Here is a 72,089-nt window from a genome sequence, read left to right as displayed (position 1 = left end):
CATATCCAGGAACCTTGGGGAAAGTAGAGTCCTCAGGGGATTCTTGAAATTAAAAACTCACCTTAAAGCCAGTTCCCCCTGTTTTGTGGATCTTACTTTTAGCTGATTGCAATCCAGGGAGACAAATCATTATGAGAGTTTTAATTGTGTATACTGGGGTGATACTAATTTATTCCCATCTAGATAGGATTCTGGAGAATTTTCCTTAATGAGCTATGCACAAGCTTTTTAGCCAGACAAATGGGGGTTTGAATCCTGTCTAGGCAGTGTTATTATCAGAAAGTTGTCACATTTCTTGTTAAGGTTTGCTTCACTCTTCTCTAAAATGAAAATTATAGCTATTTCATAGAGATTGTATAACAATTAAATGAGACAATTATGTGAACAATTTATCATAGGTCGTGGCAGCGTAGACATTCAATATATTAGTTTTCTTTTCCTTTCATCCTCTTGTAGAATATAAAGTGGGTATTTACCACTCAGTAATCATACAGAATATACCATCCTATCACATCTTTCTATATACATTTTCTACATGGTGATTTTGTCAAAATATTTAATATGAGGCTTCAAGTACTTTATCGATCCTTTATGAACAAAGTAAAGAGGAAACTCCAGCAGTTTCTGTTTATAGCTGACAAAGATACTTTCCTTGACCAAACCCTTTTCAATTCCCCTGAACTCATTTTTTAAATTGGCTCCGTTCTAGGTTACATCATCAACAGCCCAATTTTAGCAAGAATCCCATGAAGTCAGTTTAGTCAAAATTCCTGCCCTTAAGATCTGATCACCCTCGTACTCACAGAAATTCTTCATCCCCATCCAACCCCCAGGTAATGTGTGAAAAACAATTGGCCTGCCTTCAGCCAAAATCCTGTTAGGTTGATTGAGCCAGTATCCCTTCCTACCTTGCTATTTCCTTAGTAATTTTCTGTGTACACACCCTCCCACTGTGCTCTGCTCCTTGGCTATTAATTCCCACTATCCCCTGATAGTATTTGGAGTTGAACCCAATTTCTCTCCCCTGCTGCAATACTCCATTGTAGTAGTCTCCATATGTGTTGTAGTTGTCTTGAATAAAGTCTGCCCTTAGTGTTTTAATGAATGTCATGAGCAATTTTTAAAAATTAACACATACCTAACTGATTCCATCTAGTCCCATATCTTTAAATACCATGTCTGTGTTGAGGGCTCCTATTTTTATTCCCAGGCCTGCTCTTACTCTTCAGCTCCAAACTTGGCTATTCATTTAACACCTAATTGAGATGTTGAACAGTATCTCAGATGAAACCTTGCCAAAAGAATGATTGATTGATCCCTACACCTGCCATTCTTCTACAAGTCTATCTGTCTCTGTAATTGATACAATTTCCACACAGGTGCTCAGCCTAAAATCTGAGGAGAATGCTTCAATGGCCTCCTTGGGTTCACTGCTTTCTGATGGTATCTTCAGTAATCTAACTAAAATGTTATATCGACAAGCAACCATTTCTTCCCATTTTATATGCTAAAATTCTAAACTCAGCTATAAGTCTTTCTTACCTACACTAGGATAATAGACTCCTAATAGGTTTCCCTTCCTTGGCTCTTTTGCACCCTTGGAATACATTCTCTACCCAGATAGAGAAGCAAAGATGCTTCTTCATCACCTTTGCAGAAGCTCCTCCTTTTTAATAGGTCTCATCGTTGGGCCCTGCTCTTGGCCTACTGAAGCTAGTTTTAGTAAAAAAAAAAGAAAAGAAAAGAAAAAAAACATCTCCAAGTCAGTTTAGCAAGAATCCCACCCATTCTTGATATCTGATCATCCTTGATCAAGTCTGTCATCTACCACCTTTGATGTCTGAGTTCTTGGCCTGCCTTTAGCAAGAGTCCTGCTGTACCAGTTTGGCAAGAATCTTCCTATCCTTCATGTCTCTTAGCAATTTTCCATACACTGATTCCCTCACTCAGCTTGTTACCTAGAAACCCTCATTTGTCTTTGCTGTATTGAAAATTGAGCTCGGTTCTGTACTGAAGTCTCTTTTTCCTACCACAATAGTCATCACATAAAATCTGCCTTTATCACCACTAACTGATATCCAGTTTTGTTTCTCTTTGAAAAGGTAACTTTTTCAAATATCACTCACCTCTTTGTTAAAGCTTTTTAACTGTTTCTCAAATGAAATAGAATTAAATAAAATAGAATGAAATCTCAAGACTCTTCACCACAGTCTTCAAGATGCTGCATTATACGAACCTCTCTGATCTTTCGCACATCATATTCCTTCTTCTCCTTCTAGATTTTCATATGGCTGCCCCTTTCTCATCAGTGAGAACTTTGTTAGATGTCCTTTTTCTCAGAAAACCCTTCAAGGTCTCAAAATAAAGAAGTACCCCTTCACTCCCATCACTACATTATTCTATTTATTTTCTTTGTTGCCTTTCTCAGTTTTTAAGGTATTCTTCTTATTAATTCCAGTGCTTATTGTCTGAGTCCTTCCAGTGAAACAGTGCCAGACTTAGTGGATGCTAAATACATGTTTTCCACTGTCTGCCTGCCTGCTTATTCTGTACAGCCAGGAGATGGGAATGATACAGGCAAAATAATAAAACGAAAAAGAAAACACACTTAAAACCTAGAAAAAAAACAACATGCTTTGCTTTTCAATAATGAAAACAATTTTTCAAAGGTTCCCATCAGGGTGTGTCCTTTTAGAAGTGTAAAAGAAATAATATATACAGTAGGATGTAAACATTTTTAATTCAAGGACAGATCTTGGTTCAAAAGGTTGACTAACCTCTTAAAATCCTTAATGTTCTAGATAAAAAGTCACTTTGGGGGGCAATTAGAAGATATACTCATTAAAGCAATTGTACAAAGGCCATACAGCATGGGTATAAGAGGTTAGGCCGTACCATTAAGAAGTAACCTGGAAAACCAGTCATTTGAACGACTTTGCCTTTGAGGTTACCTCACAGCAAGCAGACACCAGACAACTGCATTGGGTTTCAAGTCCAAAGTTAAAGAGCACGATGGAACCCTGTTCTCGCCTCTTATTTAACTATTTCAATCTACATTTCAAGAGAATAGTTGGGTGACATAGAGGTATATCTAAGAATGTTATAAAATGCTAAGGTTATTCAAGTTGTATATAGTATTTGAAACAGGTAAATAGCTTGATAAGAAGGGTAGGGTCTCCTCCTCCTCTCCCATCAATAATATCTAAATCTGGACAAAAACATTGATATTTAGGGTTAAAGCTGAGGGTTTCTATCATAAAATTGATGTCTCTTTTTATGTGATTGCCTATTGTATGTCTAGAGAACAAAATAAGGTTTAAGAAACTTTGAGGGACTTAGGTATGATAGAGATCTACAATGGAGACAGAAAATGATTTATCTTTTTATCTTGTGAGCAAAATCTATAGCAGAGTACAGATCCAAAACCTTATAGAAAGCAATCATGGAGATATATCAGACAAAGGCAGAAGAAAAACGTTCATTTCTCCATGTCTTTCTAACCTCTGCCACCAGTTTCAGAATTAAATTGCTTTTTTTTTTTTTAAGTTAGTAATTTGTCTCTTTGATTTCTCAGTTATTGAAAAAACAACAAAATATCATGTCTGCTGAAACTCAGACAAAACTTCTTCCTTTTCTGAAGGAAAGAGACACCTCCACGGGACAGGTCCTAGAGGCAGAGTTCAGAAATAACACATTTAATAATTCTCTGGGGCTAGATGACCCAATCAATAGCACTGATGGTTTTTCCACATATAAGCCTGATTTTTTTCACCCAACACCTAGAGGCTTAATAAAGCTATGGTGGAAAGTCTGTTTTGAACAAGGCTTCAGTTGACCAAGGTTAAAAGTAAAAGGAAGAAATCATGATTCTGCCCTTTTGAAGCTATTTTTTGTCACAACCAAGTATAAAGTTTAAATTGATATGGTCTCTTAACAATTATATGTAGTTAATATTTACAGCCTTTAAGAAGAAGACAATTTTGTTTTATAGAAGGAGATAGCAACATGAGTTATATCTGTGTATACACTCTTAAATCCTGAGAAAGGTATGAGTCTATGCATTCCTTGTGACCAATGAATAAGCTAATGCATTGAGTAGCTCTGAGGGACCAATTCATGTCAAAGTCAATGCAAATGGAAGTTCTGGGTGTTGTGCACTCTTCTTCTGCTTCACAGTGGTGGGTGGACCTGGCCATATGTCTTAATATCCCTGATAGTTACTAACGGAGCAAGGGTTTGGAACTCTGTAATGTTTAAGCTCCCACATGGTTCTAAAATCACGTGGTATTTTTGTGCTTCTTTGAAACTTTACAGTGTTATCAAGGAGTTGACCATTCCCAACAAAGGAGTTGACCGTTCCCAACAAGAGATTGCAGATTTTAAGGATTAATTCCTTTAATTTTGGAAAAGCCTCTGCCAATAATTTTTTGAATCTTGTCTCTATGTTGTCTATTTTCATTTTAAAATTCTGATTACTTTTAGGTTGAAACTTTTTAGCTATTCTCCATGTCTCTTCCTCTTTTCATTGTTCATGATTTCTCTACTATATAGTATACGCTTTTTCAGACTGAAAAACTGGTTTACCAATTTTCTTATAGTTGGGATTATCCTGTTAACCCTTCAGAAAAGTGATTCATTTAAAAAATTTTTTTCTTCTTTGCTAGAATTTGATTTTGTTTTTATTTTTGTTTTGTAATGCTGCCTGATTATTTTTCTGTTCTCCTGTTACTAGTACAATTTTCAGAGCCACTTTTCCTTTCTTTACACATAGACGTTGTTATACTATGTGTTTTTAAATCTAACATAAGAGATAAATTATAAGCTAAAAAATAATTTCAGTACATTTCACAGAAGATTAGAATTGGAGAATAACTCTAATAATCATATTTGATGACTGAATATATGAAAAAAGTTTCAACTTCTATATTAATCAGGGAAATAGAAATTAAAACTACAATAAGACACAATCTTAAACCTAACACATTGACAAAATCTTTGAACGTTTGATAACATCAGATGACAAAGATGTGATGCAATGAGAACTGTGATGTCAGTTCTGGTAAAAGTGAAATTATTAAAAACAATTTTTAAAATTATGCAGTATCTTCTGCAATGTTTCACATGCCAACTTATACAGTCCAGCAATTTTACTTTATAGAAGGTATGTACTTTACAGTGACTTTAGCTCAGGCCCACCAGAAGATAAACACAAGAGTGACTGAGGTAGCACATTTATAATAGCAAACAAACAAACAAACACCCAAATGCTCAAGAAGAGAATGGATACACTGTAATATATTCAAAAATTGAAAATTATTCACTATTTAGAATGAAAGAACTGTTGCTACACACATCAAGATATACCTCTATTACAAAAATAATTTAAAAAGCAAGTCACAGCAAAACAAGCAGAATAAAAATATATCATTTGGGGATACAACATACGTAGTAACGATACAAAGAACATTAAGAGACGGCCAGGCCTGGTGGCTCACATCTGCAATCCCAGCACTTTGGGAGGCCAAGGCAGCACAATCAATTGAGCCAAGGATTTCAAGACCAGCCTTGGAAACATGGCGAAAGTTCATCTCTACAAAAAGTACAAAAATGAGCCAGGCGTAGGGGTGAATGCCTGTAGTCCCAGCTACAGGCATTCCTGGGATCACTTGATCCCAGGAAGTTGAAACTGTGGTGAACTGTGATTGCACCACTGCTCCAGCCTGGGCAACAGAGCCAGAGCCTTTCTCAAAAACAAACAAAAAACAAACCAAAAAAATCAAGGGAATGTTTAAATAAATAAGCTTCAATTGCTGTCCACTTTTATCTTTGGACAACAGTTAAGGGACAGACAGAACTGCAAAAGTTCCTTTGATTGTGGATCTATAGACGTTCTTGCTAGGCTTCATATTTGTTACAGTTTTATATTTATTAACTCATTTAAAATTAAATTATATTTTTCATATATCATTTTAGAAGAGTAAACACGAAACTATTAACTCTGTTTAACTCTGGAGGAGGATTATTAGATTATAAAGGGCTTTCATTTTATATGCATTATAGATTATCTTAACCTTTGCTCGTTTAATACGTATTTATTTGAAATCTGACTAACTTTGCCAACAAAGTTCTTGCTCATCACACTATTATCCAATCATACTCTCATCTCCTCCTCTTACTGTGAACAGCTTCAGTGATATCTTTCTATTCCTGTAATTTTAGGTTAAGTGTAGTGTGCACTGCCTTTGGAAATGTATCTTTATAATTTTCTCTTTAGATGCATATTCACTGTCTGTTCCTTCCTTCCTCCTTATATTTCCATTATTTGTTAAAGAAATGTGTAATTTACCAATTTCCCTCTTTAAATTACCTGTTTCTTTTGTAGAAAACCTAAAATTTCTAATGATGTTCTTAATTATGAGGTACGTAAGGATGAAGGGAAGGATCCGTTGAAAATCAACTGACAAAAGGCTGACTTACTGAAGAAAAGGCAGGCAAATATATCATTGTTTTGGCTGGATGCAATGGCCAATATAAATTTGTAAGTATTTTTAAAATATTATGGTCTGACATTTTGGCCAGGTGCCATGGCTCATGCCTGTAATCCCAACACTTTGGGAGGCCGAGGCAGGTGGATCACTTGACATCAGTCATTCGAAACCAGCCATGGACAACATGGTGAAACCACGTCTCCACTGAAAATACAAAAATTAGCTGGGCATGGTGGCAAATGCCTTTAATCCCAGCTATTCAGGAAGCTAAAGCAAGAGAATTGCTTGAACCCAGAAGGTGGAGGTTGCAGTGAGTAGAGATCACGCCACTATACTCCAGTCTTGGTGACAAAGGGAGACTCCATCTAAAAAAGAAAAAAAATATATATATAATATATATTTTATATTTTATATATTATACATTTGTATATTATATATACAATATATATCTTATATCTTATATATTGTATATATACAATACAATAACCAAAAAATCAAGGGAATGCTTAAATAAATAAGCTTAAATTGGTGTGTGTCCACTTTTATCTTTGGATGACAGCTAAGGGACAGATGGAACTGCAAAAGTTTCTTTTCAGTTTCACCGCAGTTTCAACTTCTTGGGATCAAGTGATCCTCTCACTTCGGCCTCCCAAGTAGCTGGGACTACAGGCATGCACCACCACACCTGGCTAATTTTTGTATTTTTTGTAGAGATGAAGTTTTACCATGTTTCCCAGGTTGGTCTTGAAATATAAATATATATTTTTTATATATTTTGCATATATTATATATTGTATATATTTTATATGTAGTTGTTTTATATGACACAGGGGCCTTCAGAATGATGACCCAAGGATATAGGGAAAACTGTTTTTATGATTAGCTTAAATTAAGTATGGACAGCTGTGCAGAAATATGATTGGACAAAAAGGGTATCATCAAATACTAGCAGACTGAATGGGGAAAGGCAGCAAGGCCTGTGTGTTTGGATTCTTCTTGACCTTTCTCTGTTGCATTCCATTCTTCTGGGTATGGGCCAGCACCCTCTCTGGGATGGGGGTCTTATGACCTACAGTTAGCTGAATAATTTCTTTGTGGCCAATTTGTACACTGAAAGGTGAGGGTTGGGGCACAATTTAATATTTTTAGATTTTATTGCTGGCTTTGATAAAAAGGGGTTCTGGTTTCTCTGAACTGCCTCCGGGAAGAAGGATTCTAGTTTCTATGGCTCAGCTCTGAGGACAATCAGGGTCCAGAGACAGGAGGGAAGGAGGTTAGAGAGAGCTGCTTCTGAGGTTTTCATTTTGGGGTATTGTTTTCTCAGTCCCAACAGCAGCCTAAACTGGAAGATCCTTTTTTCACTGTAGGGGGGCATCCTGAAAGTGCTAGAAGTTCCACATATCGTAAGCTAATTTAAGAGTATTCCCAAGTACAACCATTTCTTGGAGCCAAAAAAAAAAAAAAAGAAAGAAAGAAAACAAAACCATCTATCTGTGCCCCTGTTACGTGTATTTAAATACAAAGGCCTGCAAATTTCCAGACTTTTCTTAAGTCAATTCCTCATCAATTTTTTTTTAAATGTTTTTCAACTTTATTGACTGAAAATTGATGAATAAAAACTGTATCTGTTCAAGGTGTACAACCTGATAACTCAGAATATGTTTACATTGTGGAATGGTTACCCCTATCTAATTAACACATAAATCACCACAAATAGTTTTCATTGTGCGTACGGGGTGATGAGGACATAAGAGATACTCTCTTAGCAAATTTCAGGTAAATACGATGGTATTATTAACTGTAGTCACCATGCTGTACATTAGATCCCCAGAACTTATTATTTTATAATTAAAAGTTTGCACTCTTTGACCAACATTCAAATCTCCCTCTCAGGATCTGTTATGAGATAATCTCAAGGTCTCAAGAGAAATATTAGACACATTATATTGCTTAAGGAGTGTTACAAAATGATGGTAAAAGATAATGTAAGTATTTATCAATGAAAAAGATGCTAATATTTTTCTGAAAATGTTACCAGAAAGCTGTCATTAAAATGGATGCTCCATAGCTCTCTAAAATTATTCAATTACAATGTGATTTCAGGTACCCAATCCATTTTTTTTTCCTTAAGCTATGAATATTTTTTCCTGAATTGCTTTTCCATGGCACCCAATACATAAGCCAAGTTCTCTTTAATTACCAAGTTCTAGTCTTCAAAGGAGAGTGATTAGAGGAAAACAGGTTGTAGTTGGCTCACACTATTATTTTATTATCTTTGTTTCCTGCTGTGATACAAATGATTTGCTTTTGCTTGCTGACAGTGGCATTTTGCTTTGTGCTAAAAAAGAAAAACTCAGAACACCAGCTGTAAAAGTGTTTGTTATTTCAACAAATTGTAACATCTCTGAAATTCAACATTTGTCATTGTTCCACAGTTCTATGTATGTTCTCTTTCTTTACTATGAAATATTCCTAATACTTAGTTCCTAAAATGAATTAAAAGATAAAATGTGTTATCAAGAATTCCATGGTTATGAAGTTTGAAATAAGTTAACTGAAGTAAGGCTTAAACACATGCTACAATAATAATCACTTCTCATGGTTGAAATCATTCCGCAATCTTTAGGTCATTGCTTCTTATTCCTTGAAAATTTATCTCTTGCTGTAATGTCACTATCCTCACTGCCTGTTATAATTCCAGCTTCTTTCAATATCTAGATTGCTGATCAAAAGCAAACACTCTTGCCTCTCAGGTTCTCTTATTATTCACTTTACCTCAGTTTAAGTAACTCTATGGTCATGATCCGAATCTTGTCATTATAAATAACTGTACCTTTCATAATTTCAATTTCAAATATATCATTTTTTTACCACTCTTCCTTCTCTCTCCAGTCTCTCTTTGAAACTTAGTTCTCACAATATTTTGACCTTATATAAATTGATTTTACCACCATTCCCTATACTTAACTGAGATCCTCACTTCCCTTTTTACACAGCTTAAAAGTCATGATTCACTATTATATCTTCTCATGCATCTACCCTGAGTTCTGTCACCACTCTTACTTTGTCCTAGTACTTTACCAAGACTCCAAACCCAACTAAAACGAAATTATTGTCTTAGCTCTCATTCTCACTTGACTGTCAGGGTAAATGATACACCGTTTTAACAAAGAGACATGACAAATGTAAAGAATTAAACAGGAGAAAGGTTTATTTTTTTTTCAACTAAAGATATCAAGATGAATGGTCCAGCTTAGCATCAATGTTTTCCTCTACTCCTTGCAGACATTCAGGGATCTAGGGTCTCTTTTTGTTCCCCCCACAGCTAGGGCCTTGTCCTCACCTTCCTGATTGGAGCTGGGTCATGTGCATGCTCATGGCTCAATTTATATAATCTAGAAAGAGAGAACATGTAGGTTAACAGTATTATTTTTAACAACTGAAGGAGGAGTTTCCCATATCCTTCTGTTCACATCCCTAGGTACAAATGTAGTCGCATTACTACAGCTAGGTAAAAATAAGCCTTGGAAATACAACTCCTAAATAGATAGACAGATGCACAGCTTAACTTGATTATGATGAAAAAAATTTTGACAGAAAGTAACAGATCTTATAACTGAACAGAGCTATAGAAAAACATAAAATCATGAGAATGTTAACAGATCTTATTTTAAATTTAAGGCTACTGATCGCAAATGGTCGAGTAATGCTGTCTGGCCTTTGTAATATTTTTTTCCTAGGCTTTCTTTTTCACTACTTATTTTACATTCGTCTATAACATTTTTCTTTTCTCTTATATGCTGAGGAAATATTAAATAGAAGCAATCAGAATATTGATTCCATACACCTGCACCACCCCATCTTCTCATCTCTCCGTATTAGCCAATATTGTACTATTTCTTCTTGTTTCTTCCTGTATATGAATTCCCTATGACTGTAAGCCAAACACATCCATGGGTACATTAAACCCCATCTGCTTTCAGCTGCACAAGGATATCTCCCTAGGTATTTTCTCTTTCCTTCTGCATCATCAATTTCTCCCTTTTATTGGATCATCTATATCACCATAAAAATAGATTTTTACCACCTTTAGAATAAAACAACGTGTCTTGATTTCATATATGACAAACAGGGAAACTAGATGCACTATTTCTGCTCCTCATTACGTAAATCTTCTTGAAATAGTGGTCTATTCAAATCATCTTTAGTTCCTTCTTTCTCTCTTTCTCACTCTCTCCTTGTCTCTCTTTTCTTGCCTCCAACATTCCACAAATATTGCTATCCTCAGAGTTATAAATGACTTCCATGTTGCCGATTCTAATGCCTAAATTTCAGTCCTCCTTTTACAGGACCTTTCAGCAACGTTCACCACTATTGCTCTTTCTTCCTAGGAACACTGCAGTAGGCATGCATGATATCAAAATCTTTGTGTTTCTCATGTACTTCACTAGCTAGCTTTTCTCATTCTCATTGCTATGTCTTTCTTACCTTCCTGCTGCTAAAGTCTAGAAGTGACCTTAGACCTTTCAGTTTTTTGATCCACACTCGCTCTTGTAGTAATCTCATCCAATTTCATGACTTTACATATTATTTATATGCTAAAGAATACAGACTTGAGTATCCAGCGAAGCAATCAATACTTCTACTTGGATGTCTAATAAGAATCTGAAATACAGCATGGCTGAAACTATCGTTTTCACCTTCACCCTGAGACCACGTCCTCCCATATGAATTAATGACAACTGCATCCTTCCAGTTGTTGAGGTTGACAACAGAGTTATCCTTGAATACACTACGTCATACCTCACAATCATTCTGCCAGCAAATACCATAGAGTTTAATGTCACACTGTATGCAGATTCTAACCATTTCTTAATATATTTCATCCACACCATCACTCTGGTCTAAGCTACCACCATTGCTCATTTTTATTATTACAAATGCTTCCTAACTGTTCTCCCTGCTTCTGCACTTGCCACTACAATCATTCTTAACCAGACAGGCAAAGAGCCACTGTTAAAACTAAAGGTAAATCATAATACTTCTTTACTCACAATGTTCAAGTGGTTTTTAATCCCAAAGAAAAGTCTCGTATGTTTGCAATGACCTCCCCCACCCTCATAACTCTGATTCCATTCCTATCGCACAGGGATTCAGAACATAGGCTCAGGAGTCTGACTTCTTAGTTTGTGTGGGCTCAGGAAATGATATCCCAAAATATGCTACTTTTGACTTCAAAAGAACCTGGGGAGCAGCAAATGCAGGGAGGAACTTTCTCTGAAGTTCTTTTACCTGACTAGGAAATGTTCCTCCAGAAGGAATGCAATTGTCTTGAGCCTCTTCCCTATAATCTCATCAAACTGGGAAGATGAACTCAGAAGAAAGAAGGTGAGAGTTGATACTCATCCAGAGCCCAGAAAAATGTTTTTCCAGGCTATGGTCTGGGTGATTTGGATGCACTGATCACCTCTAAAAATCATTTACCCTTTCTCTAAAATTGCTGACACTCTTCACTTCCCTCTCTCTTATGTAGAGGATATTTAAACTTCAACCATCTGGCTCTTTTTGAATCTTATATTTTGTAGGAGTATGATGTGCTTGCAAGTAATAAATCTGTATGCCTTTTCTCCTGTTAATCTATTTATTATCAGTTTATTTCAGCAGATTCAGTTATTATACTTTCAGAGGCAGAGGAGAAGTCATTTTCACCCCTACAAGTACAAATGACAGCTCCATCACTTACCAGGTGTTATTTAATCTCTCTGCTCCTCAACGGGGATAATAAAATGATCACTGAGATTTTTAAGAGTGAGTTAATAAATATGAAGGATCTAGAATATCTCTTGTATATTGGAAGTGTTCAATAAACATTAGTTACTACTGCTTATCTTCTCCTACTCAGGCTCCACCCACCATGGTCTCTTTACTGTCCCTTAAATATGTCAATTACCTTTTCCTGTAAAAGCCCTTAAAACTTTAAAGCTCTTAACAATTTAAAGCTTAACTTCCAACCTAACAGTAATATTCCTCATTCTTATCTCCTAGATAAGCTTGTGACTGTATGCATGTATTTACTATTTTATCCCTGGGAGGCACAGATAGTCAATAAATATTTGCTGAGTAAGTGAAAAAACAAGATATAATTTATCACATGTTCACACTATCTCAACCACTGTACTCAATTTAAATATGTTTATTATATATTTGTCCTTCTAATAATTCTATGAGGCTGGCATGTGTTTTACAAGTGCAAAACTAAAACTTCAAAGGAATTTTGTAACTTGTAACTTGCCAAGACCACAAAACCAGAAAGTGGTAGGAATTGGACTTAAACCATTGTCTCACTAATTGTAATATGCATTATATATATTTTTATATAACATTTTAACTTAATTTTTATTATTTTACATAACAAAAATTAAGATACTGTATACTTTATTCTGAGACATTAATATTTATCAAAGATGATATTTAAAAATGAAAACACATACTTCAATGTTGTGCCATCTTTAAAAATGTTTACAAACATTTTGCATATACCCCCAAATTGTTGAATCATATCCCTCAAAAATGGACTGGTTTTAATGATTTACTTTGATGAAAAGGTACACACCATCATTAGAAATATGTTGATATAGTATATGATAACTACATTTTGCGTGGTCAAAAACGATTTAAAAGCTTTTAAAATTCTGAGGGCACATAAAATTCTGTTGTATGTTCCTCACAATTTACCTGTTTGAAAAATAATTATGTCCTCAACTGCAAGTACAAGTAATGCAATTCAGGACACAATCATTTTAAATCTAATTTCTAACTTCAATGTATCAAATTACTAAATAGGAATGTAAATTTCAAGGTTAAAATAAAACCAAATTTTTTTAAAACCAGAACCAAAGGAAATAAGTTATCTGTTCAGTCAGTATTCAAAGAGTAATGATTCTCTAGAATTTGAAAATAAAGACAACAGGCATTTGATCAGAGATAGATTTGATTGTATGTAGTGTTCTTCGAAGGAAGAAATTAGTTATAATAAAAAATATAGCTGAATTACTGTGAGACTAATATAAGATTTAAGAAGGAAAGGTAAATATTTCTAGCAGTTGACCTTTAGTATGACTGAACTAAATAAATTGGTTCTCAGGAATATGGCAGAAATTGAGAAGAAATGCAATTTTCTCATTAAGGAGATAATTACCCAAATAGGAATGCAATTACCCAATGATGAACACTTGGAGAAGATAGATTCAATTTTACTAGTGAGAATTGAAAAACCATCAGACAAAGTTCCAGAGGGAGTAAAAGAAGCACTCACAGTGGTCACAGATCTGCACTATTGTTAATGACAACTAAGAACATTTTACCTTTAAAAAGATACCTGCTGAGCCACACAATGGAAAGAGATCTGGGAGGAATTGAAGCTTTCACATATTCAGGGCATTTCAGTACTAGCTGATTGGATAGTTAAAGTAAGAAGTAAGAAAAACTATTAGCTGCCTCCTCCTAAAATATTTCATATTACCATATTGCAAGGCATTTTTGCTCTTTATGAACTAATCTCCCCTTCCTTTTCTTCCTACAATCATTCTCAAAATTTCTAATATCTCAGCAATTATTTTAGATTTTTGTTTTCTTGACTGAGGTTCATTTTATATTTAATAAAGCTTAATAAAATAGGATTTGTAGGGATGGCTTATAATTTTGGATAGACTCCCTTTTTAAATTCATGAAGTTTGATCTATTCTCATGTTTGTTAGCATACTAACTGACTCAGCATACCGAATTCTCCAGGTAGAGTGTATTCTCCAAAATACAAACAAATCTTGAATGGGGAAAATGTAATACTATATTACAGTAAATATTCATTCACTGCTGCCTCATGAAAAATGGTCTTTTCTTGACCTAACTCTATTAAGACTCCTCTGGGTCCTCTAGTTTACTAAACCCTGAACTTGGGCTCTGTTTTGGCCCACTTATTCCAGTTTTATTAAGAATCATAAGAGTCTGTTTAGGGAAAATTCTGCAGCTTTGGTCTGACCACCTTCACCTGGCTCCAGTAAAAATCCTGTTAGATTGGTTTAGCAAAGAATTACCCTACTTACTAATTTTCCATCCACCGATCAATCCCCTTACTCTGTTCCTTGACCATAAGTCTCCACTTTTCCTCATTGGATTCAAAGTTGAGCCAAATCTCTCTTCCCTACTACCAGACACCATTGAAATAGCCCCTGCTGAATAAAGTCAGCCTTACAGCTTTAACAAATGTCATGGATAATTTTTTCTGTTCTTCTTCTTTTTTTTTTTTTTTTTTGGTTGAGACGGAGTTTTGCTCTTCTTGCCCAGGCTGGAGTACAAAGATGCAATCTCAGCTCACTGCAACCTCCACCTCCTGGGTTCAAGCGATTCTCCTGCCTCAGACTCCCAAGTAGCTGGGATTATAGGCATGCACCTCCACGCCAGGCTAATGTTTTTGTATTTAGTAGAAACACCGTTTCATCATGTTGGTTAGGCTGGTCTTGAACTCCTGACCTCAGGTGATCCACCCGCCTTGGCCTCCCAAACCCAAAGTGCCGGGATAACTGGCCTGAGCCACCACACCTGGCCAGAATATTTTTTTCATTAACAATCTCCGCTCACACCTCAGTTGTCCCCCTCTCACTTCATCAAGTCTAGGCACAAATGATACCACCTAAGACTTCTTTATAGCCCTCTCCAAATCTGTCACTCTCCATCTTATGCACTGATGTATTTTCCTCCATAACACTTACCAGTACGTATTTTTATATTACACTCTTACTTGCTTATGGTAGGTTTTTCCTTCTAGAATATAAGTTTCCTAAGTACAGGGTTTCATTCATTGATTAGTCCCAACTACTAGAACACTGCCTTGAATGTTTAGGTGATTAGTACATAACTGTTAGTGGATGAATGGACACCTCTCTCCCAATGAACCTCTCTCCCAATGAACTGTAATAAGCATTGCATTTTCCTACCAGTGAAAAAAGTATCTATACCATTCAGGTAAAAAACAAAAACAAAAACAAACAAACAAAAAAACTCCTGGATTTTACTGAAGGGGTGAGGGCAAGAAAAGATGAGGAACTTAAAGGTAAAGGTGTGAGTATTTTTAAGGGTAAGTGAGGTATATATACAACTCTATATATATACATAGAGTTATATATATACAGGTATATATACAACTCTACATGTTAATAACCCTGTTATAAGCTAGCACACTGTTTGTGTTTTAAGCATATTACACTTCTAATCTACAGATTCAACCACAAAAGCAATTTTCAAAATGGGAACTCTGAGGTTATCTTGTTCAACAATATATTTTAAAAAGTGATACAGACAGAACCAAAACTATATTCACCTTATTCAAAAGGCTGGATTATTTCCACTAACTGTAATGTTGTTTTACTCAAATTCTATCTGGATAATTCTTAAATAACATTCAGGCTATTTCATGGGGAGAGAATATAAAAAATTAAAATGTGAAATTAAAAATAATGTTATAACATGGAAATAATTGACTAAAAGGAAATAAATCTTTATATATATATTTTTTTATGGCAGAAGTAAGAAAGTGAGTCTTTCCATTTTTCTCTCTTCTTTATTTCTCTTTTCTCCTCTTTTTCCGGATTTGGGTTACCAAAACTGATCCTTAGAATTATAAAGTTAAGAAAGCTAGATAAGTGAAAACTTTTGACACACGTTTTTCAGATACTTATGGTGGTATTGTAAGAAACCCTGAAGAACTGAGAATTTTCTTCTGTGGCTTTCACATGACCTTTGACCTCCTAGCTATCTCTCTCCGTCCTTTTATGGAAGAGGGACCCGACTGTGCCACCTCAAAATATGCCCTTTTGGCATAAGAATTCTTGAGCCGAAGGCAATTAAGATGAAGCAAATGTTAGAAAGCTCTCTGCCCTTTGGCTTACAAACAGGACAGAAATTTACAAAGACAAAAAAAATCCCACCTCCCCTTTCTATCAAGAAGAACAAAGGTTAACCGCTGAAGACCACTTTAGACCCATCCAGGGATGGAGATGGCACCAGGGGAATCTACATTAACATGTTCTACTAACTAACCTTTATTATCTATTTGCATTTCCCCAAGTTGCTGCCCTTATAGACTCAAAAGTTCTTTTCCTTTTGTCCCGTGGCCACTCTAAAATTGTACTTTTCTTTGTTCAAGATATTATGTAAACCAGAACTCAAAGCCATATCATTAAGAACTACTGATTTACTGGTTATGAGTGATAACTACTCACTTATATATACTCTACTCACGTAGAGTATATATAAAACTCTACATGTTAATAAACTTTTGTTTTTCTCCTGATAATCTGTCTTTTGTTACAGGGATCCACTCCAACTAAGAACTTATGAGGGCTGAGGGAACACTTATTTTTCTTCCCTATCTTCTCACACAGCACTTCATCTCCTAAACCTTCTTTCTCACATCACTTGATAAAATGAAAATTACCAGGACTATGGTTGCTAATCTACAAAAATACTCATTTTTCCAGGAACTCTTTTTTGCATAAACAATTTCTAAAATCAACTGGAATTTGACTGATTGCTCCTGCATTCCCAGATCAGTTGTAAAATTTCCACCCAGTTTCTCCAATACAGAATGTTCTTTCAGAGATTTATTGTGCCTGGCATTTTAAAATAAAGGTGTATGCTAATCATGCTTTTGTATATTTTCTTCCAGAGTATATTTTGTTAGAAATATTTATTGATAAAATAGAGCCTCCTAGTCAGTAAAATATTACCCTCAAATTTGTCCTAAATAGTTTACAGGTGTAACCCCAGGTACTGATGTCCTTGGAGATGTCTCAGAGTGTAGCTCTAGCTGGGAAGGGTCTGAGGCAAGTGCCTGCCCTCCCAGCAGGAAGGAAGAATGATGAACAACATCAGTTCCACTGTTCTGGGATGAACACTCCCAAGCAGGGGCCCTATCTGCTTGAGCAGCTAGCCTCATCTTGCACCTCTGCCCAGCAGAAGACAAGGACCCTATGGAGCTGCTGGACATTTTTGTGGTTCAGGTGCTGGAGATGCATGCTCTGCCACATGAACAGCAACCTGTCCAGTAGCAGGCAGAAAGGCTATGTTGGCACTCTCGGCAGGCAGAGCTTTAATGAGATCACCAGAATGGCTAGATTCACATTTCTTAGAGGCTTCTGTCTGTCTTGAAGGCCCTTTAGTGGCATGCAAGCTAGATGCCCAGTGACTGCTATAACAATGCACGCTTGTCCTGGACTTAGAGCTTTGCCATTTTTTCTAGACATGGAATCTGTTTTTAATTTAAATCAACATTAACTTGAACATTACATTTCAACATTACATCTCTCCATAAAAGCAAACAAAATTAGAAAATTTAAACAAAAATGTAAATATATAAACTTTTACATAATAACAGCAAAAAAGTACCTTATTTAAATAAATATTTAAAAATATAAACTTTTAAATGATTTCAAAGATTTGTTTAAAAGTTATCATTGATTTTGTAACCCGGTTTTTGTTGTTAACAGTATCTTTGAAAAATTTGAACAGATCCTCATTAAAACTCTAATCAGGTCAGCCACAGTGGCTCAAGCTGGTAATCCCAGCATTTTGCGAGGCTGAGGCAGGCAGAGGTCAGGAGTTCGAGACTAGCCTAGCCAACATGGCAAAAATCTGTCTCTACTAGAAATACAGAAATTAGCCAGGCATAGTGGCAGTGCAGGTAATTCCAGCTACTCAGGAGGCTGAGACACAAGAATCACTTAAACCTGGGAGGCAGAGGTTGCAGTGAGCTGATACTGCACCAGCCTAGGTGACAAAGCAAGACTCTGTTTACGCCACACCCCCACCAAAAAAAAAAAAAAAAGTAGTTCTAATCAGATATTTTGAATAGCTACTTTGACTATAAAAACTACTTTGACTATTCACTGATGTAAGCACACTTTTTCTCATTTAAATTTAAACATGGTATTTTAAAATTTGTAATGAATTATTTAATATTTTCCTTAAAATTGGATTTGCTTTATTAAAAATAAAATGACTATTTTTTGCAAGTCCTTACAAATAAATATTTTCAAATCCAATTTAACCCATAGTTCCATGTACACTTTTTTATTTTCTATCTGTAGCACCAAGTGAAAACCTTTGAGAGGCTCTGACTGACAGAACTTATCGAGGCTCCTGGACTCTGGGCTTTGCATATATAATTACTAAATGTTGTGCATCTTCTGGCTGGAATGATCATGTGAAAAACATAGCCAACCAACACTGGGCTAACAGAGTAACACCATGCCTGCCACATTCCTGCAAAACATATCTAAACTCATTTTAGATAGACTGATATATAGGAAGATAGATAAAAATATAAATAGAGAAGGAGATATATTGGTATATTCTCAATAATCATTGATATGCAGCATTAATTGTTTCATTTCCTGGAATTCAAGTTTAATAACTGGAGGATATACAGCCCACTGTACCACCATCACCCCAAATTTATCAATCTGCTCATCTAGCACATGTCACCCTTTGTGATGGAGGCTACGGACCAGTCATTTCACCTCCCTTTATTCTATAATGCTACATATGTGTAACTAATTATATTGAGTCACACTCTGGGGCCACATGGACTCCATATGGCTTATGACCTAAATATTGACTGTATGGGTCCAGATTTAAGGGAGAAAAAGAGAGAAAAAGAAAAAGATCACAGAGAGCTCCTAGTGTCCTTCTTATATAACAGCCCTCTTCACCCTTTGCCAGTGGAGGAGAAAAGAGGTCTTTATGTCAGAAGTTCTATGTCTAAAAATATCTTATTACATTTCTGGGCATTTTTCCTGGTTTGTGTTTACAGTTATTGTGAAATGAAGTTTGTGTTATAGAGTGTAGGAGAATAGGAAATCCAACCATGTAAATAATGATTATCACACAAAGTTATTAAATACTGGTGCAAATCATCAAGTAAATTAATTGAAGCTGGCATGTTGATAGCTATAATCTTCCAGAAGCAATAAAGCATATGGTGGACGATGGATGGCATAGTGCTTTAAGTAAAAGAAATAACTTTATAGAAATATTTTAGGCATTTTGACTTGGTGGTAGCAGAGAGATTTTTAGTAAGTGAGCTTTTCCGCTATAACTTTCCAATCATGTAATGTAAAATTTGTCTTTTAAAACCTGTATTTCAATCTTGGCTCACTCACTTTCTGTGGTGGTGTGGGATTGCTTGGGTCCTGTATTGATGTGACTGTGTTGGCATCATATTAAATAATTTTTTTTTTAGTTTGTATTATTGTTGTTTTAGTATTTTTGCAATTTAACTTAAGTTTTGCTTTCCCAGAGAATTGGGTAAATACAAACAACTTGAATTTTTTTTCAGGCATGAGCCTATGGAGGCAAGATAAATATATAGCACATAGAGCATGCGGTCTAGTTTTATGTTATTTCAGAAAATGGAATCGGTTCTTAAGTTCATCTCTAATATAACTTCAGTTATTTCAAATCTTAAAATGCCTTATATATGATTAAATTTCCAATGTGATCAAGCATTTAAGCCTTTTATAGCTTCAAAAAAGATTGTAACAGAGGAATTAGCTGTCCCCACGAGCAAGTAACATCTTTGATAATATCATCACCCATTCTGCTTACAATTAATCTGAATGGCAGCCTACAGCTAGTGGAAGATGGAGGACTAAGGGGCTTCATTATTTCAAACGTTGTGAATGAATGCTCATATATTTATAGTAATTGATGAAATGTAGAAAAATCAGAAATTCATTCCTCAGCAAAATCAACATTATTTTTATAATATGCATCATTTTGGATCAATATCATCTTTGGTTTTCTTTGTTAGGCAGAGAAGTTGAAGTTGATAGTGGTTGACAGATTTGGCAAATTCAGAAGTCAGATTTTAAAATACTGAGAGAAAGTAGGCCTAGATGAGATTCACATGTAAGTTAATATTCATAAGTCAGATTTTAAAATGCTGAGAGAAAGTAGGCCTAGATGAGATTCACATGTAAGTTCATATCAAAATAAAATAAAATAAATCTTCCTTCTTTATTATGCTGCCAGTACTCACTGACATTGGGTGCATCATTAATATGGTTGTGAAAAACAAAAGAAAGTTTGTAAAGGGTCAGTTTTGTGAATCATTCTTTGCTAAAAGCATTTTGGACATCATCAAACAAAATACAAGACAGAATTGGGCCACTTGAAAAAGTACAGTTCAATAAATATTATTAATGTAAACTTTGGAGGGAATTAGAGTGTAATGAGTTTGTTCATGCTTGGGTAAAACCAAACCTAGAGAACTTAGTTCAATTTTCTTCTTTCTTCTATGATAAGAATTTTCCTTTTACTTGCTAAACCTTCCTGTAAATGTTCATTAGTATTGCTAGGATGTGATGAAGAACCTCAGTGAGAAATGAAAGAAATTGTGTAGACAGAGAGAAACAATATTTATTCAGTAATATTTCCTTGGCTTATTTTATTTCAGTATCACATTTAACTATTGTGGCATATCCGGCAAGGACAGGTCCCAGGAAATGGGTTGGCAGTGATGGATAGTTAGAGAATATGGAGTTAGGATAAATATATTTTATGCACAAATACAACTGGAATTTGTAGCAAACCACCTCTATTGCTGATAGCATTGCAGAATAGAGTATGAATTCAATGACTCAGACACAATGTACATTTAGGTAACCAATAATCTACTGGTATAGGAAATCTTACACAGAAAAGATTTTAAAGGAATGAAATAATTTATTATCACAGTGATTTAATATGTATTTTTGTACATCAAAGGCAAAATTAATCACAATTGATTTTATGTCTGTGAGATTTCTATTTCTGGTAGCGATTCTCCTTCACTTTCACATTTTCCTTATTCTTACCCTTTCTCTCCTCTTCCTTGTTATTTTGGTTTTTTGTCCTCCTCTTACTAATTTTTTTAAATGTTTAAAGTAAAAAAGTATGCAAGAACAATACTGAGTTTCTGAAAGCATATGGCTTCAAAGTTTTGACTATATTAAGTGCAATGTTGTTGAACAAATGTAGAACTAAATACTAAGAAATAATAAAAATAACTGGTTAACAATTAAAGATAGCCAGAGAAATCATTTAATATATCTCTCTTGACTGGGTGCGGTGGCCCAAGCCTGTCATCCCAGCACTTAGGGAGGCCGAGGTGGGCAGATCACGAGCTCAGGAGATCAAGACCATTTTGGCTAACATGGTGAAACCCTGTTTCTACTAAAAATACAAAAAAATAGCCAGGTGTGGTGTGGCGGGTGCCTGTAGTCCCAGCTACTTGGGAGGCTGAGGCAGGAGAATGGTGTGAACCCCCGGGGGCAGAGATTGCAGTGAGCCGAGATCTCACCACTGCACTCCAGCCTGGGCGACAGAGTGAGACTCTGTCTCAAAAAAAAAAAAAAAAAAATACACACACACACACACACACACACACACACACACACACACATCTCTTCTTTCTGCCATCCTTTTATCTATGTTTACTTGTATTTAATCTACTATTGACTATTAGCATTTCATAAAGTGTTAGTTAACAGCAACCTACTTCCAACTTTGAGGAGAATTATTTGTCATACTAAAAAAACAAACAAACAAACAACAACAACAACAAAAAAAACAAAAACAGAAAATAAAAAATAAAATGTCATTTCAATGCATTATAACCTGGTCTGTCCCCGCTAATTAACAGATGAGACATTGACATCCACAGGTTACATATCTTTTCCAAATGCAATGCTTCCTAGTGACATATTAAGAAGCAAAAACTAGGTTTCCCAACCTCACTTTCCTATATTTTCTAGCACACAAAACTACTTTAAGGGAAAGCATGCTTTAAAGTTATTTCTTACACATTAGTACATCATGTCAGCATTTTAACACTCATTTAAAATATTAAAACGTATTTTATTCTTAAATATTCCATGGTGACTTCAAAATCATATCCAGAATATGACTGTTGCCACCAAAAAATCTATTATCCTTTCCTTTTCTTTCTCCCATTTTGATTCATTGCAGCGTAATAATTCCATTTTCCTAAATAAGAAATCTGTAATCATTTGAGAACAGAGATTTTTTAGGTTGAGGTTGATAGCACGATGGTCTTTGACATGAAAATGTGGATAGATTAAAATCTCTAGCTATGCGATCAAACACTTATCCAATGTTGCTGTGAAGATATGTTGGAAATGTGAATAAAATCAACAATCTGTTTACTTCAAGTGAGAGAGAATAGTCTTGCTAATCTGAGAGAACATAATGCAGTCAATTGAAAGGCCTGAAGAGCAGCTGAGGACACCACCTCAAAGAAGACGCTCGCACCTGTGGACAGCAGCCTCGGTGCTGAGGGTCGATCTGTTCTTCCTGACTGCCTTACACATTTTAGATTTGCCTAGCCAGCTCAACAACTGGGTATGCCAAATCCTTGCTGTCTCTTTCTCTGTCTCTCTACCACCTATATCTATCTATCCTATCTATCTATCTATCTGTATCTATCTATCTATTCTATCTATCTATCTCTATCATCTATTCTATCGAGCATCTATTCTATCATCTATTCTCTTTCAATCTATCTATCTATCTATCTATCTATCTATCTATCTATCTATCTATCTATCCATCCCATCAATCTCCTATTGGTTCTGCTTCTCCGACTGAACTCTGAATTGAATTTCATTGAGTGTCAGATTATCTGAGAAAACTTCCAGAAATACTATGTAAAAATTGTATGTGTTTAAATATGTATGTTTAATAGGGACAGTGAACATTGTAGAATCACTCTTCTAGATTCTTCTTTTTCATTTAGCCCCACTTCTAATTTAACCAAAATGTACTTTCATACCCAACTTCTTAAGATCCCTTCAATCCATCCCTTCCCTTCTTCCCTACCTGCACTCCCTTATTTCATGTCTCTACACATTTTTTCCCGAACCATTGGAATACATTGGTTACTGGGTTCCCTGGCCCCACTTTCTTCTTCCTTGCACACCACACTCCATATTGATGCTCACGTGACCTTTTTAAAACCCAGACTCAATCAGCTAAGTGTTTCTTATTACTCAAACTCCTTAAATATGAGACCAAAGATCTTCAAGACATGACACTTCTGGTTTTCTAAATTTAATTAATATAAATTTTCCATATGACCCTGCAATCCTGATTATTTGAGCTCGTTTATAATCCCTAAACTTAATACACATTTTAAAATATGTGTTCCCTCTGCCAGAAAGTCTACCTTTCTTATATGACTTGGTGGAAAGGTTCCCTTCCTTGCTCTAAAAGCAACCATCTTGGAAAACTTTCCTGTCTTCACCAAGCACAGTTAAAGACATCTTTCTTTCTGAGTCCCTGTGGATTTAATTGTAGCATATTTCTCAGCCTCTATCTATTTATCTTCCTTCTATGTTATTTTCATGGTCTGACTGAATTATGAGCATGTGCAAGGCAGGAATTATCGTTTATTCATCGTTATACTGCTAGATCTCTAGTCATTTTCCAGAATATAGTAAGTCATCATTTTACTTGTGGAAAATTGTATAAGTAACTACATTCTATCAATATTTATTTCAAATTAGATATTTTCATGTTGTTGAGCCTAAAATAATTTTTGAAACTAAGCTGCCTAGATATTTGCTTAATTCACTGATATTTTCATGAACGGTGTAGTATTTTAAGCACTTTTGGTTATTGGTTTATTGACATTTAAAGTTTGTGTAAAAATACAATTTATGCATTAATCTCTTCTTTATCCTCAGATTTACTTCATATTTTTAAATGGGTCTGTATAACACTCAGGAAAACAGAGAAATATGCAAAGCAAATAAACAAAAAAAATTAAATTTCAAAATTTTGTGCCCTGCTATTAAACCTGTCTTACAGTTTATCATTATTTTTCTGTATTCTCTACTCTTTATCTTGAATTGTTGGAAAATTCCCCTAATATTGGTTTTATTAACTAGGTGAAGGAAGAAGTAATCAATTAAGTAATCAATTTGACCCTAGCACTCTGTCTGTTAGATAGTAGTTAATAAATATTTATTGAATATTAAATGAACATATTTTGTTCTCATCATTTTTCTTATACTTTTTCATAAATATCATGACTTTATAGAATCTTTGTGTTTATTTTTAATGTAATCACCTATTTGATTCCAAAAGTTTTAATCTTCTCTACTACAGAATTTCTAATGTTTCATTTTAAAATTAATGCTTCTTAAACTAAAGTTCCTCCTAATGGGGTTCAATGTAACACATTAGGGAGCAATTCAGTTATGCCAGCCTGTATGACTATGACTCTTTTTCATTCAGTTCCTAGTACTGAAGGTGCTTGTCTATTTTTTATCATTTTATGTTAGCTTCTTTTATGACATAAAGAGGAAATAATCTTCTGATAAACATACTATACATTTTGTTCTAGAATCTCTTATCTTTTACTTTGCTTTAAAATCTGATTCTCATAAAATCCAGAAGAATGTTTTATTTTTCCTTCCTGTCTTTGATAGATCAGCATCAATTATCTTTACATAGATGAGTATTATCTGATTTGTTTCCTCATCAAGCAAACAATAATTAATTCCTACTCTCTATTTGATGGCAGACTGTGTATTTTTTCCTTCTCAAAAGTCCTGACTGCCGGATAATTCTAACTTGGCCTTTTGATTGTTTGTCTGTTTTTTATTGTATGTTTTATGAGCTACATACCAACTTATTTCAAAATGGCCTTCAGCCAAGATGAAAATCAATGAAACTCACTTTCTTAAAATTTAAGGATTTGCTTGTTCCTGGGATAACATCTGAGTCCCTTTTGCTGTGTGTCGAGATATAACTGAGAATGCATTTCTGAAAATACTTTAAACTTTATACTTTGAAATAACAACTTCTAATTTCTAAATTCAATTCAATCATTAGATTTTTATGCCACAAAGATTTCTGTAGAAATCTGAAAAAAAGACTATTTCCTGTCAATAAGAGTAAAATCATATTTTGTCTATAATGTGACTTGGTCATAAATCCTAGCTTCAATATTTAGTGAATGACCTTGAGCACCTTATAATTCACCCTTTTGATTACAAGAGTCCTCATATTTAAAATGCAGGTGATAGTAATAATGCCAGTAAGAATCTAGTTAGACTCCTATTAAATGATACATTCAAGGATGGCATATAGTAATTGATTGATAAACAATTATGTTATTATTACTTCTAAATTTTTATTATATAATCAATAGCCCCCATGGTTTTAAAGTACTTTTTAAAAAATTGAATTTAGTTATTTATTTACTTTATTTAGCAAATATTTTTTTAACATGTAGGCTGTGTCAGGCACTTCTAAACACTTGATGATATAGAAGTACAGAAAAATATCTGACCTTTTAACACAGTTTACTTGGAAAAACAAACAAACACACATGTATTGATGAAGCTCATAAAGAGTGAATTTAAGTGGCAGGCCAAGGTGGGTGGATCACCTGAGGTCAGGAGTTGGAGACCACCCTGGCCAACATGGTGAAACCTTGTCTCTACTAAAAATACAAAAATTAGCCGGCGTGGTGGCACACACCTGTAATCCCAGCTATTCAGGAGGCTGAAGCAGAAGAAATGCTTGAGCCCAGGAGGCCGAGGTTGCAGTGAACTGAGATCATGCCGTTGCACTCCAGCCTGAGCAACAAAGCAAAACTCTGTCTCAAAAAAAAAAAAAAAAAAAAAAAAGAGTGAATTCCAAGAAGATTTAATTGATAATATAGTTGCCATACTTGTACAATAGGCATTACACTTGCAGGCTTTATGCTTAGCACTTTACATATATTAATCCATTTAATCTCTATAAGACTATGACATTTATATCTTACCTGTGTCGAAGTGAGAAGCATGAGGCAATGAAAGACAAAATAACTTGATTATTGTCACAAAGTCAGTAACTACTAGGACTTGGGAACCCTGACCTTCTGGTTTTAGAGCCTGACTTTTAACTTAGTAACTGATCTGCCAGATTGCAACAAAAATATACTGAGTAAAGCTTAATATATCAAGGCTATTTCCATGTTGCCACAGGTGCACTCACTGAGAACTTTATTAATAGAGTGACAGCAAGCATTATACAATAGATGTCTTAAGATCTTGTGTCTGTCTCTAATCTCATCCACATGAATAATAAGTTGAAGTTTTAAAATATTAAACCAAGAGGTGCTTTCTTTTTAACTACTTTCAGTGAATCCTGTGGCAAATACATGAAAATCCTATATGAAACGTAATTGCTGAATTTCAAAAACAAGGGGTGTGAATAACTATCATAATTTTCAAAAAAATCAAAGCAGTACATGATCATCCATGTGGGGGTGGAGTTGATGTAGGTTTGGGATGATGGTTGGTTTCTCTTTCTCAGTGGGGTTGAGCGCTTCTTTCTGATTGATTGAGCATTTCAAAATTTAATGCATCAGTCCTGTTTCAATTGAGCTTCTCAAGTTATAGAATTTAAATTTGTTTTATTAGATCCTCTTAAAGAATCTCTTTGAAAGAAAATATTTATGTAATGATAATGCACTTACACATTTTGGCTCCTGGAATACAGAGTATAGTTTTCAGTGTCAGATTATTCCGAATCATGAGCAAATATACAGAGGGAGTGGATAATGTTTCTCTCTCTCTACATTGTAGCTTTCCAGAGAATAGAGAAACAGTTCTTTTTCTCCTTAACTCCTATTGGGCTCTTATTGCTAATGTAAAGAGCCAGAGAATGGAACAGTCAGTGGGCATGTTTTCTTACTGGGTTAAATAGTCAAAACGAAACTATCTAATCCTTTCTATGTCCTTTGCACTCCCTTCCACTCCCACCAGATATTTGTAAAGAGGTAAAAAGGTAAGATGTATTAGGTAATCATAAACTGAAAGAAGATTAAATAGAAAACTTGTTTAGCTTTCCTGGTGTATTTAAAAACTATCCATTTTTTAGCTGGAATTTTATTCATCAATTGGCAATTGTGTTTAGGGTGTAAACTGCTCCAGAGATTTAGCTCAGAAGGGAGGATTGATGGCAGATTGGATTATCATAACTCTACTCTCTAACACATAATACCATTTAGAGTTTATATTCAATAGCCCATTGATATGCTTTGGCTGTGACCCCATCCAAATTTCATCTTGAATTGTAGGTCCCATAATCCCCATGTGTCGTGGGAAGGACCTGGTAGGAGGCAACTTAATCATGGAGGTGGGTTTTCCTATGATGCTCTTGTAATAGTGAATAAGTCTCATGAGATCTGATAGTTTTATAAAGGGCAGTCTCCCTGCATATGCTGTCTTGCCTGCTGCCAGGTAAGATATGCCTTTGTTCCTCCTTCGCCTTCCACCATGATTGTGAGGCCTCTCCAGCCATGCGAAATTGTGAGTCCATTAAGCCTCTTTTTAAATAAATTACCCAGCCTCAGTTCTGTCTTTATTAGCAGCATGAGAACAGACTATTTGTTTTTGTTTTCCTGGGGGGAAAAGGGGTTAGTGTGAGAAAGCAAAATGAAGAAAGATTAACAGACAATAAGAATGAGCACACTAACATTTCTACTTACATATCAGATATTTTGCATATTATGCCTTTTTAATTCTTATAACAACTATATAAGATGTTCCAGTGAACAGACCTCAAATTGGTTTAAGTAGAGAGATAATAAACAGCAAAAGTGTATTAAAACCTATATTTGTCACATTGAGCTGTCTAGTATTCTGTAAACATCAAACTTGACTTGGCACCTAAAAAATGGATGCAATACCACAATTAACTCCCTGGAGAAGAGGGATAGTCCTTATCTACATTCTAGAACTATCCAACAAATAATGCTGGAAATAGTGTTTTATAGGCAATATGCTTTAATATGCAAAGGGAACAAGAATATTTATTCCAATTTCTGAGAACATAGAATCCCGGTCATATCTTTAATTCGAAACCCTGGCATGATGGTTGCAAAAGGCAAGCCATATCTGGCACATTGGACCTCAGAAAAGATACCTGAGTTTAAACTGGCATGAAGTATGTAAGAGTACTATGGAAATTTATTTTGTAATCACAGACTTTTATTGTTAAAAAGAGCCAAAGAATCAAATCCAACTCCCTCATTTACCAATGTGAATAGTTTTAAATGTCTTACTGAATTGCCTAAAAGAATTAAAAGGTGATAGTGACGGAGCTGGAATCAGAATCCAAGAATGAAATCCAGGCCTGCTCTAAGTCCCATAGGTGTCCATTATTTATCCTTCACATAAGCTTATTAGTTTAATTATCTTAAAGGTTTCATTTCTAAGATATTTTATTGATTTTCCTTTAATAACAAAAATGACTTTTATAAAGATGTGATTATTTATAATGCCTATATTTAGCTTATAAATGATACCTGCAAATATCTTTGATGTAAGCTTAGAAAAACCATATGAACACATTTGCAGACTCATCTTTAACTTGTCTCAGGCAAATTTATTTTTGATGATTCAGGTCATTTAAAAAATACCTTGGACTTAGATTACCAATCACAGGGTCGAAAACAAAATAAACAAGTATGCAAACATGACAGAATAAATGATATTGAACTATATCCTAATTTATTCTTTATCATTTCAACTTTTTTTTCAGAGTGAGGGAGTACATGTGCAGGTTTGTTACAAGGGTATGTTGTGTGATGCTCAGGTTTGCAGTACAAATGATCCTATCATCCAGGTAGTGAGCATAATATCCAATATGCATATTAGATATTTTTCAGCCCTTGGCCTCCGTCCCTTTCTGTTCCCTCTAGTAGTTCCTGGTATCTATTGTTCCCATTTTCATGTCCATATGTACCTAGTGCTTAGCTCCCACTTATAAGTGAGATTATGCAGTATTTAGTTTGCATCCCTGTGTGAATTTGCTTAGAATAATGGCCTCTAGCTATATCCATGCTGCTGCAAAGACACATTTTTGTTCCTTTTTATTGCTGTATAGTATTCCATGGTGTATTGGTACCACGTTTTTTTTTTATCCAATCCACCATGGATGAGCAGCTTTGTTAATTCCATGTCTTGGCTGTTGTGAGTAATGCTGCAATGAATATATGAGTGCATGTGTCTTTTTGGTAGAATAGTTTATATACCTTTGGTTGTATATTCAGTAATGGGTTTAATTGTTCATCAATGTAACAAATTTAAAAAAAAAATTTACACATGACTAAAATTTTACAGAAGATAATTGAGCATATTTTCTTAATATCATGATCTTCTACCCCTTTAGATATTCTCTTTCTGAATTCAGATAGTATAATCAGATAACAAGTGGGCCTCTGGGGCATAAACTAAACATACAACAAACTCTAATGTAGTAGCCTTCTTTTTAAACTTGAGAATGGCTTTTATGTAAAAGGTCTTCTCCTGAGCAACACTGTCCAGCTTCAGTGGTTTTATGTTTGTGTTGTTTATTTTTATAATAGGAACCAGTTTGTGTTATGTTATCTTTATATTCCCAGCACTTAACAGAGTGTCTTGCATAAAATAGATGTTCAACAAAGATGTTAAACTAACAAATGACAGATAGAGCTATGTTAGCAGCATAATTACAGAAAAAAAAAAAAGACTACACAGAAATACTATAAGCTTTTGATTCACAGAAGCTGCATGTTCTAAGACTAGTCATAGAAACGATTCGTTACAATGAAAATTTAAGAATTTTGTTTGAGGTCTGTGAGACTCTTAGTAAACAATTAAAGGGATAAAGCAAACCGTTCACAAAATATTGTATTTACCAACATATCAATTTACATTTTGGTGAACAGTAAAAAAATGTCAGCACTTTCCAAAAGCCAACAATCTTGTTTGGAAGAAAAGAAAGGCATTGATTTTCGCTAATGAATGTTTTTCAGCTTTTTGCAATACAGATTTCTTAATGCTGGAGTTGTTTTCTTTATAGCAACAAATAGATTGAATGTTGGCTTGAAAATGCCATCTTCAGGGCTTCTTTCCATTGCCAGCACTTCGTAAATGCAGCCTAGTGTCTGCTGCTGCCAATGGTTGTTCCATTTTACAAATTAGAGTCCATGCCCTACAGTGATGCAGTCGAAACATGACTAACATTGAGTGGCCATACAGGCAAGGTAGTAGAGGTGATGGGAATAACACTGATTTCATAGATCAATACTGGTGAGTGCTGAAGTTCAGATTCCCTTCCTTAACCAATTGTGGTGGGAGTGCTAATAAGCAGTGAAAGACACAAAACGTGGTCTAAAGTAAGAAGAAAAACATTGCTTGCTGTGTTATTTTCTCTTGAATCACACAGAGTAAGCCAAGTACCTAGTTCTTAAAGTTTTCTTGGTTTGAATCACTTCAGGATCATTCGCTCTTCCATCTATGTAAACGAGAATAATCTGTGTAAGTGTAGCATTGCTTATTGAATTAACTTTCTCACTAGGTAACTTATGAACAGCTACACAGCCTCCACGTTTTGAACAGTCTGACAATCTCCTCATAGTACCTTTAGGTTTAGTCATTCGGTAGATGCTCAAAGAAATACATAATGTCCAGGGATTGCCTGTTTTTTAATTCTATTGACAAAAATGTCATTCATTTTGCATGTATATCTCTAATAGTTTATTCATTGTTGTCTTATGATGTTGTAATGTTAGAATATGTTTTCTGTATGTATTTAGGAGATTTTAATCAAGAAAGAGTGAAGCGCACTAATTATTAATTGGCATAGATGAACTACTTGAAAATGAAACTCTAAAATTTTAATGGACTAAGCATAAAAGTAGCTATTTCTTAAATAATCAAGCAAAGATAATTCTAGATTGGCTGATATGTGGTTCTAATTTACATTTTTATTTAGAAACCCAGCTTGAGGCCGGGTGCGGTGGCTCACACCTGTAATCCCAGCACTTAGGGAAGCCGAGGCGGGTGGATCACGAGGTCAGGAGATCAAGACCATCCTGGCTAACACGGTGAAACCCTGTCTCTACTAAAAATACAAAAAATTAGCCGGGCGAGGTGGCGGGCGCCTGTAGTCCCAGCTACTCGGGAGGCTGAGGCAGGAGAATGGCGTGAACCCAGGAGGTGGAGATTACAGTGAGCCAAGATCGCGCCACTGCACTCCCGCCTGGGTGGCAGAGCGAGACTCCATCTCAAAAAGAAAAAAAGAAAAGAAAAAAAGAAGAAAACGGTTGTTATGAGAAGCTACTTGTCCTGGAACACATGACAAAATGACATGCAGAAGGAGTGAGTGGAATGCTATGGAATGTTCAGATTTTTCTATGGTCAGCTTTAAAGTTTGGTTTAGATAATTTTATCTACATCTTATGAACTATTTTTCTACTTTACTAACTCTTATGACGAGCATTTCTCCCAAACGATAACTCCCAGAAGAGTTTTTGTTTGTTTCTCTTTACCTATCAAAAAAAGGAGAATTTTTTAAGGTAAATATTATATGCAAACAACAGAAGCTAAGGCTTTTGTATTTAAACGTGTTCTAAATTTTTAACTAATAATAATGCAAAGTGTTCTTTGTACTATATTTATGATTCAGGATCTACTTTACCATTTTTTAACTCAATAAATGAATGAAATGGATATTTGTATTGTTCCCATGGCTTGATAAATCTAGGTAGGTGACATAGCCATTTGCAGAGTTTGGCCAATTGAAAACATGTTTTCTGAATTTCTCTTATGTTGCTTCCCCTCCATTTCTAGCTTACAGTTTTGGAAGCTAATTTTTTCCAGAAATAATTGCAATATTATGAGAAATTCACCAATGAAAATTATTACACATTCTGAAGAGTACTTTAGAACTTATTTACAAACCAGACAGGAAATATGTAGAGTTTATCCATGAAAAAGCATAAATAAAATTCATTTTTAATCATGTAATTGTACTGTCATTTGTTTCCATGTAATTGGTGAAGAATTACATTTCTATTCATATCCTGGTTCCACTTTTGGAATGCAGCAAATGTACTGTGAAAATGTCAGCAGCATAGTTTTGAATTATTGCTTTGCTTTTAAGTGCTATGCTCTTTGGTGTTTGATCAAGTGTAAGAAATATCTGTAAGACTACATTGATGCATAGCCTGAGTTTATAAGTAAGGGGTTAATTAAACAAACAGCAATACTAAAATATTTTTTCACATGTGATTGCTACAATTAATAATGATAAAAATATGAAGTTATCTAACAGTTTTGTTTTCTTTAACTTTTTGAGTATGGCATAAGTATGTGTGTTTCTGTGTGAATAGAAGGATAAATGTATTTTTGTATGTGTTTTCGATATTGCAGTGGCCATTGAACTCACCTGGCCTCTTATATTTATATTTTATTGATCAGCTTTGGGACTATCTTTTACTGAGCTACAAATACCTCAGTCCTCAAGACAGGAGAAAAACAGTATATAGATTACAAGGTTAAAAAAGAATTAATTCAAAAGAAAGATCCTGAGTGAAGCACTAAGCCCACTTTCTGGCAATATCCACAGATATTGCTTCGCTTCTCCTTCCTACAGTCACAGGCATGCATTCACAGGCAGAGACAGAGCCAAGATATGAACTTGAATTTCCTGATTCCTTAGCTGGCATATTTCTGTTTTGTAATAAGCAGCTGTTATTTTAGAAAATTCAAAATGGATTAATATAATTGAGAGCAAGTGTTTTCATGGTATGACTCTGTTCTAAGTGATCCACAGCCACTACAAAAGAAAAAAAAAAAAAAGAAGAAGAAAAGAAAAAAAAATGAAAAGCCAAAAAATATATATATAAAAAAGAAAGAAATAGTAAAAATAATGCTGTGCCAAAAGCAAGAGGAGCCACATTACATATGGAATTAAAATAGTCTTCTCTTTGTGTTTTTTAAAACAATATCAACATGCACAGCGCTTGGCATTTTCAAGGAAAGTGTCTCATTTCCATTAACAAGGAAACCTCCTAATTCACAAATACACACAGTGGGTGATGTGTGTTAATAGCACTCTTAGCAGCCGATAATGTGGTGCAGTTAATGTATCTCAGCTTGAATTAACTTTACCACAAGCTATTGTTTCTTTTTATACAGCACAGGATCGTGTGGAAAAATCTCTCAGAATCTCACAAGGGGAATTCAATTAACATTACTCACTACTGTACAGTCACATAAAATGGAGGCTATTTTAACCTTTTTTGAGTTTCCTGCTGATCAATTCAATGCTTTCCATTAGTTTAACTCCAGTTGCTCCATAAACTCACCTTCATTGTTGAGAAAATACCGTTTCATTTATGGGGCAGAGTGTGGCTGCCAGTGGACAGCCAGAGTAGACTACACAGAAGAGGACATTTCCTCATAGAGCGTCTAGATTTGTCCCGGGGTGACATCACCTAACATGCATGTTTAAAACCCAGGAGCTTCAAATACTAGAACTGACTTTTTTAACCCCACCAGTATGCATTTTTTATGTGGCTTCTCTAGCTGAAGTAAAAATCCTGGATTTTTGTCATTAAGTCTTAGGACTTTAGTCCTCAGAAAATTAGAAAATAGATATACATGAACACAAAAATTATTTATCCTTTTAGAAATAATGTTACAGATAAGAAAAATACTTTAGGCCGGGCGCGGTGGCTCAAGCCTGTAATCCCAGCACTTTGGGAGGCCGAGATGGGCCGATCACGAGGTCAGGAGATCGAGACCATCCTGGCTAACACGGTGAAACCCCGTCTCTACTAAGAAATACAAAAAATAGCCGGGCGAGGTGGCAGCGCCTGTAGTCCCAGCTACTCGGGAGGCTGAGGCCGGAGAATGGCGTGAACCCGGGAGGCGGAGCTTGCAGTGAGCGGAGATCTGGCCACTGCACTCCAGCCTGGGCGACAGCGCGAGACTCCGTCTCAAAAAAAAAAAAGAAAAAGAAAAATACTTTATAGGAGCTGAAAGATGAGTGTCCTTGACGCCTCTTCCACATTGACCACATCGCATTGCAGCTGACTCGTGTTAAGTTTATTCCTCCAATTGTATTGTTTTTGTCCCATCCCCATAGATACCACTCTAAAAGGACAGACCTCCAACTGGTCCCCCAGCAAAAACTCTGACACCTCTAATTCCTCCTTGGCATTGCAACCTGAATGGTTTTCAAAACCCAAATCTCCTTGCGGAACTTCCTTCGTTAAAAGCCTCTATGGCTTCCCAAAGCTCTCAAGATTCAATACCAACATCCCTGCAGATAACCCCAGGTGTCCCAGCCCCTATTTAATTTTATGGGCCCCACTGCTCCCCTTTGCTCTCCAGCTCTAATCACATTGACCTTCTTTTAGTTTCTGCCTATGAGAAACCTTTACAAAGGTATTAGCTTGATTGCTTTCTTAGCATTTGTCTCCCTAGAAAACAACTACTATAAGAACAAGGGCTTTGTACTTGCCTGTCACGTTGAGGACACTATTAATACATGTCAACTTAATGAATAGCAGAACGGAGAAGACATTTTACCAATGATGCTTTCTGTTGGTTCAGAATGTCCACTAGGAAGATTTAAATTCAGTTCACCCACCACACTCGTATCTTCTCTCCCTGAATCCCCACATTTGAGTTAGTCATGCAATCTTCATTCAACAAATTGCAAATGAAAAAAAAGACAGTATACGCCAACAAAGTGCTTACAATGTATTTAGAGAGACAACAATCAGACAAATTAAGCTATAAAATAAGAAAAGAGCTCCAATTTATCCATGCAATTAAATTAGATTAAAAAATATATTTCACTTCAAAATGACAATATGAAATAAGTATACAACATTAGCTCATATTGATCAATATAAAGATAGTTTTATTCCCTAAATTTAACAAAAAGAGGCCAGACGTGGTAGCTCACACCTACACCCCAGCACTTGGTGACAAGGTGGGAGGATTACTTGAGCCCAAGAGTTCAAAACCAGCCTGGGCAACATAGGGAGACTCTATCTCAAAAACTAAGGTAACATAGGGAGACATATCTCAAAAAATAAAAATGAAAAATTAGCCAGGCAAGGTGGCAAATGCCTGTACTCCCAGCTACTCAGAAAGGCTGAGATGGGAGATTACTTCACTTTGGGCTGGGAGGTTAAGGCTGTAGTGAGCTGTGATCACACTACTGCACCACTTGAGCCTGGGAAACAGAGTGAGACCCTGTCTCAAAAAAAAAAAAAGGCACTGTTTTCCAGGACAAAAGCATATCTTTTATTTCTTGGTGGAATCCATAGCATGTATATTGCCCAATAGTTATTAATCAAGTCAAATTGTACCAGTTCTTTCATCTCTCAATAAACAGATATTTCTATCAAGTAATATGTCCTGACTAGCCCTCCTTACTACTCATTAAGATCTTGCATCTTCCAAATACACAATTGCTTTAGTTTAATCAGACTATATTTATGCCCTCAATTGTTATTTTATGTGTGGCATCTAGTTCACATGTGTATGAATGAACCATGCTCTCAGAATACTAGTTGGCCTGGAAGGCTAGGTTAACAATCACCAAAGAACAGTAAGAAAACTTGGACAGGGCTCAGGAGCTTAAATTCTAGTTTTGATGCTACAAACTTTTAGCTGGTGGCTTAGTACAAGTCATTGGAAGTTTTGATCTTTAATGTTCTTATATCTATTACCATATAGAGATAGTAGCTCTTACCTTGACTGAAAGGTGCTTATGGATATGACATAACTTAAACATTATAGTGTAGTCTTTCTCAGAGATCGTCCTGAGGACTGTTGGTCCCAGGAAATGGTCTTAAAGAAAGAGAGCCGTGGGCACGTAAGTACCAAAAATATAATCTATAATGGCAAGAGAGATCTACAAAGCAATTTCATATATTAAAATTCTAAGGCATGGCTTCAGGAAAACTATTTATTTGTATTTAACATGATGGTTTCCAAATTTGTTTGACTATGGAAACTTTTTTTTCTTCTTAGAGGACATGAAGCAGAGAAACTTTTTTATACTTGTAAAACATGTTAACACAATTATGTGGAGTAATAAAATATTGATTTGTAATGTTGTACATGGAATCTATTGAATCAGATTTCTAAAAGAAGAAAAATATCAATAATTAAGGGAATAATCAAATTATCATGTTTAAATTTTAAGTTTAACATATATACACACTTATATATTACTATATTATTTTGATAAGACATACAATGTTTAGTTAGATATTTATGTCTCATCTTTGGGCTAAAGACGATAAATATCAAATATAAAATTATGTCAAACTTTCTGAATATTTGCCACCTGATATAATTAGCTAGAAATCAAGTATAATTTGTTTAATTCTCTTTCTTCTTGCAAACGTAGCAGTGACTCTATTCTAGATTTTAATCTGTGACTACCAAGAGATGAAGAAGGAGAATCACAGTACTCATGCAGTTAGCGGAAATCTTCTCCTAGCAACATTCTCTATACTTTCAATTAGCCTAAATTATTCCAATATTTGCTTCTCTCTTACTTTTCACTTGTAAAATAAATTACATTCAGTAAGCACTGTACTTAAACAATATAAGTTATGGATTCACTTAGGATCAGAATAAGCTCATATGGGGAAAATACACATTTATATTATTGCTCAATGTCTACTTGGAAGTCATGGCATATATTAGATTATGTTTAGTCTTTTTTTTTTTTTTTTTAATTTGGCAGAGTGACTGGACTCCAAATGTTTAATCTTAATTGAGAACTACAGCTACAATTGTTGAACGGCTGTAGCAGAATCACATTTTTATTTGACTTGTCCTTAGAAAGGGTAAAGTTTAATGTTGTTTAGTTTACAATTATTCACTTCACAGCATCACACATAAGAAAGGTAGCATGATATGGTGAAATATGTGACTGGCAGTTGTTTAATTTGAAACTGACAGTGAGATTTTGTTTTAATATCATTGCTATTTTGTAAAAAAACAAGAATAAATGAACTTGCCAAAACATCTCTGAACGTTTCTTTGGATTTAAATACTTTTTTGCAACAGCATATTGTTGTTTAGAGTGGTGACTCTCTAAGTAAGAGCCCTGACTAGCAGCCTCATTAACAACACCAAATGGGAACTTGTTAGAAATGCAAACATTTGACTCCATTCCAGACCTGCTGATTCACAAGTGGGGTGTCACCATATTGGCCAGGCTGGTCTCGAACTCCAGACCTCATGATCTGCCCACCTCGGCCTCCCAAAGTGCTGGGATTACAGGTGTGAGTCACCGCTCCAGACGAAGTACATCAACTTTTAAAAAATTATTAGGTGTTTTGCAGAAACCCTATTTAGTAGGTTGGATTCCTGTAATGTCTGTGTGAATCAGTGATTAGGTGAACTCATTTTTGAGGCTCATTTTGTAGCAGCACTTAACCACTGCTTCTAAGGACAAGACTTGACATATAGGGTAATTGATTACTGTAATTTTTCCACTCAATCCGTCTTGTTGTTTATATGTAGTAATGATGGAGGAAAAATATTTAAGTTTTAAACATTAGAAACTTGGCACAATAAGAAATCTCTCCACATACTGACTCTATTTGACCATACAAGACTAATGGCTCCCAGTGGCCATGGAACATGCCTTTTTCATGTTATGCAAGTGTAACTCAACCATTTGTTTACTTATTAGTTTATTTACACAAGTATTTCTTGAATGTTCTATATGCTTGACCTTGTGTCAGTCCTAAGAATACAATAATGACTCTAAAATGCAATAATCTCATAAGGCAAAAAAAAAAAAAAAATACAAATTGTATTATAGTATACAATTCATAAGTACACCCATAGCTTATGTTATTGTCCTTAGTAGATATTGCATTTTTTCACAAAGTGAAGATTTGCGGCAACCTTGTGTCAATCAAGTCTATTGGCACCATTTTTCTAACAGCATGTACTCACTCTGCCTCTGTGTCATATTTTGGTAATTCTCCCAATACTGCAAATATTTTCATTAATATTATATATCTTATGGTTATCTTTAATCAGTGATCTTTAATATTACTATTACAATTGTGCTAGGGTATCACAAACCATGCCCATGGAAGACTGTGAACACAGTTGATACATGTGTGTATTCTGTGTGTGTATTCTGACTGTTTCACCAATCAGTCATTCGCTCATCTCTCTCCCTCTTTTGGGGTCTCCCTATTCCATGAGACACAACAATGTTAAAATTAGGCCAACCAATAACCCTCCAATGGCCTCTAAATGTTCAAGTGAAATCTTGAATAAATGATTAAGCTTAACGAGGAAGGCATATTGAAAGCTAAGATAGGCTGAAAACTAGACTTCCTGCACCAAACAGCTATCCAAGTCGTAATTTCAAGAGAAAGTTCTTGAAAGAAATTAAAAGGGCTGGGTGTGGTGGCTCACACCTATAATCCTAGCACTTTGGGAGGCCAAGGTGGGCAAATCAACTAAGGTAAGGTGTTCGAGACCAGCCTGACCAACATGGCAAAACCCCATATCTACTAAAAATACAAAAATTAACTGGGCGTACTGGAACATGCTTGTAATCCCAGCTACTTGAGAGGCTAAGGCAGGAGAATAGCTTCGGAGACGGAGGTTACAGTGAGCCACGATCATGCCACTGCACTCTAGCCTGGATGACAGAAAAGACTTCATTTCAAAAAAGAAAGAAAGAAAGAAAAAAGAAATTAAAAGTGCTACTCCAGGGAACACACAAACAATACAAAATGAAAAAGCCTTACAGCTGATAGAAAGTTTTTGTGGTCCAGATAAATGACCAAACTAGCCACAACATTCCTTTAAGCCAAAGCCTATGCTGGGGAAGGCCCTAACTCTCTTTAACTCTATGGAGGCTGAGAGATTGAGGAGCTGAAGAAGAAAAGTTTGAATATAACAGAGGTAGGTTCATGAGATTTAAAGAAAGAGGCAATCTTGATAACATATAAGTGCAAGAGGAAGCAGCAAGTGTTGATGTCCAAGATGAAGCAAGAAGATCTAGCAAAGATAATTGATGAAGGTGGCTATACTAAAGAATGGCTAGCCCCTATAAACAAAGCTACCTTCTATTGGAAGAAGATGCCATGTAGGACTTTTATAGGTAGAGAACAGAAGTCAGTGCCTGGCTTCAAAGTTTCAAAGGACAGGATGACTCATATTGAAGGTTAATGCAGCTGGTGACTTTAAGTTGAAGTCAATGCTCATTTACCATTCTGAAAACCTTAGAGCTCTTAAGAATTATACAAAATGTACCTTGCCTATGTTCTATAAATGGAACAACAAAGCCTGGATGATAGGACATCTGTTTACATTATGTAATACTGAATATTTTAAGTGCACTGTTGAGACCTACTGCATTGAAAACAAGATTCCTCTCAAAATATTACTGCTCATTGGCAATATACCTGGTCACCCAAGGGCTCTAATGAACATATACAAGAAGATTAGTGTTGTTTTCCTGACAGCTAAAATAACATTTATTCTGCAGTCCATGGATCAAGGAGTAATTTTGACTTTCAAGTTTATTGTTTAAGAAATACATTTCATAAGGCTATAGCTGCCATATATAGGGATTCCTCTGAAAGATCTGAACAAGTAAACGGAAAACCTCTGGAAATAATTCACCATTCTAGATGCTATTAACAATATTTATGATTCATGCAAGGAGGTCAAAATATCATTAAAAGGATTTTGGAGAAGTTTATTTCAAATATCATCAATGACTTTGAGAGGTTCGAGACTTTGGTGGAGAAACTAACTGCAGATGAGTTGGAAATAGCAAAAGACATAGAATTAGAAATATAACCTGAAGATGTGACTGACTGAATTGCTGCCATCTCATGATATATTTCAAACAGATAAGGAGTTGTTTATTAACAAATCAAGTGGTCTCTTGAGATAGAATCTACTCCTGGTGAAGATGTTGTAAACATTCTTAAAATTACAACAAATGATTTAGAGTATTAAATAAACTTAATTGGGAAAGCAATAGCAGGGTTTGATAGGATTAACTCCAATGTTGAAAAAATGTTTGTGGGTAAATTGCTACCAAGCAGTACTGGATAATACAGAGAAATCTTTTATGAAAGAGTTAATAGTTGCAGCAAACATCGTTATTTGTCGTAGCCACCTCAGCCTTCAGCAACCATTATCTTGATTAGTTAGCAGCTATCAACATTGAGGCAAGATCCTCCAACAGCAAAAAATATTATGACTCTTAAGTCTCAGATTATAGCATTTTTTTTACAATAAAGCATTTTTTAAAATAAGGTAATACTTTTTGTATATCTCATGCTATTGCACACTGAATATACTGTAGTATAATTAAACATAACTTTGATATACATTAAGAAACCAAAATAATCTTATGACTTGCTTTATTGTGATATTTGCTTTATTGCAGTGGCTTGGGACTAAACATGAAATATTTCTGAGGTATGCCTTTGATTGGCTATTAAATGGTTAAGCAATAATTCCGTAGTACTATTTCAGCCAAGGAATTGTCAGGAAGTATCCTATAACTTCATAAATTCTTATAACTGTCATATACACAAAGCATAAATACTTTTACTTTGTTTGTTTCGTTTTTCGCTTTGGTGACTAATATGCTACTATCTCTTTTCCCCAGAGGGAGATAAATATATCGTGTTTTTCATCAATGCAGTGTAGGAAGAGAATTCTAGACACAAAGAGAGAGAGAGAGACAAAAAAAAAAAAAAAAAAAAAAAAGAACAGGTCATGCAGGTCAGGAAGAGCGGCAGGGCTAAGCATGTCAACCAAAAATATTCCCAGGACTAACAAGTAAAGCAGATCATCAGCATTTTGCAGAGTGTATTGGGGAGAGAGAAGCAAAAGCCTCTGTGGTCTTTATGTTAAAAAGACACGTCTGCTCTGGAATCAAAATACTTCCAATCCTGGCACCCTACTCTCTGGTCTATGACCTTGCATTAGTTATTTAATCTCTGTGAGATGGATTTCTGATGCAGAATTTGTGTGAAAAAATAGTACCTGCTTCATAGGATTATTGTGAGAATTAAATAAGATTATCCACATAAAATTTTCTCCATTGTATCATGCACAAAGTAAGTGCTCGGCATTTTTTTCTTTTTACTACTATTATTATTAATTTTTGCAAATAGAAAATTTAGGCTCTTCATAATATGGGCATAACTCCTTCATCAGATTATTCGATGGACTATAAATTCAAACTTCAGAGCTTTAAATTGCAATGAAACTGCAAATGTCACAAAAGGAAGAATAGGTAAGAGACTTAAAAATAAAATATTTTTAATAAGTATGTGATATTCACTATAAAAATACTGGGAACTTACATAACAAAATGGGAAGAGTGGTTGCCTAATCAGTGCTGATGATATTAGTTTTTTTTCTTCGTTCCCATATTATCTGAAATTTCCACATTGGTAACAATTAAGTATACATTACTTTTAAAATCATTATGAAAATAAATTTGAAGGAAAATGTTGTATTAATGCATCTGTTTCAATACACTATTTTAATAATATGTATGCCTATCTGGATACACATTAATGAGTACAAATATAAAAGGATACAGGAACAGAAAGGAGAGGTCCATACTTTATGTTCATAAACTTTGAGGTCAAGCTTTCCAGATTAGTTGACCCTAAATAAAATTTTAAGAGTAAACAAGGAGAACAAAAAAAAGAAGCAAAAGAAAAAGGGGACACTCAACCAAATTTAATGCCGAGTCCTGTGGCATCAAGGGAAATGGCTGAGCATCTTTATACAATTGCAACTGCTACCTGGCGCTGTAGTGTGTGCCTGTGTCCCAGCTATTCACTGGCTGATGCAGGAGGATCTTTTGAGCCCAGGAGCTCTGTGCTATAGTGATCAAGAGTCCTCCATAGATTCAGCATCAATATACTGACTTCCTGGGAGAGGAGGACCACCAGGTTGCCTAAGGAGGGATGTAACAGCCCAGGTAAAAAAATAAAATAAAATAAAACAGAGCAGGTAATAACTCCTGTGTTGATCAGTAGTGGGATCACTACTAATGCAATTTCTTCCAAAGAAATGGGAGATCCAGTTTCTTTTAAAAAAAAAAAGAAAAAAGAAAAAAAAAAATCAAGTGCTTTCATAGGTCAGGAGTAAAGAATAATGGAAAGTAGTAATGGAAGATGAGTCGGAATCCATGGCTGGGTTTTGTATGACTCGTTAAGGATTCTATGTTCCACTGAAATATCAAAGTGCCTTTTTATAATTTAATGATGTTAAAAGATCATGCTGGTTCAAGGACTGTGAGGCCTGAGCAAGTTAAGAGAGCGAAGGGACTGTGGCAGAAACCATGGCAAGAAAAGGAGAGAGATTAAACAGTCACAGTGCAGTTAACTTATACGAACTGGACTAATTATTTCCATTCTTGATAAAATTCTTCTCTTACATTCCCATAAAATAGCGTTAATGGCTAAGGGAATGAGAGTCCTTAACTCGTTAATATAAGGAAGGAAGACAATGGAAGGAGCACAGGTTGTGGGCTATTGAACTAAAAGAGGGGAGAGATAATGAGTTTAAATTTGTTCAGATATAAGGGCTGGCTATGGTGCAACTATTCATGTCTAGTAAGCAATTGGAGGGACAATGAGCTGAGTGAGGTGGGTGGAAAAACTTTCCATAGCTAGAGATGGTGGAAAAATAGTGTAGGTGGAGAAATGAATGCAAAGTGTCAGCAATTGGCTGCTAAAGGAAAGCAAAAGCTGTGTTGCGAGAGTAAAACAGGGATAAGTCTGGCAGAAGCACAGAATTTCTATAAGGGTCATGGGAGAGAAAGGTGAAAAGGACTATTCGAGCAGGATTAGAAAGAGTCTGGCATGCCAGAGGGAGAAGTTAATATTGCAGTCTATTTAGAAAGAGATCCACTTACTTCCATAGGGCCACAATTGTTTCTATTTAGTGTATATCCTGGTAAAGAAATGCAATGTAGTGTTTAAGAGAAAAACTACAAGAGTAAATAGCCTTGCTTTAAATCCCAGCCTTAAGGCTTACTAGCAGTGTGACTTGGAGCAAATTGTTAATCTCTTAGTTCTTTAGTTGTGCCATCTGCAAGCTGATGATAATGATTGGCTACTTTCCTTGGGTGGTTATAAGGATTAAATGTGTTAATATATATGTCACCCTGTAGGAAGTGTTATATGTGGACATATGTATGCAAAATATGCATACACATATACTGCAAATATTATTACTCTCTCTATCTTTATTTCTTGTATTCTTCTGATGAGATACATCTCATATGAGATATATGAGACTCCTTCCTACTCTCTAATTTTACCTTCAATAAAAAAAAAGCACCTCTCCTCTTTATAATGCCAATCTTTAATTTCATTTATGGAGACAGGATTTATAAGGTCCCTCTCATTCTCATGAGTAGCATCATCATGACACATTTTGATGTATAGCACATCAGTAATATTTAAGAAATGGTAAAAAAAAAAAATTATAATTTTCAGGCCATCCTAGACTATCATTTATTTATTTTTTGATGAATAGCTGATTTTTATTTAAATTGAACAATTTATATGTCAACTTATCGATACTGTGTTCACGAGTTAATATTTCTATAGGATGGTTCTTAAATACAGGTACATTACATGGACACTTATCTCCAGGCTAAGGCTGCCTAGGCACCTCATCCTCCTGCCTACAATGATTACAATAGATTGGGGTGAGTATATAACCTATATCAGCCTTACGAGGTAGACACTTTGGATTTTGCTTATAGTACTAAAGACAAACTGAGTCTTTTCTTGAAGAGTGAGTCTTTTCTTGAAGAGTCTTTTCTTGAAGAGTAAGTCTGTAACACATAGAGCAATTTGCAAATATTAGAATGAAGTCTGGAGCTACCAAGGGGATCAGCATAGTGAACATGGAAATGAAGCTGATGTCACAAACAGTAGAACATAGAGTGTATGTGTGGACTGCTGAATCAAGGCTTACCTGAAAAGCGCTCTATCTGTAGATTAACATATAACCTAAGTGCATATATAAATTTTCTGTGTTGTTTAGGTCACTTTAAGTAAAGCTTTCTGTATTTTATAGTGCAAAAGTCCTCACAGATATGACTGCTTATACAGGTTTTAACCTACTTATGCTTTATTACTTCTCTCTGCTCTCTGAAACTCAGAATATAAACATCTAAAGTTATTTCAAAATATGTGCCTAGGCATTTTACCTTTGTTATGTGATAGTCATACATTCTATAAATATTTGCAGAGCTCCTAATATGTTTAAGGTATTTGGTGATGCTGAGGATAAAATAAAAATATAATATATACAATTTTATTGCATATTTAATCATATCTTTTTTTTTTTTTTTGAGACGGAGTCTCGCTCTGTCACTCAGGCTGGAGTCCAGTGGTGCGATCCCGGCTCACTGCAAACTCCACCTCTCGGGTTCACGCCATTCTCCTGCCTCAGCCTCCCGAGTAGCTGAGATTACAGGCCCCCGCCACCACGCCTGGCTAATTTTTTGTATTTTTAGTAGAGACGGGGTTTCACTGTGTTAGCCAGGATGGTCTCAATCTCCTGACCTCGTGATCCACCTGCCTGGGCCTCCCAAAGTGCTGGGATTACTGGCGTGAGCCGCCGCGCCCGGCCTTAATCATATCTTTTGAATGAAGTAGTCTATCTATTGAATGCTTCATATTGAATGAATCATTGAGTGACCATACCAATGAAGTATACAGAGGTATCATGTGAGTTCACTTCAACACATTTTATAAGTATATAATATATCCCCTAGACTATGTCATCAATTTGTTGGTTCTCGGCAGTAAATCCATCCTTCATTTCCTGCTCTGGGAAGATTTAACAGGAGCTCTTTAAACCTTGTTGCTTTCCAAGATGGCATGATTTTAAGCTTTGTCGGTAGTTTGTGCTGGAGACCAGCTACTACTTTCAAGAAGAGGCTTTCCTTCCTGATTCCACTGTGCTTTTCTCAATAGACTCCTTCAGTGCACCCAGTGCCCCATTCCTGCAGCAGGGGCAGCTTCAGCACCTGGCTCTCCCAGCATGTGCACCTTCTGTGACACCCAGCCTCTGTGTGCACAGAGGTGAACATCTTCCTGAAAACCGCTTCTCCTGGTACCTTAAAGGAAGAATATCCAGCAAGTTCCACTGCTGCAGCATCAGATGGACTTCAATGCCCTTCAGTGAGCCATGCCCATGTTTTCTCTAATGAAGTCTGGATCACAGTCCTCGGGACAGTGACTGCTCCTCATATCTGCTATTCCTCTGGTTTTTAGAGGTCTCTTTAACTTTTACTACCAAGCCCACATTAATCTATTGCAATTAATATTCTTTATACTAAACTTTTTATTTTCAAATTATAATGTGATTTGTCTCCTGAGTAGAAATGACAAATGCGGGTACCAAATCTAAACCAGGAGAGTTTGGGGAATTTTCTAATAGGAGATGACTTACCAGTTGAAGTTTGGATGTTGAGAAAATGCTAGTGAAGAGGATAAAGAGAAGCTAGATGAGGTGCAGATAGAAGCAGTTGTTGAAAAAGGTACATGTTTAAGTCATTGGTTCTCAAGGTATGATCCCAAACTAGCAACATCAGCATCACTTGAGAAATTGACATGAAAATAAATGTCCAAGACTGAATCAGAAACTCTCAGGGTAGGCCCAACAATTTTTGTTTTAATAAATCCCCAAGGTAGTTTCTATGCATGCTAGAGTTTAAGAACAATCAGCTTGACTTGCTATGATTTAGGTGTGATATTCTTTCATCATAGTCCTACACTGTAATGATGAATGAGCATGCTACCCTTTAGGTCAGAATAAATAATATTTTAATAAATGTCATGTGTATCTACTTTCCAAGGTACTGAGAGTTGATACTATAACCACAGTGGGGGGGAAAAAAAAAAAAAAAACAAAACAAAGAAAAAAAACGGAACATGTAAAAATAAAGTATAATAATCTAAGTAAGAAAAAATAGGGCAGATTATTTTATTAAAAATTATCAGCTTTTAAAATATTAAATGTTATATACCATACATTTTAATTCTTCTAATAATGTCATCTTCTGTCCTACAAAGGATGAAGGTCTGTAGTTAAAAGAAATTATTCATTATTGTCTTTCAACTTACACTAAGCTGTCTATATCAATGTGACAAGATTCTTTTCGTGGCCTAGTATTAAGAAATTCTCCACTAATAAGCTTTTGATTATTTCATTGATTTGTTAGTTGCCTGAGGCCATTCAATAGAAATTCTTATTATTGTGGAGTGATAAGCAGGATGTGTTTTAGGTCATATTATTCATATGAAAAATATTTCCATAAGTGGAAATATTTCCATTAACAGAGTTCTATGTGCTGCTTCTCAAGGTTAATTGTTTCCTCTGATCTCCAGTTAATATCTATTATTCTTAAACCCAGAGATTAGCAAAATGACAGACAGAGAGGGCATTCAATGTCTGGAAGATACTTATTGGAGGCTTTGGGTTTTTTTAGACATAGACCAAATAGCATTTAAAATCTAGCTTCAAAAGATAAAAAACAATTATGATAAATTATATGATAGGCTCACCCTTAGATTTTCTGTCTTTAAAAACAAGTCAACAATATTTGGTAAGAAAAACAGGGCAACATAAAAATTTATATTTTATTGTGCTGCCATAATTTAACTTATTTTTAGATCAATTTAAGAAGAATATGTTTTTCTACTATTTCATGGGTAAATATGGGCATTAATGCAAGATATAACTTAGATAAAGAGTTTACATTTAGTGCTTCAGTATGTATTGCTGAAAGATTTACAGGAAAGCAGTGATGAATGTTAAACTGTACAGGCACCAGAATGTGACACTGCAATAGTGATTAAAGTAGTATCTGAACCAACAAATGCAAATTGCCAAGTTTTATTTCTAACCATCATGATTTCTTTTTAATGCAAATACTCTGTGATTCATTCTACTTCTGGACATTTTTCACTGTAAAATAGTATGGATTACCGATATCTATTACATAAGGCTTTTTTTTTTTTTTTTGTAATTCTATTTCCATAATATTTGTACAACCACATGCCCAGACATACTCCATTTTTTCTCCTATTAGAGGTAAAGCACTTTCACCCATTATAAAATACATTTAGAGGACTCCATATACTAGAAAATGGAAGGCCAACGAGCTAAGTTTTAAAAGAAGACAGTATCTTTTGTGATAAACCATGAGGTTATTGAAATTTCTTGAAACTTCTAACTGGTAGCCAAAAACTTTGGTATGAATGCATTAGCAAAATTAGCCACTCACTCCTTTAAGTGAGATTTGAAGTTTATCACTAATTCAATTATCTGAACCAAGGAAAACATAGAGTGTGAGAGACAAATGACTGTAATTTTGCTTTTTATAATGCACAGGCAGAAGAGATAATATTCTCTGATGCTCCATTGACCCTCAGATACAGTCAATGTGGGTATCCACATTCACATAAAGTGCAAAAAATGAGAGTCCTGCCAAAGAAAAACAAGAATCCTTAGCTTCTTGGCATGTCATCATTATCTCTCTATCCTATCCAGCATAAAGGCTTCGAGTAAACCATATTGATCAAAATCCGTAAGCTGAGAATATTACTTTAAGGGACATTCAAGTGCAACTCTTCGGTTACTATTTTACAAATAGTTGGTCAGATGACAATAAATAAAAGCTATCTCCTTGGGCTCATAGAGTTTATAATAGAAACAAACAGAAAAGCAAATTGTAGCTATCTTCAAAGTCACAGCCTCAATGCTACAAAATGATGCTCAGCCAATTGCATCCTACATCTCTGTGCTGTGAAGCTATACAAACTCAAACAAAAATATTGACACTGAATCATAGTACCCTTGTTATACAAAACAGAAAAGTAATTTTTGGAAGTCCTGTAGCTCTTAAGCACTGCAAAGGTTAGGCCTATGCACAAAGAAATAGGGGGAACAGGATGGAATGCCACCTTCAGCCATTCTCACGTCTCTGTTGTACATTTTGCTAAATCCACATACCATCTTGTTATTTTGGCCATGCATGTGTACTGTCTTATTTCCCTGAATATTTTTAATGGGCCACTTTTTTAACTGACATCAATGTAACTAAAAAAGAAGCTTGAAGTTACTAGTGTAAAAACAAAGCCAGTATCATGCAGTAAAAGAAAATATTAAAAATTAGTAATCAAATCTAAAATGTTAGTTATTAAACTTTAGAAAACCTTGTGCCTGCTCAAGACTCTGATTTTGAGATTTGTTCTAGCTCTGTTAATAAAAACAAGCTACTTATCATCCAATTGATAAAATTTAATACTAATTAACTAGCTTGGCTTTCTCCTTCATTGAACTACAGGAATTGACCAAAAAGATCAAAACTAAAGACTATCTGATTGCAAAATTTGAAAAGACAAGTGATAAGTAGAAGACCAGAAAGTTCTGGTAAAAATAAGCAAATTATATATCAAAAATGTGAAACAGAAAGTTAGACTCCTCAATAGCAACAATGGATCTAAGAGGTGATAGAATAATGCTTTCTTAATAAGGCATAAATATTTTCATTCCAGTGTTTGATGTCTAGCTAAATTCTGAATCAGGAATTCAGAGAGAAAGATATTTACAAATGTGCAAAGGCTTAAGCATGTTTTTTAACATGCATTCATTTTTAGGAAACCAAGAAGAAAAGAAGAAAATCTTAGACATAGGATCTAGGTTCTAGGTTTTTCTACATTAGAAAGCAAGGAAGGAAAATTCAGGATATAAAATTTGTAGTAAGTCCAGAAGGCAAACAGTTCCTATTTAAGCAAGACAACAAAAGATGATGAGAGAGAACTGACCAGGTAATCAAAGCAAAAGAAGCAGTTATAGAGATTGATAGATTATCTGATATATTTGAGTTTGAAATTGAATATTGATAGGTGATTGATATGTAAATTGGGTTTCTGAAATGAGGGATTGTTTCCTAAAACACAAGAAATTATTTCAAAAGGCAAATTGCAATTCTAGAAACACACAAAAAATTACATAAGGAAAAAATAATCATCAAAGACCACTTGAATCTACAGTAACTAAAATTACATAATCATAACATAAGAATAAAAGCATATTCAGTTCAAATTTTGATATATCAATATTAGCAGAAATGGCAAAATAAGGGGATGAAAATATAAGATAGCTTAATTATACTTTGGGGACTGCTTGAGGGTGGAGGGTGGTAGGAGGGAGAGGATCAGAAAAAATACCTATATGGCACTATGCTTAGTGACAAAATAATCTGTACATCAAATCCCCATGATATGTGTTTACCTATGTAACAAACCTTCACAGGCACTTCTGAACCTTAAATAAAAGTTAAAAAAAGGAAAAAAAAATCTTTGATAGGAACTAGGTGAAGAAGCACATAGATCTAAAATTAATATATCAAGAAATAGAGGCATAAATATGCTCTATAAAATAACTAGTAAAAAAAAAAAAGTAACAACTAAAAATAGTAAATTTTGTTGTTCATGGACTGAGATCAGGTTGAAATAAAAGATATTAAGTAAAAAGAAATTAAAACATTACATATTTGTCTTGGACAAAAATAGAATTCAACTTACAAAGAAAAAATTGCAGTAACAAGGAAATCAGTGTTTGTTGATGTTATTTTCCAGCCCTACCTGTGATAGATACATGAATTGCATATAACGATTCTTAGTTCTTTTGTAATTACTCTGAGAAAAAGTGGACAATCATTAATCACCATGAAGAGGTATCTTGTATTGTTCAAATACAAATTTTTAAGATACCTATAATTATTAGTTATGAGGCTGTGAGCCTAGAAAATAAAATTTACTTTAATAAGAATTTACCTATAATTATCATTTTATAGGGAACTTGTGTTCATCTGTTTAGTATATCTTATCTAATGAACTCTGAGATATTTGAGAGAAAGGAATTTTCATTCTTCTCTCATTCTGTTGTACTGGGAAAATGGTAAGTGTTCAATACATGTTTTGCTTTTATTTTAATTTTTACTTTTATTTTTATTATTACTATTTTTTGAGACAGAGTCTCGCTCTGTCGCGCAGACTGGAGTGCAGTGGCGCGATCTCAGCTAACAGCAACCTCCGCCTTCCGGGTTCAAGCGATTATCCTGTTTCAGCCTCCCGAGTAGCTGGGACTGCAGCCGCCCGCCACCACGCCCAGCTAATTTTTGTATTTCTAGTAGAGACGGGGTTTCGCCCTGTTGGCCAGGCTGGTTTCGAATTCCTGACCTCAGGTGATCCACCCTCCTTGGCCTCCCAAAGTGCTGAGATTACAGGCGTGAGCCACCGTGCTCGGCCATGTTTATTATTATTAATTAAAAATTTTTAAACTTATATCTGAACTATTTGGTAAAAGGGTTATTACTTTTTTTTTTCCCCAAAAATTTCAGAGCTTAGGTCACAAGTGTCATTATCTCCCCCTTTTTTTTCCCCCAATTTTTTACAGTGGTCAAATGCACGTTGACATTTACCATCTTAACCATTTTTAGGATCACAGTGCAGTGGTATTAAACACATTCATAATGTTGTGCAACAGTCGCCACCATCTGTCTCCATAACTGTTTTCATATTGTCAAACTGAAACTGTGTACCCAGTAAATGATTATCCTGTCTTCCCTTGTATCTATAGCCCCAAGCAACCTCTGGTCTATTTCCTGTCTCTATGACTTTGACTACTCTCAGTACCTGATGTAATTGGAATTATATAGTATACTTTTCTTTTTGTGTCTGTTTTATTTCACTTAGGATAATGTCCTTCAAGTTCACTGATGTCATAGCATATGTCAGCGTTTCTTCCTTTTTAAGACTTAATTATGCTCCACTGTATGTATATGCCATATTTTGCTGATCCACTCATCTGTTGATGGACACTTGGATTGCTATCATGTTTTAACTATTGCAAATAACACTACTATGAATATAGGTGTACAAATACCTCTTAGAGACCCTGTTTTCAACACTTTTGGTTATATACCCAGAAGTGAAATCGTTGGATAATATGGTAATTGTATTTTTACTTTTCTAAGGAACTGCCATACTGATTTCCATGGTAGCTATACCATTTTACATTCCCACCAACAATGCACACGTTTCTGAAAGCAAGGGAAACCGATCCAGTCATTGTATTAACATTTTCATGCTTCATTCAGCAAAGTATAACAAAATTTTAGAGTTTATAAAAAATGTTAACTTATTTTAAAATAGCTCATCATTGTCCTGGAAAGACTTTTGCTAGAATAAGTTAAAATTTATTTGGATAATCACAGCAGTAATCTGGAGAATTAATTATGGAAAGCTCTGCAGTGACACAATAATTTCCAATTACGTTTCACAGCACCCTTTTTGTTGAGCGTCTTGTTTGTCTGTCTTTCTCCTCATGAACTACTTGGGAAGAAATTATTCCTTTAAAATACGCCATAAGTTTATTCAGAAGGACTTCCTAATGTTAGTACAACTGTTTATGTCTAAAGGTATACTCTGAAAGATGAAAGCTTGCACAAGCATGTGGGCCTGGGGAACATTTCTCTAGTAAAAGGCTTTGCTCCTTTGTTACAATAAATGGTCTTTCTGCACTCAGGGGACTCTGGCTCTGAGAATTAATGCTGACACTCCAACTCGGATTCTTATTGGACTGAGCAATAGAAACACTTTAGAAGATCATAGCAACAGAGAAAAAATATACAAAAACTAAAACTCAGAACTAACTTAAGGTATTAGAAAACTTTGCAAACTATTTATCTTAGCATTTACTTTAAATCAAGAATTAAAAGTGTAATACATTGGGCTTTTGGAACATAAGGGTTTGTTTTAGCATTATGTACTGAAAAAATAGGAAGTTGGGGTCTCTGATTAACTGGCAAAGAATTAAAACGAATAATAAGAACTCATAAAGCTAATGCTTTAGTCAATGAAGCAATAAAAGTTGTTGTTCACTGAAAGTCATATACTCTCAAACCTGTGGAAAGCTGTAAGAGCCATCCTAAGTAAAAGTCCACATCTATGTTACAAGAACAGCATTTTATCTACTTTGTAAAATATATATTGAAGTCCATAATAGTTACATGAATTCCTTAGATCCAGAAATGTTTCAAAACTCAGCATGTTTTAGTTTTCTCCTTTGATTATAGGAAGATAATATAACATATACAGTTGATCCTTGAATTATGATGAGGTTACCTCCTGATGAACCCATTGTAACTTGATAACATACTAAGCCAAAAATACTTTTATTTCTGACAACACACTAGACGGTCCCCAAGTTATGGTGATTTGACTTAGGACATCTTTACTTCACCATAGTGCCAAAAGCAATATACATTCATTAAAAATTGTAAACCCTTCTTAGGTCATAAAAAGCTCCTCAACTTACAATGGAATTATATCCGGATAAACCCATCACAGAGTTGAAAAATTGTAAGTGGAACCATTGTAATTTGGAGACCGTCTGTATATGTTAAATGACATCATTCACAGAGTTTGACTTAGAATCCCATAATCAAACATATGTATACTTTAGAAGCTAAATACACAGGTATTCTCAAACATGTAATTCTGATGTTTTAGTCCTAAATGCCTTGATGTTTGAAAATATATCCAGAGAAACAGATATCCAGAGAAAAAGTACTATTTAATATACTATGCAATTTAAAAACATGTATCAAGAAATATACATGCAAAGGGAAAATATATGTGACATGATGCTCATAGAAATGAGCAACAGGTATTCATAAATTTAGAGAATGGTTGGTCCTTGCAGAGACTTCAGAGGCTATAGAGAAAGTATTTCTTTTTTGTTTGTTTGTTTTTCAGACTGGAAACACTGAAGCTCAGAAGTATTATAAGACTTAACTGATGTAGTCCTAAGGCAAGATGATGTTGTAAGATCACTAGGGTCATGATTAAAATTACTCATTCCTGTTTACATGACCAGAGTTATGCTCTATTTCTCACTGTAGTAGATGAGTACCTCTAAAGGGCAAAATAAGATCACTAAGCGTTTCTCACTTCCTGCCTAATTTAGTTATTTTATTTGTCCTAGAATCTAAGATGTTTTATTCAATGATGATCAGGAACTTGATGAACTACCTTTCAAGTTCTCAATTGTTGCCCGCCCAAAGTGCTTATAATCCAGAATATATAATGGTTAAATAGACTTTAGCATAACTCTTTATACATTGCCAGTTTTATAAGTAGCATATGTGTTCTAATTTTTGACCACATTATAGCTGCCTTTTCTGGTGGCTTTGTTGCCTGCTATTCTGTTACTGAAAGTCATCTTCATTGTCTGCTTCCTGCCTCTGTCTAACTTTTTTAACAACAAATATTAATGAAAGACTGTCTATGCTCTAGGCACTGTGATAACCATGGGGACACAAAAAAACATCAAGATGCGATGGAAAGATCAGTACCTAGGTCTGCAACCTTGGGAAAGTGACTTAAGTGCTTTTATCTCTTTTGTCTATAAAACCAGAGGTTATGAGGTACAAATGAGATTAGGAAGGAACCACTAGAGGGGCATATTTTCTATCACAGCTGTCAAGGGCAGAGTGGACAGGAGTTCAGGTGGGATACAGAACATCAAGAGTGAGGATACAGAACATTTATTTTCCAGGAAACTGCCTTGTGAAAGGTGATTCTACAATTAATGTTGTGGCGAATATTCAATTGTTAACACATTATACTATAAACCTTAGTTAAACAGAATTATTTGTTGTAAGGCTGCCCGTAATACATCAAGACATTGGAGAAAATCATATATTTGGGATGTGAGGCAAAAGACAGTATTAGTTCAGAGTGAGGATAAGAGGACAGTGGGCATTTGGCAGGAAAAAAGACAAATAAGTGAAAGCAGGGTTTAGATAAATGGAAGAAGGTATTAAAAATAAACTCCGTTTCATTTTCAACGCTGTCTCCTCCCGGTTTTTCAGATATCAACAATTATAAACTTTGAGTTTGTCTATAGCTCAGTTATACATTGCTTTGAAATTTTGTTATCAAGCTAACTACTTTTATGTATATTGCTTATTGCAGATGTTATGCAGCACAAATTCCCCTTCCTTTCTAAATAATTTCTTCCTTTGCTCTTGGAAAGGTTGCCTGACAATTCTTCACTGTAAACTTACTTTGGGAGTTGCATCTATTGAAGATGGACACCTCATTCAAGGACAAACTGTGGTCTCTGGGAAAACCTCATGCTATGTCAAGTAAATGCTGGGTTAGCGAGTTATCACCTCTTTGCCTCAACTTGGGAAACTACAGAAGGGCCATCTCATCTACGGTGTGTACCCTGACATCAGCTGAGGTACTTGGTTGTGACTACATTATAGGCAAACTTATTTCTGTAACATGAGGTGTTAAACCCATAACAACACCTTATCATACTAATCTTCATCTCAAAGTATGCTCCCCAGGGAACCCAGGCTGACGGTGGCTGTTCTTTTGCCATATGTTGTTATAGGATATTGCCTCAAATACTTTTGGATAATCAGCTTTATTAAAGCATGTGATATGAAATCTGTTTAATCCTCAATCAACGAACTACACAAGTCCTAAGAGAAAGAACAGGTTCAATGTGTTAGAAGAATGAATTAACAAAAAAAAAAAAAAAAAAAAAAGAAAGAAAAAAAAAAAAAACAATGTTAGTTCTCCAGTCATTGGCAGGGACTAATGCTTACTATTAGTGAGCAAGAAATAGAAAGAGGGAGTAAGATTGTGAGAAGCCATTTAAACATGACTACACACAGTGAATTTAATATTCTATATAGACTTGTGTGCTTTTTCATTTTGTTCAAAAATAATTTTACTTACTTTTTGCATGCTAATTGCAGATGCAAAAAATGATCCAAGGAAGATAAAATTAAAACATTAAAAATAGTTTTTATTTATTATTATTATTAAAGTAAGATAATCAATACCCTGAGGTTTTACAAAGTCAGTTGACCTTGATGGTAAACAACAGAAAGAAGTTGGGTTAAAATTATCTTTTATTTCATTTTATTTTTATTTTTTGCTTTTGAGATTATGTGTTGACTAGATTCATCATTGTCTTTTCAGTATTAAATCTGCATGCTTTTCTAAAACTTTTGGATTTTCCAAAGTACTAATAGACAAACAAAATAATAAAGACCATGCTGTAATTCCATTTTTTTCCCTTTTTTCCCCCCACTTTTAGATTCAGAGGGTACATGCACATTTGCTCCCTGGGAATATTGTATAATGCTGAAAACAATTAGTTTTTCAACACTTTTTCCTCTTTCTACCTCCCCCATCTAATAATCCCCAGTTTCTATTATTGCCATTTTTATGTCCATGAGTACCCAATGTTTAGCTCCTACTTATAAGTGAGAACGTGTAGTATTTGGTTTTCTGCTTCTGCCTTAATTAGCTGCATAGTATTTATGCCTTTATGGCTGCATAGTATTCCGTGGTGTATATGTACCAATTTTATTTTTAATCCCATCTACCATTGATGGACACCTGGGTTGATTTCTTCTTTGCTATTGTGAATAGTGCTGTGATGAACATGCAAGTGCATTTTGGTAGAAAAATATACTTTCTGTTGGATATATACTGAGTATATCCAATGTTATTATTATTATTGTTTTTAGTTCTTTGAGAAATCTCTAAACTGCTTTCCACTGTGACTAAAATAATTTACATTCTCAACAACAGTGTGTAAGCTTTCTCTTTTCTCCACAGCCACACCAATATCAGTTATTATTGGACTTTTTAATCACAGTCATTCTGGCTGTTGTGAGATGATATCTCATTGTGGTTTTGATTTGCGTTTCTTTGATGATTAATGGTGTGGAGCATTTTCTCATATGTTTGTTGGCTGCTTGTGTATCTTCTTTTGATCCAAGGAAGATAAAATTAAAACATTAAAAATAATTTTTTATTATTATTATGAAAGTAAGATAGTCAATACCCTGAGGTTTTACAAAGTCAGTTGACCTTGATGGTAAACAGAAGAATGAAGTTAAGTTACAAATTATCCTTTATTTCATTTTAACTTTTTTTTCTTTTGAGATTATGTGTTGACTAGAATCATCATTGTCTTTGCAGTATCAAAGCTGCATGCTTTTCTAAAACTTTTAGATTTTCCAAAGTACTAATAGACAAACAAAATAATAAAGGCCATGCTGTAATTTCATTTTTTTCTTTTGAGAAGTGTCTGTTCATATATTTTGCCCACTTTTTAATGAGTTTATTTGTTTTCTGCCTGTTGAATTAAGTTCCATATAGATTCTGGATATTAGACCTTTGTCACATGCATACTTTGCACACTTTTTCTTCCATTCTGTAGGTTGTCTGTTTATTCTGATGATGGTTTCTTTTGCTGTGCAGACATTTAATTAGGTTCCACTTATCCATTTTTGCATTTGTTACAATTGCTTTTGAGGACTTAGTCAAAACCCGAGGCCCATGTCCAGAATGGTGTTTCTTTGGTTTTCTTCTAAAATTCTTATAGCTTGAGGTCTTACGTTTAAATCTTTAATACATCTTGCATTGATTTTTGTGTATGGTGTAAGATAGGAGTCCAGTTTCACTATTCTGCATATGACTAACCAGCTATCCCAGCGCCGTTTATTGAATAGAGTGTCCTTTCTCCATTGCCTGTTTTTGTTAACTTTGTTGAAGATCAGATGGCTCTAAGTGTGTGACTTTTTTCCAAGTTCTCTATTCTGTTCCATTGGTCTATGAGTCTCTTTAGGTACCAGTACCATTCTATTTGTGTTCCTGTAGCCTTATAGTATAGTTTGAAGTCAGATAATATGATGCCTCCAGCTTTGTTATTTTGCTTAGGATTGCTTTCACAAGGTGAGCTCTTTTTGGGTCTCATGTAAATTTTAAAATAGGATTCTAATGCTGTTTAAAATAACATAGGTAGTTTGATAGGAATAGTGTTTGTATTAGTCAGTGTTCTCTTAAGGGACAGAATTCATATGAGATAGATAGATAGATAGATAGATAGATAGATAGATAGATAGATAGATAGATAGATAGACAGACAGACAGATAAAGGGGAGTTTATTAAGGAGTAGTAACTCACACAATCTCAAGGTCCCACAATAGACTGTCTGCAAACTGAGGAGCAAGGAAGCCAGCCTGAATCCCGAAGCTGAAGAACTTGCAGTCTGATGTTTGAGGGCAGGAAGAATCCAACACAGGAGAAACATGTAAGCTAGAAGCCTAAGCCAGTCTAGCCTTTTCATGTTTTTCTGCCTGCTTTATATTCTGGCTGCACTGGCAGCTAATTAGATAGTGCTCACCCGGATTAAGGGTGGGTCTGCCTTTCCCAGCCCACTGACTCAAATGTTAATCTCCTTTGGCAACACCCTCACAGACACACCCAGGATCAACACTTTGCATCCTTCAATCCAATCAAGTTGACACTCAGTATTAACCATCACAGCATTGAATCTGTAGATTTCTTTGGGCAGTATGGCCATTTGAATGATATTGATTCTTCCAATCCAGGAACATGAAAATATTTTTACTTTTTTGTGTTATCTGTGATTTCTTTGAGCAATATTTTATAATTCTCCTTGTACAGCTCTTTCCCTTCCTTGGTTAGATGTATTTCTAGGTATTTTATTTTATTTTATTTTATTTTATTGATATTGTACTTAGGAGTGCATTCTTGACTTTGCTCTGCTGCTTCAACGTTATTGTTGTATTGAAATACCACTGATTGTTGTACATTAATTCAATGTTCTGAAACTTTACTGAAGTCATTTTTCAATTCCAGGGACTTCTGGCAGAATCGTCAGGGTTTTCTAGGTATAAGATCAGACTGTGCACAAAGAGAGATAGTTTAATTTCTTTTTTTCTATTTGTATGTCTTTTATTTCATTTTCTTGCCTGATTGTGATAGTTAGCAGTTCTAGTACTATTTTGAATAGGAGTAGTGAGAGTAGGCATCCTTATCTTGTTCTAGTTCTCAAAGGGAATGCTCCCAGCTTTTGCCCATTTAGTATGATGTTGGCTATGTGTCTGTCATAGTTGGATTTTATTATTTGATGTATGATCCTTCAATACCTACTTTTTGGTGGATTTTTATCATGAAGCAATGTCAGATTTCACTGAAATATTCCCCGATGTCTATTGAGATGATCATATGGTTTTTGTTTTTTATTCTTTTTATGTGGTGAAACACATTTATTGATTCACATATGTTGAACCAGCCTTGCAGGAATGAAGCCTACTTGATCATAATGAATTAACTTCTTGATAGCTGTTGAATTTGGTTTGGTAGTATTTTGTTCAATATTTTTGTGTTTGTGTTCATCATGGATATTGGCCTGTAGTTTCCTTAAATTTATTTTCTTGTTGTGCTTTTGCCAGACTTTGGTATTGGAGTGATGCTGTGTTTGTAGAATAAGCTAGGAAGGTGTTCCACTTATTCAATTTTTTGGAATAGTTTCAATAGAATTAGTACCACCTCTTTTATATCTGGTAGAATTTGGCTGTGAATCCATCCTCTCCAGAGCTTTTTATAAATTATTGATTCAATTTCAGAACTCAATATTGGTCTAGTCAGTTTCTCACTTTCTTCTGATATAATCTTGGGAATTTGTATGTTTCTATAAATGTATGCATCTCCTCTAGATTGTCTAGTTTGTGTGCATAGAGGTACTCATAATAGTCTCTGAGGAATTTTTTGGTTTTCTGTGGAATCAGCTGTGATGTCACCTTTGTCTTTTCTGATTGTGTTTATTTAGATCTCTCTTTTTTCTTTGTTAACTTAGCTGGCAGTTTATTGATCGTTTTTGTACTTTCAGAGAATAAACTTTTAGTTTCATTGATCTTTTTTGTATGAAATTTTATCTCTCAATTTCATTCAGCCCCACTCTAATTTTAATTATTTCTTTTTTTCTGCTGACTTTGGGGTTAGTTTGTTCTTGTTTTATGAGTTCCTTGAGGTTGAATGTTAGATTATTAATTTGAGATCTTTCTAGCTTTCTGAGGTAGGTGTTCAGCACTATAAACTGTCCTCTTAACACTGCTTTTGATGTATCCCTAAGATTTTGGTGTGTTGTGTCTCTCTTTTCATTTATTTCACAGATTTATTTACTTTTTTAATTTCTGCTTTCATTTTGTTATTTTCCCGAAAGTCATTCAGGAACAAGTTGTTTAATTTTTATGTATTTTGGGGGGGGGGGGGTTTAATACATCTCCTTAGTATTGAATTCTATTTTTTTTCCACTGTGGTCTTAGGTTATGGTTAGCCCTAGATTATGGTTATGTGGGCCTAGATTAATTTTTCTGAATTTATTGAGACTTGCTTTATGGCCACATATATGATCAATCTTGGAGTATGTTGCATGTACAGATGAGAAGAAAGTAAATACTGTGGTTAATGTTTGGAGTATTCTGTAGGGGTCTATTAGCTACAATTGGTCTGTAGTTGAGTTTATGTCTGGAATTTCTTTATCAGTTTTTTGCCTCAGTGATCTGTCTATTGTTGTCAGTAGGGTGTTGAAGTCTTCTACTATTATTGTGTGGCTAAGTCTTTTTGTATGTCTAGAAGTGCTTGTTTTATGAATCTCAGTGCTCTGACGTTGAGCATGCATATACTCTGAATAGTTAAGTTTTTTTGTTGAATTGAACACTTTATCATTATGTAAGGACTTTTTTTGTCTTTTTAAAATGTTCTTTGTTTAAAGCCTGTTTTATCTAATGTAAGAATCATGACCCCTGCTCTTTTATGTTTTATATTTATCTGGTAGATTTTTTTTTAATCCTTTACTTTGAGCCTATGGTTACATGTGATTGGTCTCTTGAAGAGAGCAGACTGATGAGTCCTGATGAGTCTTGTTTTTAATCCAACTTGCAACTCTTTGCCTTTTAAGTGGGTAGATTAGACTATTTACATTCAAGGCTAATATTGATACATGCAGTCTTGATCTTACAATAAGGTTATTAGCTGTTTGCTTTGTAGTTTCGATTGTATGATTGCTTCATAGGGTCAGCCAGATATGTACTTAAGTGCTTTCTTGTTGTGGGAGGTATCATTATGTTGTTTACATATTTAGAACGCCCTTAAGGATCTTTTGTAAGGCTGGTCTAGTGATAAAACATTCACTTAGTGCTTGTTTGTATGGAAAATATTTATTCCTCCCTCACTTATAATGCTTAGCATGGTTGGGAAAGAAATTCTTAATTGGAATTTCTTTTCTTTAATTGTGCTGGAAATAGTCCCCCAATCTTTCCTGACTTGTAAGATTTCTTCGGAGACATCCTCTGTTAACCTGATGGGACTCCCATTATACATGTTCTAACATTTCTCCTAGCTACTGTTACAACTTTTTCTTTAAGTTGACTTTGAATGGTCTAGTGACTATATATACCTTGGTGATGTTTGTTTTGTATAATATGTCATAAATGTTCTCTGAGGTTTTGTATTTGGATGGCTATATTTCTAACAAGGTTAAGGAAATTCTCTTGAATCATTCACTCAAATATGTTTTCAGGTTGTTAACGTTTTCTTTTACTCCCAGGAATGCTAATAATTTGTAGTTTTTATCTATTTACATAATCCCCTATTTCTTTTTTTGTTTGTTTGCTATGAAGCTTCACTCTGTTGCCCAGGCTTGAGTGCAGTGGCATGATCTCAGCTCACTGCAACTTCTGCCTCCTGGGTTGAAGTGATTCTTCTCCCTCAGCTGCCTGAGTAATGGGACCACAGGTGTACACCACCACACTCATCTAATTTTTGTATTTTTAGTAGAGACGTGGTTTCACTATGTTGGCCAGGCTGGTCTTGAACTCTTGACCTAAAGTAATCGACCAGCCTCGGCCTCCCGAAGTGCTGGGATTACAGGCGTGAGCCACTGCGTCCAGTTTGTAATCCCCTATTTCTCAAACACTTTGATCATGTTAAAATTCTTTTTTACTTTATATTTTTCTGACCAGGTTAGTTCAAAAGACTTGTCTTCAGGCTTTGAAAGTTTTTATTCTGTTTGGTCTATACTATTGATAAAATTTTCAGTTGCATTTTGAAATTTCTTAAGGGAGATATTCAATTCCAGAAGCTCTGATTGATTTTTTTCTAAAATATTTGTCTCTTCCATAATTTCTGGATTGCTTTAGAAGTTTCTCGGTGTTTATTCTTAACTTTGTCTTGGATCTCATTGAGCTTTCTTGCAACCCATATTTTATATTCTTTATCTGCTATTTCTGAGTTTCCTTTTGGTTAGCGACCATTTCTGGAGAGTTAGTCTGGAGATTTAGTGCAATCCTCTGGTGGTGTCTATATATTCAGATTTTTTATGGTGCTAAAATTCTTGTGCTAGTTCCTTCTCATTTGGAGATATGGGCAGTTCTAATTTTTATAATTATTTTCATGTGTGTAGGATCTTTTCTCTTTCTTTCTTTCTCTATACATTTATTTCTCTCCCTTTCCTTCCATCTACACTCTCCCTAGGGGATGTTACTCTAGAGAATGTTGGGTAGGGTCTTTTGGCTTTGCTTGTATAGCTCTACACACTTATTTTGACAGGTTTTATATTGGGCTGTGAAATTTGACCTCCAGGTCAATTGATGGTGCTTATAGGTAAGAGCTGGCGATAGTCATTGCAGCTGGTAGGTACATCATTCTCAAGGCAATAGGCCTGATTTGTAAAATACACAGTGGTCTGACATCCCTGCTGAGCCCCTAGGGTATGGAGTCCATCATGGGCAGGACCACTGGAGGAGCACACCTACAACTCTCCTAGTGGCAGACGCAAGCATCATTGTCAAGGGGGAATCCAGTGGGCAACCACCAAGCACCTAGAGGTGTGCCTTCGTGTGGGGTTGGGAAAACTTCTTGGCCAGAAAGTTCTCTACATGGTAAAGTAGGGGTACCTAAACTTCTAATTCAGGGAAGTGGGCCCTCTAGATGCCTGGAAATCTGTATGGGTATGGAATGGAGAGGATCTCCCTTCACCAAGATCTCTGCACAGGAGGGGGTCAACTCAGGCTGCTAAACCAACAATGGAATAAACATGTTTATTTCAGGTACTATTAATGCCTGGAGACACGCTGAATTAGTCTGATCTTACAGTGCTAATAAAGACATATTCAAGGCTGGATAGTGTATAAAGGAAAGAGGTTTAATTGACTCACAGTTCCACATGGCTGGGGAGGCCTCACAATCATGGCGGAAGCTGGATGAGGAGCAAAGTCAGGTCTTACATGGTGGCAGGCAAGAGAGCTTGTGCAGGGGAACTCCCATTTAAAAAATCATCAGATCTCGTGAGAGAAATTCACTACCAGTATGGGGGAAACTGCCCCTATGATTCAATCATCTCTACCTGGCCCCATCCTTGACACATGGGGATTATTACAATTCAAGGTGAGATTTGGGTGGGGACACAGCCAAACCATGCCACCTGCCTATGTGTGAAGCAGAGTGAGCCTCTCTGCATTAGAGTATCTGCACAGGAAGTATAGGAGAAGTCAGGTTGCTGATCTAAGTGAGTAGGTGCTCCAAATGCCTGGAAATATGCCTGGGCATGGAATGGAGAGGCCCCTCATGCACCAAGATCTTTGCGCAGACACGATGTGATAGGTCAGGCTGCTGGACTAGGCAAGCAGGTGCTCTAAATGCCTGTGCAGAGAGGTCTCCCCTGCCCCAATATCCCTGTACTGCATGGATTCAGGGAATAATGCTGCTAATTCAGACAAGTGGGTACCGCAAATGCTTGGATTTCTGCCTGGGATGGAACAGAAAGGGCTCTGCTATACACCACAATCTCAGGGGAGTGAGATTGGACACCAGCAATGGCATACACAAATGGGATCAGTTCCAGGTCACCAAGCTGGCATTGGCTGCAAATCTGACTGCCCCAGAGAAACTGCAGCTGTAGCACCTCCCCTCCAGCCTCAGGCTTGCAACAGTGATGAGCACAATTTCAGCAACTACTGATGAGGTGCTTTCCGTGGTTTTGACTGTGGAGGCCCCTACCCCAATCCAGAGCAGGTGCTCCAATCTCTGGCTCAAGACTGAAATACCTGTGTGGCTAGGTTGTTGGGTTGCCCCATCATGGGTGACTTTTTGTGCATCCTGATTAAAAAATGGCATCTTACTCTCCATCCTGGGTTTGAGAAATTCTCTGTAGCTTTTTCTTTCATAGCATCACCAAGCCTCTCCCCAAGTTATCTCCAGGGGTGGCAAGAAACAATGTTCTCCCTCAGCTTTGGTTGCTCAGATCCCCAGCGGAAAGGTGAGTCACAGAGGGAGACTCCCTCCCTCTCTCATGTACTGGGACTTCACCAGACACCATCAAGAGAGTGGTTGCCTGTGTTTTTCTCCCTGAGATCTGGGCTGCCTTCGCGATTATGGTGGACTCCCGCTTTCTTGCTTGAATTAAAACTCAGACTTGATTTTTCTGTACTATCTTGCTAATTCCAAGCGGCCGAGGCATGCTAAAAAGCCTCCAATCTGCCATCTTGGAGGAAAACAAAACAAAACAAAACAAAACAAAACAAATCTATAATTTGATTTTCAAATGGATTCACTTGTTTAGGTTTCTCTAAATCATGACTAATCATTTGGATTTCTATGCCCTGCATTCAAAATTTAACAAACACCTTACCATAAATGAAGAATGTTTTCACAGTTAATAAGATAAATTCAGATACACATGTACAAATAAGAGTTAAATAAACATTTTGTTTCAAAATGGTATTTAGAGTTCCTCTTTCATATTCATTAGTGGTATGGAACAGTAAGAATCATGAAAGATATAATTTGTTTAAAAGCTAACCAGATTTTACAGACAAGGCTTAGATTACTAAAATACAATGTACCAAACCTCTTCTCCTTCTTAGGAATAATTCAAAAATAAAACCCTCAAAATAATTAACAGTGAATTGCTGATAATTTTAGAATCAGTGAAGACAACTAGAAAGTGAACTGAAACTCTGAAATAGTGTCTTAAAGAATGAGCACTTATTAAGCTTCAAATAAACGTTCAACTTGTAATTAGTATGTGTACTCAGATGAACATGAATTATTGTACATTTTCAGTTGCAGTAAAAAGTCTAGAGATCTAACAGTGAATTAGGTTACATTCTATAGTCATGATAAGCTGACAATAAACCAGACCTCTTTTAGAAGGGATTTTAATTGAGGATTTTATCTTAATTATGAAAGGAGACATCTATGAAGTAGTTTAAGCCTCAGAGCAAGAGAACTTAACAAGAAAGAGTTCAGATTCTGGCTGAAGGCGATTAACCTGAATAAAATCTATTTTATTTAAGGGCACATGTATCTAACATTGAAGAGGTAAGGAAGAAAGCATCATGTCCTCTTGAATATATAAAAATGTCCAACCTATAAATGAGTTGGAAAAGATTTTCAGTTTCTGTAGAAACATTATACTTAAAGAAAGCTTAGTTAGCTGTCATATTAGGCAACAATATCTATAGTTCAAAGATGCTATTTTCACATGGTTGGTTAATCTAGTAAAAGCTTCTTTGCATTACTGAGCTACATTTCTTAAATGTTTTGGCTGCTGATAATTTTTTTCTTTTGAAAATTAATTTTACTGAAAACAGATATGCATGGCCACTAACACCTTTTAAAATTGATTTATTTTTCATATATATCAATGCTAAATGACTCTAAAAGGTATATTGGTGGGCAAGACATCAATATAGACTACCATTCTGCAACAAATAAGAAAAATTAGCCTGGCCATTTATTAGATTCTTTTTTTATTATTATTATACTTTAAGTTCTGGGATACATGTACAGAATGTGGAGGTTGGTTACATACGTATACACCTGCCATGGTGTTTTACTGCACCCATCAGTCCATCATCTACATTAGGTATTTCTCTTAATGCTATCCCTATCCTAGCTCCCCATCCCTCCCACCACACCCTCGATAGGCCCTGGTGTGTGATGATCCCCTCCCTGTGTCCATTTGTTCTCATTATTCAATTCCCACTTACAAGTGAGAACATGCGGTGTTTGGTTTTCTGTTCCTGTGTTAGTTTGTTGAGAATTATGGTTTCCAGCTTCATCTATCTCCATGCAAAGGACAGGGACTCATCCTTTTTTATGACTGCATAGTATTCCAGGGTGTATATTTGCCACATTTTCTTTATCCAGTCTTATCATTGATAGTCTTTACTATTGTGACTAGTGCTGCAATAAACATACGTGTGGATGTGTCTTTATAGTAGAATGATTTATAATCCTTTGAGTATATATACAGTAATGGGATTGCTGGGCCAAATTATATTTCTTGTTCTAGATCCTTGAGGAATGACCTCACTGTCTTCCACAATGGTTGAACTAATTTACATTCCCACCATCAGTGTAAAAGTGTTCCTATTTCTCCACATCTTCTCCAACATCTGTTGTTTCTTGATTTTTTCATGATCATCATTCTAACTGGCATGAGATGCTATGTAACTCATTGTGGTTTTGATTTGCATTACTCTAATGACCAGTGGTGATGAGCTTTTTTTCATATGTTTGTTGGCTGCATGAATATCTTCTTTAGAGAAGTGTCTGTTCATATCCTTTGCCCACTTTTTTGATGAGGTTGTTTGTTTTTTTCTTGTAAATTTGTGTTAAGTTCCTTGTAGATTCTGGATATTAGCCCTTTGTCAGATGGATAGATTGCAAGAATGTTCTCCCATTCCGTAGGTTGCTTGTTCACTCTGATGCTAGTTTCTTTTGCTGTGCAGAAGCTCTTTAGTTTAATTAGATCCCATTTGTCTATTTTGGTTTTTGTTGCCATTGCTTTTGGTGTTTTAGTTGTGAAGTCTTTGCTCATGCCTATGTCCTCAATGGTATTGCCTAGGTTTTCTTCTAGGGATTTATGGTTTTAGGTCTTACATTTAAGTCTTTAACCTATCTTATGTTATTTTTTTTATAAAATGTAAGGAAGGGGTCCAGTTTCAGTTTTCTGCATATGGCTAACCAGTTTTCCCAACTCCATTTATTAAATAGGGAATCCTTTTCTCATTGCTTGTTTTTGTCAGGTTTGTCAAAGATCAGATGGTTGTAGATATTTGGCATTATTTCTGAGGCCTCTGTTCTGTTCCATTGGTCTATATCTATTTTGATACTCGTACCATGCTGTTTTGGTTACTGTAGCCTTATAGTATAGTTTAAAGTCAGGTAGCGTGATACCTCCAGCTTTGTTCTTTTTGCTTAGGATTATCTTGGCTATATGGGCTCTTCTTTGGTTCCATATGAAATTTAAAGTAGTGTTTTCTAATTCTGTGAAGAAAGTCAATGGTAGCTTGATGGGGACAGCATTGAATCTATAATTTACTTTGGGCAGTATGACCATTTTCACAATATTGACTTTTCTTACCCATGAGCGTGGAATGCTTTTCCATTTGTTTGTGTCCTCTCTTATTTCCTTGAGCAGTGGTTTGTAGTTCTCCTTGAAGAGGTCCTTCACATCCCTTATAAGATTTATTCCTAGGTATTTTATTCTCTTTGTAGCAATTGTGAATGAGAGGTCACTTATGATTTGGGTCTCTGTCTGTTATTGGTGTATAGGAATGCCTGTGATTTTTACACATTGATTTTGCATCTTGAGACTTCTTTTTCTTTAGCTTTACATAGTGTCATGAACATTGTTGACTGGATTCTAATATCATAAATCTAAAATTTACTAAAACAAACTTATACAAACTTTCATATGGAAATATTTATGATAAAGTTGTAGGGCCATATTTTTAAGGAAATTAAAAAGATAATGTTAAAACACTCTTTTCAAAGTAAGAGTACCCTACTCTTTTCAAAGTAAGATATCTATTGATTTTCTTACGTATTATTGGGGCCTTCTAATCTTAAATCAGTGTGGCTTTCTAATTCTTCTGTATGTTTAATCATTTCTTACTTGAGTACATATTTATTTAACATTTCATATGTTCTAAGTAATAGACTAGATCCTGAAGATACTATTCTGACCAAGACAGAAACTCCTTTTACTCTACTACGGTCTACTTGTGAAATTTAATTGTAAAAATCAAACACTGTTTGAAGATGGAAATGTTACATGATATAACATGGACTGGGAGAGCACCTATCAGGAACACCTTAATTAGTCTAGGAGGGTCCATGAAAGACTTCCCCCCAAGAAAAAGAAAAAAAGCATCAAAAGTATTGAGGTCAAAGGCATTTGAGTTATAATTACTAGTCAAGGCAAGAGTATGGTGATAATATAATGATCCAAATATATTTTTAAACTATATTTATTTTTTTATAATACAGTTCTAGTCTGTTATCTCTGGTTTGAGAATGCCTTTCTTCCCTGTAGTGCTTCAGTAACTCAGTTTCCTCCACTTGGAGGTTTCAGTTTGCCTGTTCTCTACTTGCCTATCATCTGCACATAGTCAAAAAAAAAAAAAAAAAAAAAGTAACAAGGACATTAACAGAGGGCATGGAGAAGACAGATTCATGTTTCAAGGCCTTGAACCAGAACTGAGTCATTCATGTTTATTCCATTGACAAAAGCTAGTCATACAGCCAAGCCTAGATGGAGAAGGGGCTAAGAAATGGAATTTCATGACTGAAAAGCTACCTTTTAGCAACAAGTTCACATTGTGGATTAAGTTAATAAGTGCTGATGGACAACTAGCCATCTGGACATATGGAATGAGGGTATAAGTTGTTAGGAAGAGTAGAGTGAAGTTGCTAAAATGTAACAGTCAAACATATTAGTCCTCTATTCACAATAAACAATGAATATGATGCATATGTACTGCCCAGTAAGGTAGTGTTGAAGAAACATAAAAATGCAAAATTATATAAAATATCTACAAACTTTGAATGAAATGTATTGAATAGCCAGAAGGAGAGTAACTATTTTAGTTGATTGTAGAAACAAATCATTGAGAATGTTTAAAATATGTTGAGATATTTAGGAGTTAAAAATTTGACTCTAAAAAATTTGGTATTATTTGATATTTGATATTTGGGGGTTAAAAATGTGACTCTAAGCTAGACCTGGTGGCTCACCCCTGTATCACTTTGGGAGGCCAAGGTGGGAGGATCCCTTGAGCTTAGGAATTCAAGACCAGCCTGGGCAACACAGCAAGACCCCATCTCCACAAAAAAATAAACAAAACTAGCCAGGTGTGATGGTGTGTGCCTGTAGTCCCAGCTACTTGGGTTGCTGAAGTGGGAGGATTGTTTAAGCCCAGAAGGTCAAGGCTGTAGTGTGCCGTGATCTCCCCACTGCACTCCAGCCTGGGTAACAGAGTGAGACCCTCTCTTGGAAAAAACAAAAAAAAAAAGAAAAGAAATGGTACAGAGCCACAGAAGGAGAATGCCACGTGAAGACAAAGGCAAAGATTGAAATGACGCATCTATTAGCCAAGAAGTACCAAGAGGTGATGGCTGTCATCGTAAGCTAGGGGATGGCATGGAACAGATTCTTCCTCGGGGCCCTCCAAAGGAAGCAATACTACTGACGCTTTGACTTCCGACTTTAGCCTCCAAAAGAATGATACAATGAATTTCTGTTCTGTGAAGCACCTCACACCCCCTAAAATTGATTCTGATTGATTAAATATGAATAGAAAAGGTAAAGAGAATTTGGGCCAGAGTTGGTCTGTGCTGATGACCAGTGAATCCAGTTAATTTATATAAGGAACACACAACTTTCATATGAATTATTGTTCAATTTAGATATAAAGCCAAACCTAGGCACTAGGTAGTGATCTTAGGAAGATTTAGGAGCTAAATAGAACAAGAAATACATATATATTTTATATATATATATATGCCAGTTTCTGAGAAAAGGGCAGTCATGAATAGTGGGTCCAAGCAAGAAAGCAGTCAAATTTAGAATATTTATATCAAATATTGTTTTTTTTTTTTTCCTGGAAATATATAACAAAAAAAAATAGATAAAAATAAATAAAAAAATAAAAAGATAAAAGATCAAAAGACTAGATAAAACACATGGGAAAAAAAATTCCAGGATCTTATTGAGGACTTGTAACCTGAGCAAACAGTAATAGGAAAAATGAGAAATAGTCTTAATATTTCAGTTTCCTTTGGGTCTCAGATCTCCTTCTATGGGAATTCAGAAGGGTATTTTGTTCTCCTTGCTGCCTGGAAGAACACATGCCCGGGATTCAAGTTCTCATTGCTACTATTTCTCATCTAGATTCCTGGGCAATGCATTGCTGTCACCAACTTTCCAGACCGTTTCCTGGGAAGGCAAGTCTGAAAAAAAGAAAGAAAGAGAAAAATAAGAGAGAAGGAGAGGGGAAAACAAAAGAAAAAAGAAAGGAAAAGAAAGGGAAGCAAGGAAAGAAGAAAGGAGAGAAGGAAGGAAGTAAAAAGGAAGGAACAAAGGAAGGAAAATAGAAGGGAGAGAGAGAGAAGAAAATAAAAATAAATAAATAAAAAATTGGACCATGATCCAAAATCTCAAACAATCAGGAGTTTTCTAGGTACTAGGAAAAAAAAAAAAAAATGAGAATGGAGAAAGGGGTAATTTGATGATGAATGAGTGAGAGTACACTGTGGTTGATGGATGAAATGTAGCCAGATATAATGACAGAAGTGATTTTATGCCTTGAAGGACATCTTCTTTAGTACCAGTATTTGTTAACATAAAATACCAGCTACTTTTTAGAGCAATATTGACATGCATCCACACAAATTAATGAGTATTCTCATCTCACCTGACTCATTTGGCAGAAATAAGTTTATCTGTGAATAAGCTTATTCATAGGAACCTTCCAGAAATACTGTAATTTGTGTTTTTATTCAAAACATTGTATTTTATAACTACTGTTTGGCTTGCCCTAGATTTTTCCCCAAACTTCTGTTAAAGATATTTTTAATTGCCTTCGGAGAGCCATCCCTCCCTTAAGTGAAGTCCACAAGTTAACCTGCATGGGGCTAACCCATGCAAAACAAGAGTTATACTATATCCCTGGACACAATTATTGGTTCAAAAATAGAACTATATCAACTTTGGTATATCAAAATTAATTCCAAAAAAAATGTATAATTCTTTTGGGAAAGAGAGTCCTACATTCTATAGAGATTACTAAATTATGAGAAAGTAAATCTATAGCTACGAACTGCCATTTTTCAAACTTTGAAAAAAGAGTGTGAATATACAGGTTAAGTGAAAGAAAAGAAGAACCAAGACATAGATTTACATTAAAGAAACCTAACTCCAACTATTTTAAACAAAAAAGCAAAAACTAAAATTTCAGACGATAGTTCAAATTTAGTTCAAATTTTCAAACTAAATTTTTTTGATTATTATAGCATATATTACAGTAACTTTACCTCCATGTTAGTCCCCTTCTCCTCCTAGTGTTGACAAAATGGCTGCCTGCATCCACAGATGCACTTCCCTAGATTGAGCAATGCTCTTGAAATTTAAGATACTACCTCAGCACATCCATCTAGCTTTGCTGTAACTGTCACATTTCTGAATATTTTAGCTTCTGATTTTTTGTTTCAATAGTCAGAGATGGGTTTTTTAAATGTAAAACTTAAGGAATCTCAGACCAAGAAACAAACATCGAGTTACTGCAAAGTTTTCTTACCCGTCAGGACAACATCAAGTCTGACAATTGATATTTTGGTGAGAGGAATATGCTAACAAAAATCTGCTAATAGAGAAAATGAGAAAAATTAATAAAAGATGAGTTGGTGAGAGAACCTCTTTATCTTAAGTAATATGGGATACAGGTAGGCATTTTAAAAATAGTATTATATTTATTTACTATTAGAAGTTTTACATGTAATTATACTGAAATGATAGGTCACATAATATCAAGAAAACAACTCTCCTCAAGAAATAGTAGATCATCAAATTAAATAAATATGTTTTGAATTCTCATCATGTTCAGATCATTGTGCTAAACACACTGTATGTAATGCTATCCAAAATAGCCAACTGCTTAATATCCTAAGCAATTTGATTTGAGAAGTCTATGAGAGGCTAAATCATTCTTAAAATTTCTGTAAGTCATTGAAACATTTAGAGAGTGTGTGTGTGTGTGTGTGTGTGTATATATATATATATATATATTTTTTTTTTTTTTTTTTTTTGAGACGGAGTCTCGCTCTGTCACCCAGGGTGGAGTGCAGTGGCATGATCTCGGCTCACAGCAAGCTCCACCTCCCGGGTTCACGCCATTCTCCTGCCTCAGCCTCTTGAGTTGCTGGGACTACAGATGCCCGCCACCATGCCCGGCTGACTTTTTGTGTTTTTAGTAGAGACGGGATTTCACTGTGTTAGCCAGGATGGTCTTGATCTCTTGACATCATGATCCACCCACCTCAGCCTCCCAAAGTTCTGGGATTACAGGTGTGAGCCACCGCCTATATAAAATATATATAGAATATATTTTACTCTTGCTTTGCCTTGTATTATCTGGTGACCAAAATTAGGAAGGAAAAATCTGATACTCAAACATTAGCTATTCTATATAATTCTATTATATATACATATATATAATATATAAAATATATATAATATATATTTTTTTGAGGTGGAGTGTTGCTCTGTTGCCCAGGCTGGAATGCAGTGGTGCGATCTCATCTCATTGCAACCTCCACTTCCCAGGTTGGAGCAATTTTTCAGCCTCGGACTCCTGAGTAGCTGAGACTACAGGCA

Source organism: Papio anubis, chromosome 3 (genome assembly GCF_008728515.1).
Source record: "Papio anubis isolate 15944 chromosome 3, Panubis1.0, whole genome shotgun sequence".
Lineage (NCBI taxonomy): Eukaryota > Metazoa > Chordata > Mammalia > Primates > Cercopithecidae > Papio > Papio anubis.
Note: the sequence above shows the minus strand (reverse complement) of the source record.